Source organism: Somniosus microcephalus, chromosome 12 (genome assembly GCF_052327205.1).
Source record: "Somniosus microcephalus isolate GS21.2 chromosome 12, FLI_Smic_1.0, whole genome shotgun sequence".
Lineage (NCBI taxonomy): Eukaryota > Metazoa > Chordata > Chondrichthyes > Squaliformes > Somniosidae > Somniosus > Somniosus microcephalus.
In genome coordinates, this window is record NC_140998.1 from 220,895,687 (window position 1) to 220,964,688 (window position 69,002).

The 69,002-nt window shown below is 54.5% G+C and overlaps 2 protein-coding genes across 5 annotated transcripts in view; one reads left to right on the forward strand and one right to left on the reverse strand.

Moving 5' to 3' along the window:
- Positions 1 to 21,338, forward strand: part of LOC147110156 (rho GTPase-activating protein 33-like) — a 76,197-nt gene extending 54,859 nt beyond the window's left edge. Inside the window, exons 5-10 of one of the 2 annotated variants that reach the window (XM_086004088.1) lie at positions 9,610 to 9,769; positions 11,783 to 11,925; positions 14,576 to 14,650; positions 16,976 to 17,620; positions 19,469 to 19,827; positions 20,763 to 21,338. In XM_086004088.1, coding sequence (XP_085860214.1) covers positions 9,610 to 9,769; positions 11,783 to 11,925; positions 14,576 to 14,650; positions 16,976 to 17,620; positions 19,469 to 19,827; positions 20,763 to 21,251 — 1,871 coding nt within the window. In that variant the 3' untranslated portion in view covers positions 21,252 to 21,338. The remainder of the gene's footprint in view (positions 1 to 9,609; positions 9,770 to 11,782; positions 11,926 to 14,575; positions 14,651 to 16,975; positions 17,621 to 19,468; positions 19,828 to 20,762) is intronic. The other variant, XM_086004089.1, reaches the window with a different exon arrangement.
- Positions 21,339 to 32,440: 11,102 nt separating this feature from the next.
- LOC147110157 (uroplakin-1a-like) lies at positions 32,441 to 57,320 on the reverse strand. Of its 3 annotated transcripts, XM_086004093.1 has the most exons (8): positions 57,215 to 57,319; positions 54,001 to 54,099; positions 49,879 to 50,079; positions 49,194 to 49,268; positions 47,667 to 47,777; positions 37,915 to 38,091; positions 35,844 to 35,927; positions 32,441 to 33,780 (listed from the first exon to the last, which is right to left on the reverse strand). In XM_086004093.1, exons 2-8 carry the CDS (start codon positions 54,064 to 54,066, stop codon positions 33,736 to 33,738), a joined length of 759 nt encoding a protein of 252 aa, XP_085860219.1. In that variant the 5' UTR covers positions 54,067 to 54,099; positions 57,215 to 57,319; the 3' UTR covers positions 32,441 to 33,735. The 3 variants fall into 3 exon arrangements, with proteins under 3 accessions (XP_085860219.1, XP_085860218.1, XP_085860217.1); XM_086004092.1 differs by lacking the exons at positions 32,441 to 33,780; positions 35,844 to 35,927; positions 37,915 to 38,091; positions 57,215 to 57,319 and adding exons at positions 40,609 to 41,599; positions 41,759 to 41,921; positions 55,444 to 55,527; XM_086004091.1 differs by lacking the exons at positions 32,441 to 33,780; positions 35,844 to 35,927; positions 37,915 to 38,091 and adding exons at positions 40,612 to 41,599; positions 41,759 to 41,921 and having other exon boundaries at positions 57,215 to 57,320.
- Between the last annotated feature and the right edge of the window lie 11,682 nt (positions 57,321 to 69,002).

Here is a 69,002-nt window from a genome sequence, read left to right on the forward strand (position 1 = left end):
CTGTACCTGCCCTGGGAGTGTTTGATGGGTCAGTGTAGAGGGACCTTTACTGTATTTATCCCGTACTGTACCTGCCCTGGGAGTGTTTGATGGGTCAGTGTAGAGGGACCTTTACTGTATTTATCCCGTGCTGTACTTGCCCTGGGAGTGTTTGATGGGACAGTGTAGAGGGACCTTTACTCTGTATCTAACCCGTGCTGTACTTGCCCTGGGAGTGTCTGATGGGTCAGTGTAAAGGGAGATTTACTATATTTATCCCGTACTGTACCTGCCCCGGGAGTGTCTGATGGGAGAGTGTAGAGGGACCTTTACTCTGTATCTAACCCGTGCTGTACCTGCCCTGGGTGTGTCTGATGGGTCAGTGTAGAGGGACCTTTACTGTATTTATCCCGTACTGTACTTGCCCTGGGAGTGTTTGATGGGTCAGTGTAGAGGGACCTTTACTATATTTATCCCGTACTGTACTTGCCCTGGGAGTGTTTGATGGGTCAATGTAGAGGGACCTTTACTCTATTTATCCCGTACTGTACTTGCCCTGGGAGTGTCTGATGGGTCAGTGTAGAGGGACCTTTACTGTATTTATCCCGTACTGTACTTGCCCTGGGAGTGTTTGATGGGTCAGTGTAGAGGGACCTTTACTGTATTTATCCCGTGCTGTACTTGCCCTGGGAGTGTTTGATGGGTCAGTGTAGAGGGACCTTTACTGTATTTATCCCGTGCTGTACCTGCCTTGGGAGTGTTTGATGGGACAGTGTAGAGGGACCTTTACTGTATTTATCCCGTACTGTACTTGCCCTGGGAGTGTCTGATGGGTCAGTGTAGAGGGACCTTTACTGTATTTATCCCGTGCTGTACTTGCCCTGGGAGTGTCTGATGGGTCAGTGTAGAGGGACCTTTACTGTATTTATCCCGTACTGTACTTGCCCTGGGAGTGTCTGATGGGTCAGTGTAGAGGGACCTTTACTGTATTTATCCCGTGCTGTACTTGCCCTGGGAGTGTCTGATGGGTCAGTGTAGAGGGACCTTTACTGTATTTATCCCGTGCTGTACCTGCCCTGGGAGTGTTTGATGGGACAGTGTAGAGGGACCTTTACTGTATTTATCCCGTACTGTACTTGCCTTGGGAGTGTTTGATGGGACAGTGTAGAGGGACCTTTACTGTATTTATCCCGTACTGTACTTGCCTTGGGAGTGTTTGATGGGACAGTGTAGAGGGACCTTTACTGTATTTATCCCGTACTGTACTTGCCTTGGGAGTGTTTGATGGGACAGTGTAGAGGGACCTTTACTGTATTTATCCCGTACTGTACTTGCCCTGGGAGTGTTTGATGGGACAGTGTAGAGGGACCTTTACTGTATTTATCCCGTGCTGTACTTGCCCTGGGAGTGTCTGATGGGTCAGTGTAGAGGGAGCTTTACTGTATTTATCCCGTGCTGTACTTGCCCTGGGTGTGTTTGATGGGTCAGTGTAGAGGGACCTTTACTGTATTTATCCCGTGCTGTACTTGCCCTGGGTGTGTTTGATGGGTCAGTGTAGAGGGAGCTTTACTGTATTTATCCCGTGCTGTACTTGCCCTGGGTGTGTTTGATGGGTCAGTGTAGAGGGACCTTTACTGTATTTATCCCGTGCTGTACTTGCCCTGGGTGTGTTTGATGGGTCAATGTAGCGGGACCTTTACTCTGTATTTATCCCGTACTGTACTTGCCTTGGGAGTGTTTGATGGGACAGTGTAGAGGGACCTTTACTGTATTTATCCCGTACTGTACTTGCCCTGGGAGTGTTTGATGGGACAGTGTAGAGGGACCTTTACTGTATTTATCCCGTGCTGTACTTGCCCTGGGAGTGTCTGATGGGTCAGTGTAGAGGGAGCTTTACTGTATTTATCCCGTGCTGTACTTGCCCTGGGTGTGTTTGATGGGTCAGTGTAGAGGGACCTTTACTGTATTTATCCCGTGCTGTACTTGCCCTGGGAGTGCCTGATGGGTCAGTGTAGAGGGAGCTTTACTGTATTTATCCCGTGCTGTACTTGCCCTGGGTGTGTTTGATGGGTCAGTGTAGAGGGACCTTTACTATATTTATCCCGTACTGTACTTGCCCTGGGAGTGTCTGATGGGTCAGTGTAGAGGGACCTTTACTATATTTATCCCGTACTGTACTTGCCCTGGGTGTGTTTGATGGGTCAGTGTAGAGGGACCTTTACTATATTTATCACGTGCTGTACTTGCCCTGGGAGTGTTTGATGGGTCAGTGTAGAGGGACCTTTACTGTATTTATCCCGTGCTGTAGTTGCCCTGGGAGTCCCCATCACAAACTCCCAGGGTACTGGAAAGTGTGAGGTTATGCACTTTGGCAGGAAAAATCGTAGAGCAATTTATTATCTTAATCGCAAGAAACTGGAAAGTACTGAAGTACAAAGGGATCTGGGGGTCCTGGAGCACGAAACTCAAAAGGTTAGTATACAGGTGCAGCAAGTGATGAAGAAGGCCAATGGAATGTTGGCTTTCATTGTGTCCGGGTGGGGGGCTTCTTTAAACTGCTTTAAAATAATTTTTCCTGGTCTTGCAGCCTTTGCCTGCACTCGCACCAATTCCAATAAAACCAATTTACAAACAGCGGGGCACGAATCGCTAACCCTCCTCTAGTTCTGAGCGGAGGAACTTATAATTAATGATATTAAAACGGAACACGTGGTTTGGATGAGAGAAAAAAATCAAGTTTTATTACCTAAATAAACTACAATCAAAAGAATACCACACGAACACAGTAATTACAGTAAAACTATATAACAGGGGGTTGCAGACGGCGAAAACGAGGGATACAATGGCTACAATGTTATTTAAACAATCTTAGCAATTCCCTTAAATCACCACCCCAAACTCCTGCTCGGTTGCTTTGTTGAGGAGTCAGAGCACCCTGCTCACCTGTGGTCCAGCGAAGTAAGAGAGAGAGCTAGCTTCTCAGCCGCTATCTTTATACCTGGTGAGGCCCCTGCCGTTCTGCCTTGCAAGGGCTGTGTGCAAAATTCCCCGCCCAAAGGGTCCAATACACAAGAGAAAGCTGTGATTGGCTAACTCAGCGTGGTTAGACTGGGTTAATGTGTCTTCCGGAGCTCCCTGGGCTGAAACAAAAGAGAATGCAACAGCCCTATTGTCCAGAATGCTAGGTGATTTAGACCCATTCAATTGTTAAACGTTTCCCATTCAAGGTACAAAAGCCTCTTCTGCAGTTTAGATGTATCCACTTGATATAGAAACAAATGCTAATCGCATTCGATTGCTTTGTAAACAAAGCATTGTCCTTTGTCTTCGGCCATGTGGTGACAGCCATTTTTATCCCTGGAAATTTAAAAGCACAACGCCCAGGGATTCTTTAATCAAAAAAATTGATCTTCAGAACTGTAAATTATTGCGAATTCTTACAATTGCTTGGGGGATAGAATATAAAAATAGGGAGGTATTGCTTCAGTTGTACAAGGTATTGGTGAGACCGCACCTGGAATACTGCGTACAGTTTTGGTGTCCATACTTAAGAAAGGACATACTTGCTCTCGAGTCAGTACAAAGAAGGTTCACTCGGTTAATCCCGGGGATGAGGGGATGGACATATGAGGAGAGGTTGAGTAGATTGGGACTCTACTCATTGGAGTTCAGAAGAATGAGAAGCGATCTTATTGAAACATATAAGATTGTGAAGGGGTTGGATCGGGTGGATGCGGGGAGGATGTTCCCGATGATGGGTGAAACTAGAACTAGGGGGCATAGTCTTAGAATAAGGGGCTGCTCTTTCAAAACTGAGATGAGGAGGAACTACTTCACTCAGAGGGTGGTAGGTCCATGGAATATGCTGCCCCAAAAAGCTGTAGAAGCTACATCATTACATAAATTTAAAACAGAAATAGACAGTTTCCTAGAAGTAAAGGGAATTAAGGGTTACGGGGAGCGGGCAGGAATTTGGACATGAGTCTAGGTTCGGATCGGTCATGGCCCTGTGGGTAGCGGAGCGGGTCCAGGGGCCGTGTAGCCTGATCCTGCTCCTATTTCGTGTGTCTAATTCTGTTAGATTCAGGAGATGGTTCTGTGATAGTGGATTGGCGGTTAGGATCAGATCAGCCATGATCTTATTGAATGGCGGAGCAGGCTCGAGGGGCCGATTGGCCTACTCCTGCTCCTATTTCTTATGTTCTTACATGCTGTACCTGCCCTGGGAGTGTTTGGTGGGGACAGTGTAGAGGGAGCTTTACTCTGTATCTAACCCGTGCTGTACCTGCCCTGGGAGTGTTTGATGGGACAGTGTAGAGGGAGCTTTACTCTGTATCTAACCAGTGCTGTACCTGCCCTGGGAGCGTTTGATGGGACAGTGTAGAGGGAGCTTTACTCTGTATCTAACCCGAGGTTGTAGAGCTGATTGAAGAAGTGGCACAGGTTTGTATGTGACTCTCTGTGTTTCAGGCCTGTGATATTTGATTCTCTCCGGGATTGTTTTGTCCCTGTTTGCCCGTTCTGCTGACTATCGGTTGATTTTTTGTGTGTGCTCTTCGGATGTGGGTAAGAATATGTTCCCGACAACTGAGAATGCGGCGATGGAATGATTCGAAGGGTCCTGCACTGGAGGTAACAGATCAGGTCTTGTCCCCTGGCTGGGTGCAGACTCGCTATAGCTTCACCTGCAGATCCCCTGCTGCTGCCTGTGAATCTTCGCCAGCTCTCAGTGCAGCACTCTACGCTTAACCACGCCACTCGCTCGCAGCCTCTGTCCGCTCTGCGCTTACAGCTTCTCACCAGCGTCATGCAACGGGAATCCACAACCACCTCTTTCTCCCCTCTCCTGGAGGTGCTGACTCTCACTGGGCTACGGGTTCCACACACACTGACTCTCACTGGGGTACGGGTTCCACACACACTGACTCTCACTGGGCTACGGGTTCCACACACACTGACTCTCACTGGGGTACGGGTTCCACACACACTGACTCTCACTGGGGTACGGGTTCCACACGCACTGACTCTCACTGGGGTACGGGTTCCACACGCACTGACTCTCACTGGGGTACGGGTTCCACACACACTGACTCTCACTGGGGTACGGGTTCCACACACACTGACTCTCACTGGGGTACGGGTTCCACACACACTGACTGTCACTGGGGTACGGGTTCCACACACACTGACTCTCACTGGGCTACCGTTTCCACACACACTGACTCTCACTGGGGTATGGGTTCCACACACACTGACTCTCACTGGGGTACGGGTTCCACACACACTGACTCTCACTGGGGTACGGGTTCCACACACACTGACTCTCACTGGGGTACGGGTCCCACACACACTGACTCTCACTGGGGTACGGGTTCCACACACACTGACTCTCACTGGGGTACGGGTTCCACACACACTGACTCTCACTGGGGTACGGGTTCCACACACACTGACTCTCACTGGGGTACGGGTTCCACACACACTGACTCTCACTGGGGTACGGGTTCCACACGCACTGACTCTCACTGGGGTACGGGTTCCACACACACTGACTCTCACTGGGGTACGGGTTCCACACACACTGACTCTCACTGGGGTACGGGTTCCACACACACTGACTCTCACTGGGGTACGGGTCCCACACACACTGACTCTCACTGGGGTACGGGTTCCACACACACTGACCCTCACTGGTGTACAGGTTCCACACACACTGACTCTCACTGGGGTACGGGTTCCACACACACTGACTCTCACTGGGGTACGGGTTCCACACACACTGACTCTCACTGGGGTACGGGTTCCACACACACTGACTCTCACTGGGGTACGGGTTCCACACACACTGACTCTCACTGGGGTACGGGTTCCACACACACTGACTCTCACTCGGGTATGGGTTCCACACACACTGACTCTCACTGGGGTACGGGTTCCACACACACTGACTCTCACTGGGGTATGGGTTCCACACACACTGACTCTCACTGGGCTACGGGTTCCACACACACTGACTCTCACTGGGGTACGGATCCCACACACACTGACGGTCACTGGGGTACAGGTTCCGCAGACACTGACTCTCACTGGGGTATGGGTTCCACACACACTGACTCTCACTGGGGTACGGGTTCCACACACACTGACTCTCACTGGGGTACGGGTTCCACACACACTGACTCTCACTGGGGTAAGGGTTCCACACACACTGACTCTCACTGGGGTACGGGTTCCACACACACTGACTCTCACTGGGGTATGGGTTCCACACACACTGACTCTCACTGGGGTACGGGTTCCACACACACTGACTCTCACTGGGGTACGGGTCCCACACACACTGACTCTCACTGGGGTATGGGTTCCACACACACTAACTCTCACTGGGGTACGGGTTCCACACACACTGACTCTCACTGGGATACGGGTTCCTCACACACTGACTCTCACTGGGGTACAGGTTCCACACACACTGACTCTCACTGGGGTACGGGTTCCACACACACTGACTGTCACTGAGGTACGGGTTCCACACACACTGACTCTCACTGGGATATGGGTTCCACACACACTGACTCTCAGTGGGCCACGGGTTCCACACACACTGACTCTCACTGGGGTACGGGTCCCACACACACTGACTCTCACTGGGGTACGGGTTCCACACACACTGACTCTCACTGGGCTACGGGTTCCACACACACTGACTCTCACTGGGGTACGGGTTCCACAAACACTGACTCTCACTGGGGTACGGGTTACACACACACTGACTCTCACTGGGGTACGGGTCCCACACACACTGACTCTCACTGGGCTACGGGTTCCACACACACTGACTCTCACTGGGGTACGGGTCCCACACACACTGACTCTCACTGGGGTACGGGTTCCACACACACTGACTCTCACTGGGGTACGGGTCCCACACACACTGACTCTCACTGGGGTACGGGTTCCACACACACTGACTCTCACTGGGGTACAGGTTCCACACACACTGACTCTCACTGGGGTACGGGTCCCACAAACACTGACTCTCACTGGGATACGGGTTCCACACAAACTGACTCTCAGTGGGGTACGGGTCCCACACACACTGACTCTCACTGGGGTACGGGTTCCACACACACTGACTCTCACTGGGGTACGGGTCCCACACACACTGACTCTCACTGGGATACGGGTCCCACACACACTGACCCTCACTGGGGTACGGGTTCCACACACATTGACTCTCACTGGGGTACGGGTTCCACACACACTGACTCTCACTGGGGTACGGGTCCCACACACACTGACTCTCACTGGGGTACGGGTTCCACACACACTGACCCTCACTGTGGTACGGGTTCCACACACACTGACTCTCACTGGGGTACGGGTTCCACACACACTGACTCTCACTGGGGTACGGGTTCCACACACACTGACTCTCACTGGGGTACGGGTTCCACACACACTGACTCTCACTGGGGTACGGGTTCCACACACACTGACTCTCACTGGGGTACGGGTTCCACACACACTGACTCTCACTGGGGTATGGGTTCCACAGACACTGACTCTCACTGGGGTACGGGTTCCACACACACTGACTCTCACTGGGGTACGGGTCCCACACACACTGACTCTCACTGGGGTACGGGTTCCACACACACTGACCCTCACTGTGGTACGGGTTCCACACACACTGACTCTCACTGGGGTACGGGTTCCACACACACTGACTCTCACTGGGGTACGGGTTCCACACACACTGACTCTCACTGGGGTATGGGTTCCACACACACTGACTCTCACTGGGGTACGGGTTCCACACACACTGACTCTCACTGGGGTACGGGTTCCACACACACTGACTCTCACTGGGGTATGGGTTCCACAGACACTGACTCTCACTGGGGTACGGGTTCCACACACACTGACTCTCACTCGGTTACGGGTTCCACACACACTGACTCTCACTGGGGTACGGGTTCCACACACACTGACTCTCACTGGGGTATGGGTTCCACACACACTGACTCTCACTGGGGTACGGGTTCCACACTCACTGACTCTCACTGGGGTACGGGTTCCACACACACTGACTCTCACTGGGGTACGGGTTCCACACACACTGACTCTCACCGGGGTACGGGTTCCACACACACTGACTCTCACTGGGGTACGGGTTCCACACACACTGACTCTCACTGGGGTACGGGTTCAACACACACTGACTCTCACTGGGGTACAGGTTCCACACACACTGACTCTCACTGGGGTACGGGTTCCACACACACTGACTCTCACCGGGGTACGGGTTCCACACACACTGACTCTCACTGGGGTACGGGTCCCACACACACTGACTCTCACTGGGGTACGGGTTCCACACACACTGACTCTCACTGGGGTACGGGTTCCACACACACTGACTCTCACTGGGGTACGGGTCCCACAAACACTGACTCTCACTGGGATACGGGTTCCACACAAACTGACTCTCAGTGGGGTACGGGTCCCACACACACTGACTCTCACTGGGGTACGGGTTCCACACAAACTGACTCTCACTGGGGTACGGGTCCCACACACACTGACTCTCACTGGGGTACGGGTTCCACACACACTGACTCTCACTGTGGTATGGGTTCCACACACACTGACTCTCACTGGGGTACGGGTTCCACACACACTGACTCTCACTGGGGTACGGGTTCCACACACACTGACTCTCACCGGGGTACGGGTTCCACACACACTGACTCTCACCGGGGTACGGGTTCCACACACACTGACTCTCACTGGGGTATGGGTTCCACACACACTGACTCTCACTGGGGTATGGGTTCCACACACACTGACTCTCACTGGGGTACTGGTTCCACACACACTGACTCTCACTGGGTTACGGGTTCCACACACACTGACTCTCACTGGGGTACTGGTTCCACACACACTGTCTCTCACTGGGGTACGGGTCCCACACACACTGACTCTCACTGGGGTACGGGTTCCACACACACTGACTCTCACTGGGGTACGGGTTCCACACACACTGACTCTCACTGGGTTACGGGTTCCACACACACTGACTCTCACTGGGGTACTGGTTCCACACACACTGTCTCTCACTGGGGTACGGGTCCCACACACACTGACTCTCACTGGGGTACGGGTTCCACACACACTGACTCTCACTGGGGTACGGGTCCCACACACACTGACTCTCACTGGGGTACAGGTTCCACACACACTGACTCTCACTGGGGTACGGGTTCCACACACACTGACTCTCACTGGGGTACGGGTTCCACACACACTGACTCTCACTGGGGTACGTGTTCCACACACACTGACTCTCACTGGGGTACGGGTTCCACACACACTGACTCTCACTGGGGTACGGGTCCCACACACACTGACTCTCACTGGGGTACGGGTTCCACACACACTGACTCTCACTGGGGTACGGGTTCCACACACACTGACTCTCACTGGGGTACGGGTTCCACACACACTGACTCTCACTGGGGATAACCGAAATTTACTCCTCTAATTCAGGAGAGGAGAGTCGTTTTGTTGCTTCTCTGGCTCCGCGGATTTTATCCTGGTCTAACTCTGGTCTGTTACTGGTTGTAGGACACCACAACATCCTCAGGCCCAAGTCTGTCCTGATCCCATCGCCGTCCACCAGGCTGCTGACCCTGGAGGAGGCCCAGGCTCGCACTCTGGCCCAGGGAGGTGAAGGGACAGTTACCGTGTACGACCGTTGCCACTCCATCAACATGCCCGCAGACAGGTAAGCAACGTACATCTCATTGAAACTTATAAAATTCTAGCCGGATTAGACAGACTAGATGCAGGAAGGATGTTCCCGATGGCGGGGGAGTCCAGAACCAGGGGTCACAGTCTAAGGATAAGGGGTAAGCCATTTAGGACAGAGATGAGGAGGAATTTCTTCACCCAGAGAGTGGTGAACCTGTGGAATTCTCTACCACAGAAGGCAGTAGAGGCCAATTCATTAAATATATTCAAGAAGGAGTTGGATATATTGCTTAAGGTTAAAGGGATCAAGGCATATGGGGAGAAGGCAGGGACAGGGTACTGAGTTTGGATGATCAGCCATGATCGCATTGAATGGCGGAGCAGGCTCGAGGGGCCGAATGGCCTACTCCTGCTCCTATCTTCTATGTTTCTATGTAAGAAAACTACTGGGCACTTGGTCTAAGCGTTAAGCAAAGCTTTAATCAACTGTTTTACAACATGGAGATCTGTTTGTGTCCTTCACTGGTTCCTGTTAAGAATGTCCTGCGCAAGCTGGGCCCGTGCCCGAGTATTTATACTCTCCCTGGACACCACCACCCGTAGGCCGCTCAGTATTATTTCCTAAGTCTTTCTTTCATGAATGACTGATTCATGTCAGTACACACCTGCGGGAGTGGCGTCCGCCACCCAACTACTGGGGGCAGTGCCTGTGGCTACAAGAGCAGGTCAGAGGCTGGGTATTCTGTGGCGAGTGTCTCACCTCCTGACTCCCCAAAGCCTTTCCACCATCTACAAGGCACAAGTCAGGACTGTGATGGAATACTCTCCACTTGCCTGGATGAGTGCAGCTCCAACAACACTCAGGAAGCTCGACACCATCCAGGACAAAGCAGCCCCGCTTGATCGGCACCCCATCCACCACCTTAAACATTGACTCCCTCCACCACCGGCGCACCGTGGCTGCAGTGTGTACCATCTACAAGATGCACTGCAGCAACTCGCCAAGACTTCTTCGGCAGCACCTCCCAAACCCGCCACCTCTTCCACCTAGAAGGACAAGGGCAGCAGGCGCATGGGAACACCACCACCTCCAAGTTCCCCTCCAAGTCACACACACCATCCTGACTTAGAAATATATCGGCCGTTCCTTCATCGTCGCTGGATCAGAATCCTGGAACTCCCTCCCTAACAGCACTGTGGGAGCACCTTCACCACACGGACTGCAGCGGTTCAAGAAGGCGGCTCACCACCACCTTCTCAAGGGCAACTAGGGATGGGCAATAAATGCTGGTCTTGCCAGCGACGCCCGCATCACATAAAACGAATTAAAAAAAAAGTTGGACAGACACTGAGACGTCTGTCTGGGGCAGTGGGACAGACACTGACACGTCCGTCTGGGGCAGTGGGACAGACACTGAGACGTCCGTCTGGGGCAGTGGGACAGACACTGAGACCTGGGTCTGGGGCAGTGGGACAGACACTGAGACCTGGGTCTGGGGCAGTGGAACAGACACTGAGACGTCTCTCTGGGGCAGTGGGACAGACACTGAGACCTCGGTCTGGGGCATTGGGACAGACACTGAGACGTCCGTCTGGGGCAGTGGGACAGACACTGAGACCTGGGTCTGGGGCAGTGGGACAGACACTGAGACCTGGGTCTGGGGCAGTGGGACAGACACTGAGACCTCGGTCTGGGGCAGTGGGACAGACACTGAGACCTCGGTCTGGGGCAGTGGGACAGACACTGAGACCTCGGTCTGGGGCAGTGGGACAGACACTGAGACCTCGGTCTGGGGCAGTGGGACAGACACTGAGACCTCGGTCTGGGGCAGTGGGACAGACGCTATCTTACCACCTCTGGGAGTTACGTTGTGACTCCCAGCGAGTGTGGATGATGCTATCCTTCTCAAAAAATATCTGGACATTCCCAGAATGGCCACTCAGGGACGGCTCGCAGAGGGAGCAGGGAGTGGATGTGACTCGCGCACGCTGTGACCCGGAGCCAGCCCGTACTAACCACGTGCTGCTACACCCTTCCTCTCCGCAGGCGAAGGAACGTCATTAAGATGCGGAAGTCCGGAGGAGGAAGCTGGAAATCCTTCTTCACCCTGGGAAAGGTGTCCGGTGTGTCCCGGAGAAAATCCCAGCCGGAAGCGGCCGGTCTGTTTAACATCACGGAGACTGACGCAGGTACCAGGACTCACGCTTCGACTCATTTCCTCAGTTACCCCGATCTGCACATGGGACACGAACCCAGCACTCCCAGGGCAGGTACAGCACGGGGTTAGATACAGAGTAAAGCTCCCTCTACACTGTCCCATCAAACACTCCCAGGGCAGGTACAGCACGGGTTAGATACAGAGTAAAGCTCCCTCTACACTGTCCCATCAAACACTCCCAGGGCAGGTACAGCACGGGTTAGATACAGAGTAAAGCTGCCTCTACACTGTCCCATCAAACACTCCCAGGGCAGGTACAGCACGGGGTTAGATACAGAGTAAAGCTCCCTCTACACTGTCCCATCAAACACACCCAGGGCAGGTACAGCATGGGTTAGATACAGAGTAGGGATTGTGGATGCATTGGTAATAATTTTCCAAAACTCACTGGACTCAGCAAAGGTCCCGGCAGATTGGAAAACTGCTAATGTAACACCATTATTTAAAAAGGGTAGTAGGCAGAAGGCTGGAAACTATAGACCTGTTAGCCTAACATCTGTGGTTGGTAAAATGTTAGAGTCCATTATTAAGGAGACAGTAACGGGACATTTGGATAAACATAATTTAATAGGGCAAACTCAGCATGGTTTCATGAAGGGGAAGTCATGTTTAACAAATTTGCTTGAGTTTTTTGAGGAAGTAACATACAGGGTGGATAAAGGGGAACCAGTGGACGTAGTGTATTTAGACTTCCAAAAGGCATTTGACAAGGTGCCACACAAAAGATTATTGCTCAAGATAAAAAATCATGGGATTGGGGGTAATATTCTGGCGTGGGTGGAGGATTGGCTCTCTAACAGAAAGCAGGGAGTTGGGATAAATGGTTCGTTCTCAGATTGGCAACCAGTAACTAGTGGTGTTCCGCAGGGGTCAGTGCTGGGTCCCCAACTCTTTACAATCTACATTAACGATTTGGAGGAGGGGACCGAGTGTAACATATCAAAGTTTGCAGATGATACTAAGATGGGAGGGAAAGTAGTGAGTGAGGAGGACATAAAAAACCTGCAAAGGGACATAGACAGGCTAAGTAAGTGGGCAGAGATTTGGCAGATGGAATACAATGCTGGAAAGTGTGAGGTTATGCACTTTGGCCGGAAAAATCATAGAGCAAGTTATTATCTTAATGGCAAGAAACTGGAAAGTACTGTAGTACAAAGGGATCTGGGGGTCCTGGTGCACGAAACTCAAAAGGTTAGTATGCAGGTGCAGCAAGTGATCAAGAAGGCCAATGGAATGTTGGCTTTTATTGCTAGGGGGATAGAATATAAAAATAGGGAGGTATTGCTGCAGTTGTACAAGGTATTGGTGAGGCCGCACCTGGAATACTGCATACAGTTTTGGTGTCCATACTTAAGAAAAGACATACTTGCTCTCGAGTCAGTACAAAGAAGGTTCACTCGGTTAATCCCGGGGATGAGGGGGTGGTCATATGAGGAGAGGTTGAGTAGATTGGGACTCTACTCATTGGAGTTCAGAAGAATGAGAGGCGATCTTATTGAAACATATAAGATTGTGAAGGGGCTTGATCGGGTGGATGCGGTGAGGATGTTCCCAATGATGGGTGAAACTAGAACTAGGGGGCATAATCTTAAAATAAGGGGCTGCTCATTCAAAACTGAGATGAGGAGAAACTTCTTCACTCAGAGGGTGGTAGGTTTGTGGAATTTGCTGCCCCAGAAAGCTGTGGAAGCTACATCATTAAATAAATTTAAAACAGAAATAGATAGTTTCCTAGAAGTAAAGGGAATAAAGGGTTACGGGGAGCGGGCAGGAAATGGGACATGAGTCTAGGTTCGGAATGGTCATGGCCCTGTGGGTAGTGGAGTGGGCCCAGGGGCCGTGTAGCCTTGTTCTGCTCCTACTGTGTTCTAATTCTGTTAGATTTCAGGAGATGGTTTTATTCCTGTTCCTGGCTGGGGTGGAGATCGCCTTTACAGAAGGTAAGTACTGTAGAAAATATAGGGACAGAGTGATCTCCTGGAAGAATTTCGATCGCCTAGATGGGTCGGAGAGGAATTTCCCAGATTTTTTTCTCCCAAATTGGCCATTGGGTCTTTATCTGGTTTTTCGCCTCTCCCGGGAGATCACATGGGTTCGGGTGGATGCAGAGTGATAGAAGATTTGAGGTTAGGATCAGATCAGCCATGATCTTATTGAATGGTGGAGCAGGCTCGAGGGGCCGATTGGCCTACTCCTGCTCCTATTTCTTATGTTCTTATGTTGTTATCAAACACTCCCAGGGCAGATACAGCACGGGGTTAGATACAGAGTAAAGCTCCCTCTACATTGTCCCATCAAACACTCCCAGGGCAGGTACAGCACGGGTTAGATACAGAGTAAAGCTCCCTCTACATTGTCCCATCAAACACTCCCAGGGCAGGTACAGCACGGGTTAGATACAGAGTAAAGCTGCCTCTACACTGTCCCATCAAACACTCCCAGGGCAGGTACAGCACGGGTTAGATACAGAGTAAAGCTCCCTCTACACTGTCCCATCAAACACTCCCAGGGCAGGTACAGCACGGGTTGGATACAGAGATTTAAATTGAATGGATTAGATTCTCGGTGGACTTTGTTCGAATGGATCTGTACATTTCTCTCTGTTCTCTCTCTTCCCGCAGGCACCAGAGGGGAGACAGTAACTCTGCGATCTGCCAGGAGTGAGGAATCTCTCTCGTCCCAGCACAGTGGCACAGGTACGTGGTTTATCATTCACTTCATTGTTTCTAAGAGCTGCCCCGTGTGGGACTGAGCCCCACACACGGGGAAGGTACGTCCCATAAGAGCATAAGAGATAGGAGCAGGAGTCGGCCATTCGGCCCCTCGAGCCTACCCCGCCATTCAGTAAGATCATGGCTGATCCGATCTTGGTCTCAACTCCACTTTCCCACCGCTCCCCATAACCCCCGACTCCCCTGTAGTTCAAATATTGTCAATCTCCGCCTTAAATATATTCACTGACTCAGCCTCCACAGCTCTCTGGGGCAGAGTATCCCAAAGATTCGCGACCCTCTGAGGGAAGAAATTCCTCCTCATCTCCGTCCTCAATGGCCGACCCCTTATTCTGAAACTATGCCCCCTAGTTCTAGATTCCCCCACAAGGGGAAACATCCCCTCAGCATCTACCCTGTCAATCCCCCTCAGAATCTTATATGTTTCAATAAGATCCCCTCTCATTCTTCTAAACTCCAATGTGTGTAGGCCCAACCTGCTCAATCATTCCTCGTAAGACAAGCCCCTTCACCTCAGGAATTAACCTCGTGAACCTTCTCTGAACTGTCTCCAATGCAAGTGCATCCTTCCTTAAAACCCGTGTTACAACCCTGGGTTGTGCTGAGGTCTCTCGCCTCACTGCCCCGGGTTATGGGGAGAAACATGAGTCAGGATTGTGTGGATATGGAGTGAAGACAGTGTAGGGATAGACCATGATTTGCCCGAATAGCTCGCCCTCCCTCGGCTCCCAATGCAAAAATGACCCATGGATCAAGTGCTGTCTCTCTGTCTCTGTCAAATAATTGAGCCCATAATCCAGGCCCACACACCCAGTGCCGGTACTGAGGGAGCGCCGCACTGTCGGAGGGGCAGTACTAAGGGAGCACCGCACTGTCGGAGGGGCAGTACTGAGGGAGCGCCGCACTGTCGGAGGGGCAGTACTGAGGGAGCACCGCGCTGTCGGAGGGGCAGTACTGAGGGAGCGCCGCACTGTCGGAGGGGCAGTACTGAGGGAGCGCCGCACTGTCAGAGGGGCAGTACTGAGGGAGCGCCGCACTGTCGGAGGGGCAGTACTAAGGGAGCACCGCACTGTCGGAGGGGCAGTACTGAGGGAGCGCCGCACTGTCGGAGGGGCAGTACTGAGGGAGCGCCGCACTGTTGGAGGGGCAGTACTGAGGGAGCGCCGCACTGTCGAAGGGGCAGTACTGAGGGAGCGCCGCACTGTTGGAGGGGCAGTACTGAGGGAGCGCCACACTGTCGGAGGGGCAGTACTGAGGGAGCGCTGCACTGTCGGAGGGGCAGTACTGAGGGAGCGCCGCACTGTCGGAGGGGCAGTACTGAGGGAGCGCTGCACTGTCGGAGGGGCAGTACTGAGGGAGTGCCGCACTGTCGGAGGGGCAGTACTGAGGTAGCGCCGCACTGTCGGAGGGGCAGTACTGAGGGAGAGCTGCACTGTCGGAGGGGCAGTACTGAGGGAGCGCCGCACTGTTGGAGGGGCAGTACTGAGGGAGCGCCGCACTGTCGGAGGGGCAGTACTGAGGGAGCGCGGCACTGTCGGAGGGGCAGTACTGAGGGAGTGCCGCACTGTTGGAGGGGCAGTACTGAGGGAGCGCCGCACTGTTGGAGGGGCAGTACTGAGGGAGCACGGCACTGTCGGAGGGGCAGTACTGAGGGAGTGCCGCACTGTAGGAGGGGCAGTACTGAGGGAGCACCGCACTGTCGGAGGGGCAGTACTGAGGGAGAGCTGCACTGTCGGAGGGGCAGTACTGAGGGAGCACCGCACTGTCGGAGGGGCAGTACTGAGGGAGCGCCGCACTGTCGGAGGGGCAGTACTGAGGGAGCGCCGCACTGGCGGAGGGGCAGTACTGAGGGAGCGCCGCACTGTCGGAGGGGCAGTACTGAGGGAGAGCCGCACTGTCAGAGCGGCAGTACTGAGAGAGCGCCGCACTGTCGGAGGGGCAGTACTGAGGGAGTGCCGCACTGTCGGAGGGGCAGTACTGAGGGAGCGCCGCACTGTCGGAGGGGCAGTACTGAGGGAGCGCCGCACTGTCGGAGGGGCAGTACTGAGGGAGTGCCGCACTGTCGGAGGGGCAGTACTGAGGGAGCGCCGCACTGTCGGAGGGGCAGTACTGAGGGAGCGCCGCACTTATCTCATTGCTGTTTGTGGGAGCTTGCTGCCACGTTTCCTACATTACAACAGTGACCATACTTCAAAAACAGTCCTTCATTGGCTGTGAAGCGCGTTGGGATGTCCTGAGGTTGGGAAAGGTGCTGTCGAGACGTGAGTTGTTCTTTTCTCTCTTTCTCAGGTGCCTCGAGGCTCCGCAGTCTTCGCCGCCGGCGATCCAGCAGCGATGCCGTGTCCGTCTCAGGCGAGACCCGCGCCCTCGCCGAGTTCCAGCCGCGCTCTCCCCCCGGGAGCACAGCGGGCAGCGACGACCCAGAGGAGATCTACGTGGTTCCCGACTTCCACCCACGGCCAGAGGGCGAGAAGCCGGGGCTGGACGTGGGCCGGAGCTGCCCCGACTGCCAGCTGACCCGCCGCCGGACGGCGCCCGAGCCGGCACCGAGCCCCTCCCAGGCCCCCGGCCTCACCAGCCTGGCCCCCGACCGGGCTTGCCAACCCGTCTCCTTCACCCGCCAGGCGGCCCAGCCCACCTCCTCCCCCAAAGGCGCCCGTCCCTCCTCGCTGGACATCTCCCACCCCGTGGCCATCACCGTGCCCGCCAAGGTCCTGGAGATGATGGGGAGCCGAGCGGGCGTGGCCCATGCTTCGGCCCTCTCCCCGGGGCAGCCTCCGGCCCAGATGATCTCCATGCTCCTCAACTCCTGCGATTTCCAGCCAGCGGGCAGCCGTCAAGCGGAGGGGCCGAGCAAGATGGCGGCCAGTGGCCTGGAGGTCAAAGGGCAGGTGGAGAGCCCCAGCCCGGAGGATTCGCTGAGGATGCAGAACGGTGAGTTTCCGTCTCCGGGATCGTTCGCGCCGCAAGACTGTCGCAACTGGGAGTCCCGCGATGTTGTGTCTGTTCTTGATCAGCGACAGAGTGTGAGATCTTCACCGGGGCGTTATCAGGCATGAGGTATTCGGACAGGTGACCAAAAGCTGGATCAAAGAGGTCGGTTTTAAGGAGTGTCGTAAAGGAGGAGAGAGAGAGGCGGAGAGGTTTAGGGAGGGAATTCCAGAGCTCGGGGCCCAGGCGGCTGAAGGCACAGCCGCCAATGGTGGAGCGATGAAATCGGGGGATGCACAAGAGGCCAGAATTGGAGGAGCGCAGAGATCTGGGAGGGTTGTAGGGGCTGGAGGAGGTTACAGAGATAGGGAGGGTTGTAGGGGGCTGGAGGGGGTTACAGAGATAGGGAGGGGTGTAGGGGCTGGAGGAGGTTACAGAGATAGGGAGGGTTGTAGGGGGCTGGAGGAGGTTACAGAGATAGGGAGGGTTGTAGGGGCTGGAGGAGGTTACAGAGATAGGGAGGGTTGTAGGGGGCTGGAGGGGGTTACAGAGATAGGGAGGGTTGTAGGGGCTGGAGGAGGTTACAGAGATAGGGAGGGGTGTAGGGGCTGGAGGAGGTTACAGAGATAGGGAGGGTTGTAGGGGCTGGAGGGGGTTACAGAGATAGGGAGGGTTGTAGGGGCTGGAGGAGGTTACAGAGATAGGGAGGGTTGTAGGGGGCTGGAGGAGGTTGCTGAGATATGGAGGGTTGTAGGGGCTGGAGGAGGTTAGAGATAGGGAGGGTTGTAGGGACTGGAGGAGGTTACAGAGATAGGGAGGGGTGTAGGGGCTGGAGGAGGTTACAGAGATAGGGAGGGTTGTAGGGGCTGGAGGAGGTTACAGAGATGGGGAGGGTTGTAGGGACTGGAGGAGGTTACAGAGATAGGGAGGGTTGTAGGGGCTGGAGGAGGTTACAGAGATAGGGAGGGTTGTAGGGGCTGGAGGAGGTTACAGAGATAGGGAGGGTTGTAGGGGCTGGAGGAGGTTACAGAGATAGGGAGGGTTGTAGGGGCTGGAGGAGGTTACAGAGATAGGGAGGGTTGTCGGGGCTGGAGGAGGTTACAGAGATAGGGAGGGTTGTAGGGGGCTGGAGGAGGTTACAGAGATAGGGAGGGTTGTAGGGGCTGGAGGAGGTTACAGAGATAGGGAGGGTTGTAGGGGCTGGAGGAGGTTACAGAGATAGGGAGGGTTGTAGGGGCTGGAGGAGGTTACAGAGATAGGGAGGGTTGTAGGGGCTGGAGGAGGTTACAGAGATAGGGAGGGTTGTAGGGGCTGGAGGAGGTTACAGAGATGGGGGGCGGGCAGTGAGGAGGCCATGGAGTGGAATTGAAGACGAGGATGAGAATTTTAAAATGGTGGCGTTACTGGACCGAGAGCCAGTGTAGGTCAGCGAGCAACAAGGGGTGATGGGTGAACGGGACTCGGTGAGAGATAGGTAGAGTCAGCATCCTCAGGAAGGGAGGAGGGGAGCGGAGGGCAGGAGGAGGGGAAGGGAGGGCTGGATGAGGGCGGGGACGAGGGGAGGATTGGAGGGGAGGGCGGGAGGAGGGGATTGGAGGGCAGGAGGAGGGAGGGAGGAGGGAAGGGGGGGCGGGAGGAGGGAGGGGGAAGGAGGGTGGGAAGAGGGTGGGGAGGAGGGAGGGAAGGGCAGGAGGAAGGGAGGGCAGGACGAGGGAGGGGGAGGATGGAAGGGGAGGGCGGGAGGAGGGGAGGGGAGGAGGAGGGGCGGGGAGGGGAGGACAGGAGGCGGGGAGGGGACGGGCGGGTGTGGATTTGGGTGAATGAGTTGAACCGTTTTGTGATTTGTTCCAGCTCTCTGTCCAGTCTTCTATCAGACAATGGCCTCTCTTTCTATCTCAGCGTCTCGCAACATCCCTCCTCCGCCGCCTCCCAAAAATCCCGCCAGGTTGATGGCTCTGGCGTTGACGGAACGAGCTCACCGGGTGTCGCGAAAGTCGACCCAGCACTGGCAGGAGCGTCGCCAGCCAGAGGACCCTGTGGGAGCGCCCTACGCGGAACCTCTGCTGATGGACCCAGAGCAGGGAGCCCCCCACCTCACCAGCCCACTCTACTCCACCGTGGATCCCCTGAAGAAAGCGTCTCCCCGGGATCTCTCACCATCGGACAGCGAGATCGGCCTTGGGTATCGGAGCGACAAACTGGCGGCTCAGGTAACGCACCCCTCCCCCCAACCCCCCCACCCTCCGGCTTACATGTGTGCTGCCTGCACTGAAGGAATGCATGGGTACTGGATGTGAATACACTGACACACGCAGTGCCACTCTACCTTAGCGGGCAGACAATGCCTTGGTTTACCGGCTCATCTGAAAGACGGCACCTTCGACAGTGCGGCCTCCCTCAGTACTGCCCCTCCGACAGTGCGGCCTCCCTCAGTACTGCCCCTCCGACAGTGCGGCACTCCCTCAGTACCGCCCCTCCGACAGTGCGGCGCTCCCTCAGTACTGCCCCTCCGACAGTTTGGCGCTCTCTCAGTACTGCCCCTCCGACAGTGCGGCGGTCGCTCAGTACTGCCCCTCCGACAGTGCGGCGCTCTCTCAGTACTGCCCCTCCGACAGTTTGGCGCTCTCTCAGTACTGCCCCTCCGACAGTGCGGCGGTCGCTCAGTACTGCCCCTCCGACAGTGCGGCGCTCTCTCAGTACTGCCCCTCTGACAGTGCGGCGCTCCCTCAGTACTGCCCTCTGACAGTGCGGCGCTCTCTCAGCACTGCCCCTCCGACAGTGCGGCGCTCCCTCAGTACTGCCCCTCCGACAGTGCGGCGCTCCCTCAGTACTGCCCCTCCGACAGTGCGGCGCTCTCTCAGTACCGCCCCTCCGACAGTGCGGCGCTCCCTCAGTACTGCCCCTCCGACAGTGCGGCGCTCTCTCAGCACTGCCCCTCTGACAGTGCGGCGCTCTCTCAGTACCGCCCCTCCGACAGTGCAGCGCTCTCTCAGTACCGCCCCTCCGACAGTGCAGCGCTCCCTCAGTACTGCCCCTCCGACAGTGCGACGCTCCCTCAGTGTGATTGTGTTGTGCTTCAGGCGGACCGGGATAGTTTTTTTACTGATCCGATTTCCACAAATCCTCTTCTCCTGTTTCCCTTTAGGGTTCTGCTCTCCCGACGTCTCCAGAGCCTGCTCCTGACGCCCATCCCAAAGCCGGTGTCAAACTCACCCAGTCGCTCCGCCGGCCAATAGCGCATTGCCAGGTCCAGCGCCCCGCCCTCCCATCGCCCGCTCCGGCCCCTGTCTCCCACCCTCAGCAGCACCGGTCAGCCCCCTGGCCCAGCCCCCAGTCCGCTCCCGATGGCCCACCCTCCTCTACCGAGACCCCCAGCCCTGTGCGGAGAGCGGCCGCACGTCCGTTGGCGCGGTGCTTGTCGGTGTCGGCCGTGCTGACTTTGCCCCCTCCGCCGCCGCCGCCGCCCCCTCCCCCTCCGCCCAAGCCCCCCCAACTGCTCCAGCGCCCTCCATGCAAGTGCGGCACCCTCCCTGAAGCCCAGCCCAGCGCCGGCCAGCTCAAGCCCACCCTCCCGGTCAGGCCGCCTGCCCCCCAGTGCCGCCCAGGCAGTCATCCCTTCGCCAGGGCCCCCTGACGGCGGGCAGGTGCAGCTCTGCCCCCGGCGCGGGGGGCGGCGGCCAGGAGTGGGCCAGGCCCGACAACGAGCTGTACGCGGAGATACTGCCGGAGGAGGGGCCCTGCCGGTACGGCCCCCCTCGCCCTGCCCACGCCCCCCTGCCCGAGGAGGATTACGCCCCCTCCCCGCTGCTCCTCTACCGTCCCGCCCCCGAGACCCAGGTCAGTGCCGCCTACCAGCTGCTGACCACCCTGCCTGCTGACCCGCTGCTGCCCGGGGGTGGTGCGCTGGGCGTTCCCTCCGCAGCCTTCTGCCGCCAGGCCCCGGTGCCCGAGCCTCGCCCGCGGACCCACTTTGCGAGCGGCCGGGCCCGCTACCGATGCCCCGAGGCCGACCGGCTGTTGGCCTGCGCCGGCCGGGGATTTTGCCCCGCGCTCCTCGGCCCCTCCGCCGCCAGGAGCGTCTCCCTCCGCACGCCAACCCGCCGCACGCTGCCGGAGGCCACTTACGTCAACGTGCCGGTCTACCCCGGCGAGGTCAAGCCGACCGCCGGCCAGCGCCCGGGCCCGCGACCCTTCCAAGGCAAGAGTCCGAAACCGCGGAGCGCAGGCCCGGCCGAGGATCCGCCACCGACCCGAGCTCCGCCATCGTGGCATGACTCCCCCGTCAGGCCTCCGCCCTGCCGATACCAGAACGTGCCAGTGCGGCCGCGATCAGAGGAGCAGGAGGAGGAGGAGAAGGAAGCCAGGGCCTTGGAGATGGCTCACCTGAGGAGCCAATCGGACCCCGCCAATCCCGGGCGGGTCAGCGCCGCCAAAGATGCCCGGCCCGACCTCCGGGGCCAAGCTGGAAGGAGATCCCAATCCAAGGGGGGCCTGATACCCTCCGACAGACAGTGGAAGCCTCTCAACCTGCCGCAGGAGCGGGACGGACGCTGGTGCCCAGCGGAAGGCGACTCGCAGAAGATCCTCCCGCCCTTCCTTCAGCCCCACAGCAGCGCTCAGTGCTACGGACAATCCTACAGTATCTGTGCTGCGGGGGAGGTGATCTTGAACCCGTACTGGCCCGGCCCTGACTGCAGGGGAGCGGGACCCTGCCCCTCGGGCCCGACCTACGCCTCTTTTTCGCCTGAGCCCGAATATCAGGAGGTGATGGTGACTTTTGACACCGGGCAGGAGATCCGGACGCCGGTTTTCCATGGACTCACCCTCGCGCGCGGGCGGCACGGCTCGGGGAAACAGACCCGCGCCGAGGTGGAGCGCGGCCGCGACCCGCGCCCCTATGGCCCCCCGCCCGGACCCGGCGCCGCTTACTACGGCCGCCCCGGCACCGCCGCGGTGGCCGGCGGCTACGGCAACCCGCTGGCCCGCGCCCGCGCCCTCCCCAGCCCCCCGGACCCGCTCCGCCAGCTCCGCCGCGCCAGCGCGCACCGCCACCAAGCCGCTGTGTCCGCTCACTGGGCCGGCCGGCTGGAGGGGACGGAGAGGAGCTTCTGCTGAGCGGTCCGACCGAGGAAGGGATTCCCACTCGGACCTCACCGTCCTTGGCCTCTTGTATTGTTCCACGGAAGCTCAACGTAAACTCGAGGAACAGCAACTCATCTTCCGATTAGGCACTCTGCAGCCTTCCGGACTCAATATCGAGTTCAGCAATTTCAGATCATAACCTCGGCCCCTATTACTTTTTTACTTGTAATTTTTCCACTCCTTTCCCCCCACCACCACCCTTTCCTTTTGGTTTTTCTCTCCCACCTGCCTCTCCCACCTGCCCTGCCAGTGCACTTCACATCTAATCTCAGCCTATTACCATCTCGTCTGGCTTCGAATACCTTTTATTGTCTCTGTTACTGCTTTTGTCTCTTTCACTTCTTTTGTCCGATCGCAGCCCTGCCTTCGATCTATTTTAATTTCTTTCCAGTTTTGAAGAAGGGTTCGACCCGAAAAGTCAACTCAAATTTCTCTCCACGGGTGTTGCCTGACCTGCTGAGTTTTTCCAGCATTTTCTGTTGTTACTCGGGAGAGTTACCTCAAGGTGTGCCCCCGGCAAAACAAAAGCCTAGTTCCGCGTTGCATTGCAGTGGCCGGGGGGAGATGTCTCCACGCTCGCGATGGATTTGGTCTCGGCACTCACTCCCCTCCCTCCCAGCCCCCTGCCGGCCTGCCCGAAATATTAAACATTGTCTCTACTGGCGGAGGGCTTCCTGCTTCGGCCAAAGACGCAGCCAGCCCCCCCCTGCCCCCGCCCCGCCTCACCCTGGCGAATATCAAGTGACGTCGCCATCGTGAGTTGAAGGAGCCTGCAATCTGGCCAAGAACAATGGACGCCTGGACAAGCATTGACCGCAGGAGCCGGGTGGGGAGGGGTTGGGAGCTGGGGCTGGTGGAGATTGGCTCATCTGCCGGCCTTTGAACCCTTGCTGGACACCCCACGATCTGGCCCTCTGGTCCCACGGCGGGGAAATCGCGCAGAAACAATCATGGGAAACTGTCCCTTCTAAGAGAAAGATTTTTATCCGGGATTTTGGGTAGTGGGGGGGTGGGGGGTGCAGAAGAGACAGAAGCTGCCTCTGACCCCACCGGGGTTGAATCCCACCGCCCCCCCTGGGCTGGCTGCCAGTGTTGTGCACGGATTGGGTTGGGTCGGTCCCGAGTGGGTCCTCGGTCCGACGGAGGGAGGTCCCAGGACGGCCGGTGTGGAAAAAGGTCGGCCCGACCTTCAGTTACAGTGGAGGCCTGAACTGATGCTAGTTGGCAGGGAAATTGCTGAACTCAGCCAGCGAGTGATGGCAGCACAGTTAGATCCAGTCACCTTTGAGATGGTAAAACCTGGCAGGAGTGGGCTGTGCTCGCACCAACCCAGACCTGGGAGTGTTTGATGGAACAGTGTAGAGGAAGCTTTACTCTGTATCTAACCCGTACTGCACCTGCCCTGGGAGTGTTTGATGGGACAGTGTAGAGGGAGCTTTACTCTGTATCTAACCCCGTGCTGTACCTGCCCTGGGAGTGTTTGATGGGACAGTGTAGAGGGAGCTTTACTCTGTATCTAACCCGTGCTGTACCTGCCCTGGGAGTGTTTGATGGGACAGTGTAGAGGGAGCTTCACTCTGTATCTAACCCATGCTGTACCTGCCCTGGGAGTGTTTGATGGGACAGTGTAGAGGGAGCTTTACTCTGTATCTAACCCCGTGCTGTACCTGCCCTGGGAGTGTTTGATGGGACAGTGTAGAGGGAGCTTTACTCTGTATCTAACCCGTGCTGTAGCTGCCCTGGGAGTGTTTGATGGGACAGTATAGAGGGACGTTTACTCTGTATCTAACCCGTGCTGTACCTGCCCTGGGAGTGTTTGATGGGACAGTGTAGAGGGAGCTTTACTCTGTATCTAACCCGTGCTGTACCTGCCCTGGGAGTGTTTGATGGGACAGTGTAGAGGGAGCTTTACTCTGTATCTAACCCGTGCTGTACCTGCCCTGGGAGTGTTTGATGGACAGTGTAGAGGGAGCTTTACTCTGTATCTAACCCGTGCTGTACCTGCCCTGGGAGTGTTTGATGGGACAGTGTAGAGGGAGCTTTACTCTGTATCTAACCCGTGCCGTACCTGCCCTGGGAGTGTTTGATGGGACAGTGTAGAGGGAGCTTTACTCTGTATCTAGCCCCGTGCTGTACCTGCCCTGGGAGTGTTTGATGGACAGTGTAGAGGCAGCTTTACTCTGTATCTAACCCGTGCTGGACCTGCCCTGGGAGTGTTTGATGGGACAGTGTAGAGGGAGCTTTACTCTGTATCTAACCCGTGCTGTACCTGCCCTGGAGTGTTTGATGGGACAGTGCAGAGGGTGGATTGTCGGGGAGTGTGTGTGTGATTTCTGTTCCGCCCTGATCTCCGAAGATGCCGTTTAATATTTAAACCATGAGTAAAGCTGATTTTGGTGCTGTGCGTTTGGAATGGTTCAGTCTTGCGTTCGTCCTTTCCCACACTGCTGACGGTTGGTTACTGAAGGTTACAAGCAGACGGAACCAGTTCCTGTCGGTAAGCCACGGCGGAGACTCGCGGGACGGGGAGAGCGAGCGCGGGTGGATGTCAGGAATGTAATGAAGCATGTCGCTAACGCTGAGCGGGTCAGTACCTCCTCTCACACCCCCCCCCCCGCCGAGTCAGTCCGGGACTGAGGCACACTGCCAGGCAAGCCCAGGTTCCATCGCCCGCTGTGAGCTGAGTGCGGTGTGAGGGGGCCAGAATCCGCCTCAGCGCCCCAGGCTAGGCCACGAGGTGGGAGGAAACAATAAACATCCTGCCCCTGATCACCGCCCATTAGCTGCCACTGGATAGCGTGTAAGGCGAGGCTGGAGAAGCTGGGGTTCTTCTCCTTAGAGCAGAGAAGGTTAAGAGGAGATTTAATCGAGGCGTTCAAAATCATGAAGGGTTTTGATGGAGTAAATAAGGAGAAACTGTATCCAATGGCAGGAGGGGAAAACGTGCAGGGCTGTGGGGAAAGAGCAGGGGGGGAGTGGGGCTAATTGGAGAGCTCGTTCAAAGATCCGGCACAGGCACGATGGGCCGAATGGCCTCCTCCTGAGCTGTAAGATTACAAGGTAAGGGTTCCACACACACTGACTCTCACTGGGGTACGGGTTCCACACACACTGACTCTCACTGGGGTACGGGTTCCACACACACTGACTCTCACTGGGGTACGGGTTCCACACACACTGACTCTCACTGGGGTACGGGTTCCACACACACTGACTCTCACTGGGGTACGGGTTCCACACACACTGACTCACTGGGGTACGGGTTCCACACACACTGACTCTCGCTGGGGTACGGGTTCCACACACACTGACTCTCACTGGGGTACGGGTCCCACACACACTGACTCTCACTGGGGTGCGGGTTCCACACACACTGACTCTCACTGGGGTACGGGTTCCACACACACTGACTCTCACTGGGGTACGGGTTCCACACACACTGACTCTCACTGGGGTACGGGTTCCACACACACTGACTCACTGGGGTACGGGTTCCACACACACTGACTCTCGCTGGGGTACGGGTTCCACACACACTGACTCTCACTGGGGTACGGGTCCCACACACACTGACTCACTGGGGTATGGGTTCCATACACACTGACTCTCACTGGGGTACGGGTTCCACACACACTGACTCTCATTGGGGTACGGGTTCCACACACACTGACTCTCACTGGGGTACGGGTTCCACACACACTGACTCTCACTGGGGTACGGGTTCCACACACACTGACTCTCGCTGGGGTACGGGTTCCACACACACTGACTCTCACTGGGGTACGGGTTCCACACACACTGACTCTCACTGGGGTACGGGTTCCACACACACTGACTCACTGGGGTACGGGTTCCACACACACTGACTCTCGCTAGGGTACGGGTTCCACACACACTGACTCTCACTGGGGTACGGGTTCCACACACACTGACTCTCACTGGGGTACGGGTCCCACACACACTGACTCTCACTGGGGTACGGGTTCCACACACACTGACTCTCACTGGGGTACGGGTTCCACACACACTGACTCTCACTGGGGTACGGGTTCCACACACACTGACGCTCACTGGGGTACGGGTTCTACACACACTGACTCTCACTGGGGTACGGGTTCCACACACACTGACTCTCACTGGGGTACGGGTTCCATACACACTGACTCTCACTGGGGTACGGGTTCCACACACACTGACTCTCACTGGGGTACGGGTTCCACACACACTGACTCTCACTGGGGTACGGGTTCCATGCACACTGACTCTCACTGGGGTACGGGTTCCACACACACTGACTCTCACTGGGGTACGGGTTCCACGCACACTGACTCTGACTCGGGTACGGGTTCCACGCACGCTGACTCTCACTGGGGTACGGGTTCCACACACACTGACTCTCACTGGGGTACGGGTTCCATGCACACTGACTCTCACTGGGGTACGGGTTCCACACACACTGACTCTCACTGGGGTACGGGTTCCACGCACACTGACTCTGACTCGGGTACGGGTTCCACGCACGCTGACTCTCACTGGGGTACGGGTTCCACGCACACTGACTCTCGCTGGGGTAAGGGTTCCACACACACTGACTCTCACTGGGGTACGGGTCCCACACACACTGACTCTCACTGAGGTACGGGTTCCACACACACTGACTCTCACTGAGGTACGGGTTCCACACACACTGACTCTCACTGTGGTACGGGTTCCACACACACTGACTCTCACTGGGGTACGGGTTCCACGCACGCTGACTCTCACTGGGGTACGGGTTCCACACACACGGACTCTCACTGGGGTACGGGTTCCACACACACTGACTCTCACTGAGGTACGGGTTCCACACACACTGACTCTGACTGGGGTATGGGTTCCCCACACACTGACTCTCACTGGGGTACGGGTCCCACACACACTGACTCTGACTGGGGTATGGGTTCCACACACACTGACTCTCACTGGGGTACGGGTTCCACACACACTGATTCTCACTGGGGTACGGGTTCCACACACACTGACTCTCACTGGGGTACGGGTTCCACACACACTGACTCTCACTGGGGTACGGGTTCCACACACACTGTTTCTCACTGGGGTACGGGTTCCACACACACTGACTCTCACTGGGGTACGGCTTCCACACACACTGACTCTCACTGGGGTACGGGTTCCACACACACTGACTCTCACTGGGGTACGGGTTCCACACACACTGACTCTCACTGGGGTACGGCTTCCACACACACTGACTCTCACTGGGGTACGGGTTCCACACACACTGACTCTCACTGAGGTACGGGTTCCACACACACTGACTCTCACTGGGGTACGGGTTCCACACACACTGACTCTCACTGGGGTACGGGTCCCACGCACACTGACTCTCACTGGGGTACGGGTTCCACACACACTGACTCTCACTGGGGTACAGGTTCCACACACACGGACTCTCAGTGGGGTACTCTGCGCTCCCTCAGTACTGGCTCTGGCGAATTTTGGACTGTATTCGAGTCTCGTCTCTTAAGTGGGGACTCGAACCCATGACCTTCTGACTCAGGTGAGAGAGTGTTTTAAACCCACGGAGCCTCGGACATGCTGACTCACCTCAGTCAACAGGGCTGGGGACCATGGAACCTGTCTAACTGGCTCCACCCTGCTCCCCGCAGAGGAATCTGAAACACGTGTGATGTTTGTGAGCGGGTTTCAGGCTAACAGAGAGAGCTGATTGTCACAGTCTCACAGCCGCAGGCCAAAGCACGGTACAGGGAGGTGTCAGGAACCCTGGCATGCAGCATAAATCAACAATACTGACTCCCAAGATAATCCAGTGCTGGGACTGGGCTAGGCGGGGGGGGTGGGTGGTCAGGGGAGAGGGAGGGGGAGCAGAGAGGGAAGGAGAGGGGGAAAGAAGAAAGAGAGGGAGAGGAGAAGAGAGAGAGGGAGTGAAGGAGGGTAGCGAGGAAGAGGGGAGAAAGGGGAGGGGAAGAGGAGAGAGAGAAGTGGAAGGAAGAAGAGTGTGAAAGGGAAAGGGAGAAGGAGGTGGGGAGGTGAGGTTCACTCTGTTAATCCGGGGATGAGGGGATGGACATATGAGGACAGGTTGAGTAGATTGGGACTCTACTCATTGGAGTTCAGAAGAATGAGAGGCGATCTTATTGAAACATATAAGATTGTGAAGGGGTTGGATCGGGTGGATGCGGGGAGGATGTTCCTGATGATGGGTGAAGACTAGAACTAGGGGGCATAGTCTTTAGATAAGGGGGCTGCTCTTTCAAAACTGAGATGAGGAGGAACTACTTCACTCAGAGGTGGTAGGTCCATGGCATATGCTGCCCCAAAAAGCTGTAGAAGCTACATCATTACATAAATTTAAAACAGAAATAGACAGTTTCCTAGCAGTAAAGGGAATTAAGGGTTACGGGGAGCGGGCAGGAATTTGGACACGAGTCTAGGTTCGGGATCGGTCATGGCCCTGTGGGTAGCGGAGCAGGCCCAGGGGCCGTGTAGCCTGATCCTGCTCCTATTTCGTGTGTCTAATTCTGTTAGATTCGGGAGATGGTTCTTGTGATAGTGGATTGGCGGTTAGGATCAGATCAGCCATGATCTTATTGAATGGCGGAGCAGGCTCGAGGGGGCCGATTGGCCTGCTCCTGCTCCTATTTCTTATGTTCTTATGAGAGGGAAGTGTAGGAGGGGAGGAGAAGGTGATGGGAAGAGGAGGGGAGGAGAAGGAAATGGGGAAGAGGAGAAGGGGAAGAAAATGGGAGAAGGAGATGGAGATGGGGAAAGGAGGGAAGGAGATAGAGATGGGCAGAGAGGTAGAGAAGGAGGGGAGGATTGAGGGAGGGAGGGGAAGAGAACCAGTTGGGGTACTAGCTCTGGGGTTCAGTGTGCGCTGCTCCCTCGTGGGCACGGGGTCCACTGGTGCTCGGTGTTGGAGTTGCCAACACGCTTGGATTGTCCTGGACTTGCCGTGAAGATCAATCTCCTGCTGTGAGCAGAATGACCAGGCGTTTAAAAAAAGTGATACAATAGCAAAATACTGCGGATGCTGGCAATCCGCAATAACAGAAAACGCTGGAAAAACTCAGCCGGTCAGGCAACATCCGCGGAGCGAGAAAGAGAGAGTCAACGTTTCAGGTCGATGACCTTTCGTTTCACAACAACTCACATTTATACACGGCCTTTAATGTAGTAAAACGTCCCAAGGTGCTTCACAGGAGCGATTATCAAACATAATTTGACACCGAGCCACATGAGATATTAGGGCAGGTGACCAAAAGCTTGGTCAAAGAGGTCGGTTTTAAGGAGCGTCTTAAAAGGAGAGGCAGAGAGGTTTAGGGAGGGAATTCCAGAGCTCGGGGCCCAGGCAGCTGAAGGCACGGCCGCCAATGGTGGAGCGATGGAAATCGGGGGATGTGCAAGAGGCCGGAATTGGAGGAGCGCAGAGATCTGGGAGGGTTGTAGGGGCTGGAGGAGGTTACAGAGATAGGGAGGGTTGTAGGAGGTTACAGAGATAGGGAGTGTTGTAGGGGCTGGAGGAGGTTACAGAGATAGGGAGGGTTGTAGGGGCTGGAGGAGGTTACAGAGATAGGGAGGGTTGTCGGGGCTGGAGGAGGTTACAGAGATAGGGAGGGTTGTCGGGGGCTGGAGGAGATTACAGAGATAGGAAGGGTTGTAGGGGCTGGAGGAGGTTACAGAGATAGGGAGGGTTGTAGGAGGTTACAGAGATAGGGAGTGTTGTAGGGGCTGGAGGAGGTTACAGAGATAGGGAGGGTTGTAGGGGGCTGGAGGAGGTTACAGGGATAGGGAGGGTTGTAGGGGATGGAGGAGGTTAGAGAGATAGGGAGGGTTGTAGGGGCTGGAGGAGGTTACGGAGATAGGGAGGGTTGTAGGGGGCTGGAGGAGGTTACAGAGATAGGGAGGGGTGTAGAGGCTGGAGGAGGTTACAGAGATAGGGAGGTTTGTAGGGGCTGGAGGAGGTTACAGAGATAGGGAGGGTTGTAGGGGCTGGAGGAGGTTACAGAGATAGGGAGGGTTGTAGGGGGCTGGAGGAGGTTACAGAGATAGGGAGGGTTGTAGGGGCTGGAGAGGTTACAGAGATAGGGAGGGTTGTAGGGGCTGGAGGAGGTTACAGAGATAGGGAGGGTTGTAGGAGGTTAGAGAGATAGGGAGAGTTGTAGGGACTGGAGAAAGTTACAGAAATAGGGAGAGGACGAGGAGGGATTTGAACACAAGGATGAGAATTTTAAAATCGAGGCGTTACCGGATCAGGAGCCAGTGTAGGTCAGCGAGCACAGGGGGTGATGGGTGAACGGGACTCGGTGAGAGTTCGGTCACAGGGTGGCAGGGGTCTGGATGAGCTGAAGGTGGCAGGCTGCCCAGGAAAGTGGTGGAAGTCGAGTCCGGAGGTGACGACGTTCACAGATGAGGGTTTCAGCGGCAGACAGGCCGAGGCGGGGTTTGCATTTTAAAAATCCCCAAGAGATTTACTGACTCCTTGTTTACGGGAGGGGTTTGGGTTCAGTGACCGTCAACCATTGGAATTTGATGTCACAGGCAGCTATTGCCCCAGGACAGGGAGGGGATTGGCACCGTGTCCTCCACCTCTCCCCCAGGCACCGAATCTGCTGAGACCATCGGCTAGCACTCCCAGCGCTCAAACAGACGATCTGGTCATTTATCACATTGTTGTCTGTGGGAGCTTGCTGTGCGCAAATTGCCTGCCGCTTTATGTTTCCCAGATTACGACAGTGACCACACTTGAACAAAAAGTGCTTCATTGGGTCTGAAGGCACTTTGGGATGTCCTGAGGTGGGGAAAGGCGCTGGAGAAATGAGTCTTTCCAACTGAACACATGGAACGCCAGTTCAATCTGCTCAGTGCGAGGTCATCTCAACCAGCCAATCAAGTCACTTCCTGCAAGAAGCGGGTTAGGACTGAAGCACTTGATCTGGACCAGGCATTGCACCGCGCAGAAAGATAGACTGGGATGTTGGTTGAGGGACAAATACCAGCCCCAGGACACCGGGGAGAACCGCCCATTCCTTCTCCAATAGTGGCCGGGGATCTTTTACGTCCACTTGAGGGCAGACGGAGCCTCGGTTTAACGTCTCATCCGAAAGATGGCACCTGAGAGTGCGGCGTTCCCTCAGTACTGCCCCTCCGACAGTGCAGCGCGCTCTCTCAGTACCGCCCCTCCGACAGTGCGGCGCTCCCTCAGTGCCGCCCCTCCGACAGTGCAGCGCGCTCTCTCAGTACCGCCCCTCCGACAGTGCGGCGCTCCCTCAGTGCCGCCCCTCCGACAGTGCGGCGCTCCCTCAGTGCCGCCCCTCCGACAGTGCGGCGCTCCCTCAGTGCCGCCCCTCCGACAGTGCGGCGCCCCCTCAGTGCCGCCCCTCCGACAGTGCGGCACCCCCTCAGTGCCGCCCCTCCGACAGTGCGGCACCCCCTCAGTGCCGCCCCTCCGACAGTGCGGCGCCCCCTCTCTGCCGCCCCTCCGACAATGCGGTGCTCCTTCAGTACTGCCCCTCCGACAGTGCGGCGCTCTCTCAGTACTGCACTGGAGTGTCAGCCTGGATTCTCTGACTCGAACCCACGACCTTGTGACTCACTAAGGCCAGAGATCCAGCTCAGAGTGACTCCTGCTTAACCCAATCAGACACTTGAAACAATCAATCATTGTGGAAACGTTTAATAGTGTATATAAAATATGCACAAGTGTTTAACTGCGATACATGAGCTGAACAAGCAAACAGTTTCAAAAATCATTGATACACAAAGTGGGGGTATTCGTCGAGTCAAAACTAGAAGCCGACACTCTTCACCCTGTTCCCAAAGACCCTTCATACCCCGCAGTCACTGTACAATTATTCACCATTTAAAACCGCTCCAAAATAGCCAAGTTTACATTTTTTTAAAAATCCAACTTCACAGCTCAGTGTTGCTATCCAACCACATCGGTCCCAGTGGCCCAAGGTCTGGAGCTAACTCAGCTCCGTTCAGGAGTCGCGGATCTGGAAGTCAGTGCAGAGTGCCGGGATCCAATCGCTCGGAGGCTGCAAAATCCGCTCACGTCTAACCAACGAGATTACTCAAATCGCCAAGCGTGTGGAGGCAAGTTCCACATCGTCTTGCAGACCCAACACTTGGCGAGGGATAGGGAGGTCAGAGCAACAGAAACAGGTTCATTGAAAGTTCAGGAGTAGTCGGAGGAGTGGTGGTGGGAAGGAGAAAAATCTGGCTTTTCCAGTCCCCCATGCATTGGGAAGGCCATCCCAATGAAAGTCCAGAAAGGAGGGATATCCCCCAACTTCCTGTAGCTGCCAGCGGACCAGAGACGCTCGCCCGCTCCCATCTACTGCGAGACAACTTGGCAGATGGTCGTCTTCAAGCCTATGAAGGTGGTTATCCACATGCTGCGAGATCGCGTCAGCAACACACAAGTCAGCCAGGAGATTCTTCAGGAACGAGGCCAGGGACTGGAGTCCGAGCGATTCCAGAATCCAGTTTCACCGGGCTCGCCGTGGACTTGGGAGTGGGGGAGAAACCCAGCCAACATTCAGCGGTTGGAGGTTGGTTATCCGCCGAGCTCTCAGTCGGAGGGTCTGACACAAACAGGAGGACTGAGGGGGAAGATGAGTTCTTTAGATATAAACTCGGTTTTGTAGCTCAGACCCTTGCAGGTGGACAGAATGGCGCGCCAGGTCGATTAGTTTATCGTATAACTAAGGATAGCGCTCCGGGTGGGGTGGTTTCACCTGGAGTGGTGGGGGGGGGGGGGGGGGGGGGGGGGAGGAGAAGGGTCAGGGAGGGATGGAAAAAGGGGCGATGGAGATCGTTGCTGGATTAAGAGTGTGTCAGAGTTGCACATAAACAAACATTTCATTAACGTGGAGTAGGTAGAGTGGAGACATCACCGTCCTTGTATGTACACACCTCACATGGTCAGTACTCCTCCCATGCACGATTCTTTAGAGGATAGTGAGATAATACATGGTCAGAATCAGAAGCACGAACTAGACGGGGAAGAGAAATAGCAAAGAGTTACTCCAGTGTCACCTCACCAAATCCACATTAGTCCGTAGACAAAGTCTCACTTCACCTGATGTGTGGTGCGAATGTTACCTGCCACTTAAGTGTCAGGCTAGCTCCAACAAGCGAGTCCATAACATAAGAACTAGGAGCAGGAGTAGGCCAATCGGCCCCTCGAGCCTGCTCCGCCATTCAATAAGATCATGGCTGATCTGATCCTAACCGCCAATCTACTATCACAGAACCATCTCCTGAATCTAACATAATTAGACACACGAAATAGGAGCAGGATCAGGCTACACGGCCCCTGGGCCCGCTCCGCTACCTACAGGGCCATGACCGATCCGAACCTAGACTCATGTCCAAATTCCTGCCTGTTCCCCATAACCCTTTACTTCTAGGAAACTGTCTATTTCTGTTTTAAATTTATGTAATGATGTAGCTTCTACAGCTTTTTGGGGCAGCATATTCCATGGACCTACCACCCTCTGAGTGAAGTAGTTCCTCCTCATCTCAGTTTTGAAAGAGCAGCCCCTTATTCTAAGACTATGCCCCCTAGTTCTAGTTTCACCCATCGGGAACATCCTCCCCGCATCCACCCAATCCAACCACCGCCCCTTGACATTCAAATCGCCAAATCCCCCACCATCAACATCCTGGGGATCACCATTGACCAGAAACTTAACTGGACCAGCCACATAAATACTGTGACAACAAGAGCAGGTCAGAGGCTGGGTATTCTGCGGTGAGTGTCTCACCTCCTGACTCCCCAAAGCCTTTCCACCATCTACAAGGCACAAGTCAGGAGTGTGATGGAATACTCTCCACTTGCCTGGATGAGTGCAGCTCCAACAACACTCAGGAAGCTCGACACCATCCAGGATAAAGCAGCCCGCTTGATCGACACCCCATCCACCACCTTAAACATTCACTCCCTCCACCACCGGCGCACCGTGGCTGCAGTGTGCACCATCTACAAGATGCACTGCAGCAACTCACTAAGGCTTCTTCGGCAGTAACTCCCAAACCCGCGACCTCTTCCACCTAGAAGGACAAGGGCAGCAGGCGCATGGGAACACCACCACCTCCAAGTCACACACCATCCTGACTTGGAAATATATCGGCCGTTCCTTCATCGTCGCTGGGTCAAAATCCTGGAACTCCCTCCCTAACAGCACTGTGGGAGCACCTTCACCACACGGACTGCAGCGGTTCAAGAAGGCGGCTCACCACCACCTTCTCAAGGGGCAACTAGGGATGGGCAATAAATGCTGGGCCTTGTCAGTGATGCCCACATTCCATAAACGAATATTAAAAAAAAACTGCCCTAGTCGCCTCCTTTCAACCCATTGGCGGAAGAGATCAGGTCAAGTGTGAAGTGACATCTTCTACATCATTCCAAGCTTAAAATTGGGGTGCAAGTGACCTGCAGACAGGCTGGGAGTGCCGCCAGGCTCGAGTGGGAGAAGGTCAGGGTTTCGCGCTCCCCATGACGCACCAGTGACCCCTCTTCTGGAAAGGGTGGGTGGGTGGATCCTGGGCAAAAGCCTCATCAATCAATCAGTTTCAGCTTTGCGGCCAGGTCACTGGGCTAAGAGGGATCGAGGGGCAAATGCATCCAATGGAGCCTTGAAGAGGCAACGCCTCAGGGAGAAGGGTTATAAAAACGCCAAGTTGGAGAGAGGACACCTCGAAGACTGTTCCTCACCCATCTCCCACCACAAGAGCAGAGGTACATGGGTGAATCTATCCCCATATTGGGGGAAACAGTCAAAGATTTGGGCTTGAAACCCCCCAGCTAAGGGATATCAAACCAGGGGGATGTCCTCTGGGTAAGGGGGAGGGAATCCCGTCCCTCGCAAAGGTTTTCTAGGGGCGACGACACCAAGTGCTGTCTAGCAATGCCACACAGGAGAAAAAAGGGTGGTCTTTCTAGTCTGGGTTAGCCCTCTACACCCAGGCATCAGATGTGTCTCCTGAACACTGCCAAAAAAAACCAGAACACCAAGAGGAGGAACTCATATCACTAACAAGTCCAGGTACGTACCGTCCACATGAGAATGGCAAAACCAAACCAAGCAACACCCCAAGCGTAACTGTTGATGGCCGTGCTGAAATAGTCAAAGCAACCCTGGATGGAGACAACAAGAACTTGTATTTACACAGTGCCTTTAACATCTTAAAACACCCCAGGGCGCTTCACAGGAGTGACCATCACAAAAGTTGACACCGAGCCACATAAGGAGATATTAGGGCAGGTGACCAAAAGCTTGGTCAAAGAGGTCGGTTTTAAGGAGGGTCTTAAAAAGGAGTTGGAGGGGTTTAGGGAAGGAATTCCAGAGCTCGGGGCCCAGGCGCCTAAAGGCATGGCTGCCAATGGTGGAGCGATAGAAATCTGGGTGGGGGGGGGGGGAAATGCGCAAGAGGTCAGAATTGGAGGAGCGCAGAGATCTGGGAGGGTTGTAGATGGGCTGGAGGAGGTTACAGAGATAGGGAGGGTTGCAGGGGCTGGAGGAGGTTACAGAGATAGGGAGGGTTGCAGGGGCTGGAGGAGGTTACAGAGATAGGGAGGGTTGCAGGGGCTGGAGGAGGTTACAGAGATAGGGAGGGTTGCAGGGGCTGGAGGAGGTTACAGAGATAGGGAGTGTTGCAGGGGCTGGAGGAGGTTACAGAGATAGGGAGTGTTGCAGGGGCTGGAGGAGGTTACAGAGATAGGGAGTGTTGCAGGGGCTGGAGGAGGTTACAGAGATAGGGAGTGTTGCAGGGGCTGGAGGAGGTTACAGATATAGGGAGTGTTGCAGGGGCTGGAGGAGGTTACAGAGATAGGGAGTGGAGAGGAGGCCATGGGCAGGTTTGAAAATGAGAATCTTAAATCGAGGCATTGCTGGACCGGGAGCCAATGTGGGTCAGCGAGCGACAGGGAGGGGGGGGGGGGGGGGGTGATGGGTGAACCGGACTCGGAGAGATTAGCAGCAGAGTTTTAGATGAGCTGATGTTTAGAGGGCAGAAGGAGGGAGGCTGGTCAGGAGAGAGTGTTGGAATAGTCAGAGTCTGGCGGTAACAGAAAAAGCACGTGGAGATCTAACTACGCTGGATGAGAAAGGAGCACGAACGTAGTAGATACAGTTTATGACCACCGGCAACACGAGACGATGGATTCTCTCCCATGGAGAGGCTCCGGGTTTGGCACAAGGATGGGTTACTGAACCCAATCAATCCGCAGAATCCCGGCTGAGGAAACCAAACATCTTGGGGCAACTGATGGAATGGGGGGGGGGGGGGGGGGAAGAAAGGAGAGTGGGAGAGGAGGTGGATCGCAAGACCCAAGATCAGCAGGTGAAGAACTGAGGTAAACATAGAAGATAGGAGCAGGAGTCGGCCATTTGGCCCCTCGAGCCTGCTCCGCCATTCAATGAGATCATGGCTGATCATCCAAATTAGGTACCCTGTCCCTGCCTTCTCCCCATATCCCTTGATCCCTTTAGGCGAAATATATCCAACTCCTTCTTGAATATATTTAATGAATTGGCCTCCACCGCCCTCTGTGGTAGAGAATTCCACAGGTTCACCACTCTCTGGGTGAAGAAATTCCTTCTCATCTGTCCTAAATGGCTTACCCCTTATCCTTAGACTGTGACCCCTGGTTCTGGACTCCCCCACCGTCGGGAACATCCTTCCTGCATCTAGTCTGTCTAGTCCTGTTAGAATTTTATAAGTTTCAATGAGATCCCCTCTTATTCTTCTAAACTCCAGCGAGTATAAGCCCAATCGACCCAATCTCTCCTCATACGTCATTCCTGGTAGAGGGAAAAGGTGTGACTTGTTCAAAAGGATTGGACTTTGTCCTCCAGTGAAGGGTGTGGGACGGTCTGGAGGGTGTGAGATCAGAGGGACAGGAACAGAATGTCGAATGGAATTGTGAAGAGCGAAGGGTCATTGATGTGGAGAAGCAGCAAGATGGTGAGGGAGCTCCAATGTCAAGAGGGGCAAAGAGTTTGCAGCGACAGAGCGGGGTGGGTAGACCCCCCCCCCCAGACAATGGGGGTGGGGGGGGGGGAAAGAGGGGGGGGGGCACGAGATTCACGTCCCTGAAGGACCACGTCCTGACACAGACTCACCTTTTGATATAGGAAGTCTTTGTGTCCAACAGCACAGGCCACCTGGTTGATCTGAGAGTTGGCATCCCTCTTGCAGCACTGAAATGGCCAAGGGGCATAGGTCTCGTTGTACATGGTCCTGAAGAAAGAGGTATACTGGACCCAGTCAGCGGGCCCCGTCGATCCACAGCATTGTTCCTGGGGAGGTTTGGGGGGGGGGGGGGGAAAAAAAAAAGAAAACCCGAACATTAGGACACAACACAAGGGGCTTCATAAATAGAGGTACAAAAGTAGAGAAGTTATGCGGAACCTTTATAAAAGCGCTGGTTGGGCCACAACTGGAGTATTGTGTCCAGTGCTGCTCACCACACTTTAGGAAGGATGTGAAGGCCCTTGAGAGGGTGCAGAGGAGATTTACCAGAATGGTTCTGGGGATGGGGGATCTTAGCTACAAGGACAGGTTGGAGAAGCTGGATTTGTTTTCATTGGAGCAAAGGAGGTTGCGGGGTGATTTGATCGAGGTGTACAAGATTATGACGGGTTTGGATAGGCTAGACGGGGAAAGGCTGTTCCCACTAGTTGATGGTACAAGGACTAGGGGGGACACAGATTTAAGGTTTTGGGCAAGAGATACGAGGGAGGGGGGGGGGGGGGGGGAAAAGCGAGGAAAACTTTTTTTTAATTTTTTAATTTTTTTTTTTAATTTAAATAAACGTAGCGAGTGGCGAGGACCCAGAACTCGCTGCCGACGGAAGTGGTGGAAGCGGAGACACTCGGGCCTAGAAATTCAGTTGGTTGCGCCAGCCGGTAATGCCATGAGGGGTATATTTCCAGCGCTAGGCACTTAGCGCCCGGGCGCAGACCGATCTGTGCCAACACCCAAATTCAGTTGACATTTAGCGCCGGCGCAAAGTGTTTGCGCCCGCTCAGCTGCGCGCGCAGCTTATGACGTCATCTCGTCGTGCAACGCTGTTTGTGCGCCCCAAACCGGAAATTCAGTGGCGCCCGCCCAATGTGGGCATGGCGCTGCTAAGAACTGTGAAGTGGAACGCAACAGAGGCCCTGTGGGCCTCGGGGAGCGCTAATTAAAGGGCACTTACACTGACCTATAAAGCCCAGCCATTTTGCTGCAATGACTTTACTGCTTTGGATTTCTGGACAGAGACCAAGGAACAGAGCTTACTGATTTGGGACAACATAGAGGTATTTTTGGCTTCTGGCCAGTGCTTTGACATTTGATTTCACGGTTTTCAACTTTATTATGGGGGCTGTACGGGGGTCCAACCCTCAGTTGCAGCATTATGTGCGAAGGGCTCGCAGACGCTGTGTGAGAGGGCCAGCCATGCCTAGACGCAGAGGGGCCATCAGGCGTCGGCAACGTAGGCCTTACCCACTCAGGCAATACCGGCAGCAGGTGTCCTATCTCACCATGACTGCGGCACATTGTGTTAAAGAGGCTGCGCTTCAGAAGGGAGGTGGTTGCAGAGATCTGCCAGCTGCTTCACAGAGATCTGCGTCCACAGCTGATGTGCAGGACGTCTCTCTCGGTGGAAGTGAAGGTCACGGTGGCTCTGAACTTTTATGCAAGTGGCTCCTTCCAAGCCGCTGCTGGGGACATAGCGAACATCTCCCAGTTCGCCGCGCATCGCTGCATCCGGCAGGTCACCGATGCACTTTTCGCGAGGAGACACCAATTCATCTCCTTCCCCATGACCCGACAGAGGCAGGAGCAGCGTGCAGTCGGATTTGCCAGGATCGCGCGCTTCCCCATGGTGCAGGGTGCCATTGACTGCACGCATGTGGCTATGCGGGCACCTATCCACAATGCCGAGGATTACCGCAACCGGAAGGGCTACCATTCCCTAAATGTACAGCTGGTGTGTGACCACAGGCAGCGCATCCTAGCTGTCAATGCCCGCTTCCCAGGAAGCAGCCACGATGCATTTATCCTGCGCCAGACTACTGTGGCTGACATGTTCGAGGCACAGCCTCCACCAAGGGGATGGCTTATCGGGGACAAGGGCTACCCTTTGTGTACATGGCTCATGACCCCGCTCCGCGCGCCCAGGACCCCAGCGGAGGAGGCATACAACAAAAGCCATCAAGCCACAAGGAACATCATAGAGCAAACGATAGGCGTCCTCAAGCAATGGTTCCGCTGCCTGGATCATTCCGGCGGATCTCTACAGTATTCGCCGGATAGAGTCTCCCAGTTCGTCGTCGTGTGCTGCATGCTGCACAACCTGGCTATCCGCAGGACTCAGGCACCACCACCTCAGGAGGACGAGCAGGAGGACCATGAGGAGGAGGAGGAGTACCAGCCCAGGAGGGAGCCACAAGGTCCAAGGGCCGTCCGCCGGGGGCTTATTGATCGACACTTCTAGGCCCCCCTGTCAGGGAATGGGCTGTGGCAATGAACGCACCTGAAGGCAGCTGCACCGCAAGCCCTCAGCCGGTTAACGCAACAACCACTTGAAACCTGAGACGTGGACATGCTGAATAAATAAAAAGCTTTATTTCACAAACTCAGGGCCCTTCCCACATGAAACAGAAAAACAGACAAGACCCCCAAAAAACAGTCAAAAACATCTGTCACTCCCAAAACCTGGGGAGGACTAACAAAACTTGCCCATCCAAATGGCCTTCATCATCGGCCTTACAAAAATAAGCCCCCCCCTCCACAACACAAACACCCCCATAAAAACAAAAAATGCCTTGATCCTCGGCCTTACCAAAATAATCCCCCCCCAGAACACAAGCCCCCAATATAAAAAAAACCGCTATCACCACACTCTAATGGGTGTGCCGAGAGGGCGAGTCCTTAGACAGGCTTCTCCGGCCCCTGCCCGACCTGCTGCTCCGCCTCAACCTGGGCCCTGCGGGTGTGGCAAGGCTGGGGGGGGGGGGGGGGGGAAAGGCTCACGAGGGCCACAATGTGTGTCGGCAGATGCCCTTGGGGGTCGGCCAGCATCAGTCTCAGCAGCAGCTCGTCGCACCTTGGCTGGGGGAGTGGCAGTGTCGGCTGCACCAATGGGGGCGAGCTGGCTGATGGCAGGCGCGCGCTGCTTGCCAGAGACACTGGCACTCGGCCAGGCTGGCAGTGCAGCAACCTGGTGGAGGCCAGACCGCTGCGCTGCAGCAGGGCGGTGGGTGCCCTGGCGATGCTTCCGCGCCACAGCAAGTGTGGCAGAAGTGAGTGCCCGAACTGCCCTGGTATGTGCCCGCATCAGCTCTGCCAGTGTCTGGACGGCACCACTCATCTCGCCCTGGGCTGCCGCGAGTTGTTCGACCCCCCTGGCCAGTGATTCCCCGAAAGCGACCACACTATGAGCCAGGGACTCAATGGCCTGAGGCATCTGTTGCACAACCCCCATGAACTCCTGGTGGCGCCGCTCAGACGCCGCCGACATCTCATCGAGGAGGCGCACCTCCTGGGCGAGGACCGTCTCCGGACTGGAGGGCGGACTCTCCTTCTGGGGAGAAGGCCGCCGAGCTGGCCGACCCTTCCCGTGTGCCTCGAGCCCAGGATCTGCCCTCCCCTGCAACACCTCCCCCTGGCTCTCCTGCAGGCCAGACGTCTCCCCTCCATTGCCATCCCCTGGCGCGGATGAGGGTTCCCCCGATGTGCCGCCTTCCTCCTGGTCCTCGTCGTCCTCCTCCAAGGGCCTGGCACTCTGAGCTTCAGGGACCACCTCCTCCTCACCAGCTGAAAGCAGGAAGGCACAAGAGTAGCTTTAGAGTGAGGACAGGGCGTCAGCGAGGGAGGCCCGAGTGGTGACATTATGCGCATTTGTCGGTCAGTGCGAAAGGATGTAGATCTGAAGTGCAAGGGCAACGACAGAGGTCCAACCGGTCATGTCCTTACCAGTGGGTCCCAGTACAGGGTCCACATCTCCGATCGCAACAGGGCCAGTCACCTGGGCACGCATGAGTCGAGCCACGCTCTCCTCCAGCTCACTGAGCGCCTGGTACTCGGGACGGCCTCCACCAGTGTCAGACTGGCTCCTCAAATTCCACGCCAGCTTGGCCTGCAAGAGAAAGGACGGCCTCTAAGTACAGTGTGGTGCCCTGTTGCTGTGCGCACTGCCTCCCATGGTCGAATAGCTTGGCCAGTGTGGTGCCCTGTTGCTGTGTGCACTGCCTCCCATGGTCGAATAGCTTGGCCAGTGTGTTAAGTGCAGAAAGTGCTATTGATGATCATGCCAGTGCCATAGCTGCGGGAGGAGGGCTGCCCATTAGTCCTTTGAGGTCCCTTTGCCCATAATGTGAGGTTCACATGCAAGGATGAGGAGGACACTGGAAAGGGTACTCACCTTCACCATCCGAGTGAGGTCGTTGTACTTCTTGCGGCATTGGTCCGCACTCCTGGGGACATCGCTGGTGGATGACACCCTGCGGGCGATTTTCCTCCAGGTTTTCCTGTACTGGCTCCTGGGAGCCTTCTTGCCACTGTCCGGGCACAAGATCTCTCTTGTTTTCGACACCATTAATCAGCACCCTCAGAGCATGCTCTGAGAAGCGCTGCGCTCGTTCACGGGCCTTCTCCATGGCTCCAGGCGCTATTTTGGCCCACCAGCACTGTTGAGGCCTAGCTGCAGGGCTCCACTATGCAGGGCGTGGCAGCAGTCAAAGTCGACTCTTCCCCCTTTAAGAGCTGGCCGGCGTCAGGGTGTCTGCTGTCAATCAAAACATGACCGCACCTGCGCTGCGCCCGGCGTTATCAGGCCGCATCGCCGGCTTAGCGCCTGAAGATAGCAGTGCAACGCCAGTTTCAGCGCTCGGCCAAACTCTTGGCCAACTCTACTGAATTTCGGCGATGTGGCCTACACTTTCCGGCGGGTGCTAACTTTAGCGAACGCCCGACTTTAGCGCCCTGACTGAATTTCTAGGCCTCGATGTTTGAGTGAAATAAACTTGCAGGGCTACGGGGATAGAGCGGGGGAATGAGGCTGACTGATTGCTCTGCAGAGGGCTGGCACGGACTTGATGGGCCGAATGGCCTCCTTCTATGCCCTCATGACCAACAATTAGCTCTCCATCCCCTTCCTCACCTCTGTGTCCACTGGAGAGACACAGGAAGCAATTGCAGTTTGTTTGGAGGGGGGGGAAAGAGAGAGAGAGAGAGAGAGAGAGAGACACAGAGACTGTCGTAATTTCCAGGTGTTGGATATCATCGAATCACACCGCACAGGAGGCCGCCATTCGGCCCATCGTGCCTGTGCCGGCTCTTTGAACGAGCTCTCCAATTAGTCCCACTCCCCCCTGCTCTTTCCCCACAGCCCTGTGAATTTTTCCCCTTCAAGTATTTCTCCAATTCCCCTTTTGAAAGTTACTATTGAATCTGCTTCCACCGCCCTTTCAGGCAGCGCGTTCCAGATCACCACAACTCGCTGCGGGAAAAACAATTCTCCTCATCTCCCCCTCTGGTTCTTTTACCGATTATCTTCACTCTGTGTCCTCTGGTTACCGACCCTCCTGCCACTGGAAACAGTTTCTTCTTATTTACTCCATCAAAACCACTCATGATTTTGAACACCTCTATTAAATCTCCTCTCAACCTTCTCTGCTCTAAGGAGAACAACCCCAGCTTCTCCAGTCTCTCCACATCACTGAAGTCCCTCATCCCTGGGACCATTCTGGTCAATCTCCCCTTAACCTTCTCTGCTCTAAGATCTCCTTACCTGAGGAAGGATATACTTGTCTTAGAGGCGGTGCAACAAAGGTTCACTAGATTGATTCCTGGGATGAGAGGGTTGTTCTATGAGGAGAGATTGTGTAGATTGGGCCGATACTCTCTGGAGTTTAGAAGAATGAGAGGTGATCTCATTGAAACATACAAGATTCTGAGGGGGATTGACGGGGTAGATGCTGAGAGGCTGTTTCCCCCTGGCTGGAGTCTAGAACCAGGGGTCACAGTCTCAGGATAAGGGGTCGGCCATTTAGAACAGAGATGGGAGGAATTTCTTCACTGAGGGCGGTGAATCTCTGAACCTTGTGCGCTCTCAATCTCAAGGTTCAGATAGACCAACACGTTCCTCTTTGCCAATTGGGATTTGACGGAACATCTCGTCTTAACCATCCAACCCAAAACTAGGGCTAGTCAAGTAGCACAGGTATAACTCCCATCCTCCCCAAAACACTGGAGAAATAGGGAGATTCCTGACCCCAGCACTGGTCAGACCCAAACATCAGTTGAGGTTTGCTATTTGGAGTGAACCCATTTACTGCTCCGGGAATAGCGCCAGAGTTTTCCATTGAAATAATAATGTGGAATGACAGGTCGCACAGACTGGGCTTGTATTCCCTGGAGTTTAGAAGATTAAGGGGTGATCTAATCGAGGTGTTTGAGCTGATTAGAGGATTCAATAAGGTAGAGAGAGAGAAACTATTTCCTCTGGTGGGGGGGGGGGGGGGGGAAGCCCAGAACAAGGGGGCAGAACCTTAAAATTAGAGCCAGGCCGTTCAGGGGTGATGTCAGGAAGCACTTCTTCACACAAAGGGGGGTGGGAATCTGGAACATTCTCCCCCAAAAAGCTGTTGAGGCCGCGGGTCAATTGGAAATTTCAATACAGCGACTGATTTGTTAGACAAGTGTATTAACGGAGAAGATTAAGATCAGCCATGATCTAATTGGATGGCAGAACAGGCTGGAGGGGCTGAATGGGCCTCCTCCTGTTCCTGTGTAACAGGCTCGAGGGGCTGAATGGGCCTCAGAAACATAGAAGATAGGAGGAGTAGGCCATTCGGCCCTTCGAGCCTGCTCCGCCATTCAATGATCATCCAAATTCAGTACCCTGTCCCGGCTTTCTCCCCATATCCCTTTAGCCTTAAGAAATATATCCAACTCTTTCTTGAATATATTTAATGAACTGGCCTCCACCGCCCTCTGTGGTAGAGAATTCCACAGGTTCACTACTCTCTGGGTGAAGAAATTCCTCCTCATTTCAGTCCTAAATGGCTTACCCCTTATCCTTAGACTGTGACCCCTGGTTCTGGACTCCCCGACCATCGGGAACATCCTTCCTGCATCTAGTCTGTCCAGGCCTGACAGAATTTTATAGGTTTCGATGAGATCCCCTCTCAATCTTCTAAACTCCAGTGAGTATAAGCCCAATTGACACAATCTCTCCTCATGCATCATTCCTGCCATCCTAGGTATCAGTCTGGTGAATCTTCGCTGCACTCCTTCCATGGCAGTCCTTCCTCAGGTAAGGCGACCAAAACTGCACACAATACCCAAGGTGTGGTCTCACCAAGGCCCTGTACAACTGCAGCAAGACATCCTTGTTCTTGTACTCGAACCCTCTCGCTATGAAGGCCAACATACCATTTGCCTTCTTAACCGCCTGCTGCACCTGCATGCTTACCTTCAGCGACTGGTGCACAAGAACACCCAGGTCTCTTTGCACTTCCCCTTCTCCCAATCTATTGCCATTCAAATAATAATCTGCCTTCCTGTTTTTGCCACCAAAGTGGATAACCTCACATTTATCCACATTATAGTGCATTTGCCATGTTCCTGCCCAATCACCCAACCTGTCCAAATCGTACTGGAGTTTCACGACATCCTCCTCACAGCTTACCCTCCCACCCAGCTTTGTGTCGTCTGCAAATGTGGAGATATTACATCCAATTCCCTCGTCCAGATCATTAATATATATTGTGAACAGCTGGGGTCCTAGGACCGATCCTTGCGGTACCCCACCAGTCACTGCCTGCCACTCGGAAAACGACCCGTTTATTCCAACTCTTTGCTTTCTGTCCGCCAACTAGTTCTCTATCCAAGTCAATACCTTGCCCCCAATCCCATGTGCCTTAATTTTGCACGCTAATCTCTTATGTGGGACCTTATCGAAAGCCTTCTGAAAGTCCAAATACACCACATCTACTGGTTCTCCCTTATCTATTTTACCAGTTACATCCTCAAAAAATTCCAGTAGATTAGTCAAGCACGATTTACCTTTTGCAAATCCATGTTGACTTTGTCCGATCCAGTCACTGCTTTCCTCCTGTTCCTGTGCAACAGGCTCGAGGGGCTGAATGGGCCTCCTCCTGTTCCTGTGTAACAGGCTCGAGGGGCTGAATGGGCCTCCTCCTGTTCCTGTGTAACAGGCTCGAGGGGCTGAATGGGCCTCCTCCTGTTTCTGTGTAACAGGCTCGAGGGGCTGAATGGGCCTCCTCCTGTTCCTGTGTAACAGGCTCGAGGGGCTGAATGGGCCTCCTCCTGTTCCTGTGTAACAGGCTCGAGGGGCTGAATGGGCCTCCTCCTGTTCCTGTGTAACAGGCTCGAGAGGGCTGAATGGGCCTCCTCCTGTTTCTGTGTAACAGGCTCGAGGGGCTGAATGGGCCTCCTCCTGTTCCTGTGTAACAGGCTCGAGGGGCTGAATGGGCCTCCTCCTGTTCCTGTGTAACAGGCTCGAGGGGCTGAATGGGCTCCTCCTGTTCCTGTGTAAAAGACTCGAGGGTTATTATGGGATTGATTTGATGGTTTGGTTTGTTTCAGAGCACGTACATCCTTCCGAATTTGATGGGGAGGGTTTAGAATAGAAGGCTGCAGTCCCAAACCATGACTTCGATCATCTACATAATCCTCAAGCTGGTCAAATTAACACAAGAAATAGGAGGAGTCGGCCATTCGGCCCCTCGAGCCTGCTCCGCCATTCAATAAGATCATGGCTGATCTTGGACCTCAACTCCACTTTCCCGCCCGATCCCCATATCCCCTAAAGTCCAAAAATCTCTCGGTCTCAGCCTTGAATATACTCAACGACTCAGCATCCACAGCCCTCTGGGGCAGAGAATCCCAAAGATTCACCGCCCTCCGAGTGAAGAAATTCCTCCTCATCAGTCCTCAATGGCCGACCCCTTATCCGGAGACTGTGACCCCTGGTTCTAGACTCCCCAGCCAGGGGGAAACAGCCTCTCAGCATCTACCCTGTCAAGCCCTGTAAGATTTTTGTATGTTTCAATGAGATCACCTCTGATTCTTCTAATCTCTCTAACCTAGGGAATACAAACCCAGTCTCCTCAAAACAACCTACGTATCCCAGGAACCAGTCCCGGTGAACCTTTGTTGCACCGCCTCCAAGGCGAGCATATTCTTCCTTAGATAAGGAGACCAAAACTGTGCGCAGTACTCCAGGTGTGGTCTCACCAAGGCCCTGTACAATTGTAGCAAGGCTTCCTTACTCTTGCACAGGAAAGTCTCTTAACCGGCACCTAAATATCCAAAAATCTCACAACCGGCAAAATTCAGGAGTAGATTCAGGTAAGTTTTACTATATATTATTGTCCGTTCCTGGATCTGTGGCCGTGTAACCGGGGCTCCTGCACTTGTGGCCGTGTACGGGGCTCTCATACCTCGGCAAGTATACCTCTAATCCGGACTTTTTGATCAACCGGCACCACGCCGGTCCCGGATAAAAAAAAGTTTCCTGTACTCCAATCCCTTTGCAATAAAGGCCAACATGCTATTTGCCTTCCTAATTGCTCGATATACCGGCATGTTAACTGTGATTTGGACCATTTGTGATCGCCAGCTCGTCACTCATGTCCTCATTGTAGGTCACCTGTTATCCTAGTTTACTCCACCAGCCTCTTGACCTCAAAAACGTTCCTAGTGGTCAATGCATTAAAACAGACGTCACAGAAGGAGGCCGTTCAGCCCATCGCGTCAGGAACCGAAGGGGCTTTAAATGAGGAACACTGTCAATTGTCAAACCGCGGCACGCTGAACATGGAGTACGGGCCCGCAGCGTCAGTCAATCCCTTACCTTTGGCATGACGTGGTTCCACATCATGGTGAGATCGCGACCTTGATTGGAAGAGGTGTCCCCGTAGAACTGGAGCATTTGCTTCTTCACGAATTTGGGATTGGAGGTGAGCTGAAAGACGGAAGGATTTAGAGAGATGGAAGTCCCACATGAACCCAACTGGGCTTCCTACCACGTCAGGAGTCAGGACCCCAACCCTCCCCACATCTGCACCCATCCCAAACTCTTAGATACAACGGTGACCACACTTCAAAGAGTACGTCATTGGGCGTGACGAGCTTTAACACAGAACTTGTTGCATGAGACTCTCTCCTATCCTTGCCCCCCCCCCCGGCGAGCTGAGGGAGGACATTCAACCATGGATGGTGCCTCGAGGGTCCACCCGCACATACTTTGCAGCAGGGATCAGGAGCACAGGCTGATTTCCCCCACCCCCAGCCAGGGCCACTAGAAACATAGAAGATAGGAGCAGGAGTCGGCCATTCGGCCCCTCGAGCCTGTTCCGCCATTTAATGAGATCATGGCTGATCATCCAAATTCAGTACCCTGTCCCTGCCTTCTCCCCATACACCTTGATCCCTTTAGCCTTAAGAAATATATCCAACTCCTGCTTGAATATATTTAATGAATTGGCCTCAACTGCCTTCTGTGGTAGAGAATTCCACAGGTTCACCACTCTCTGGGTGAAGAAATTCCTCCTCATCTGTCCTAAATGTCTTACCCCTTATCCTTAGACTGTGACCCCTGGTTCTGGACTCCCCCGCCATCGGGAACATTCTTCCTGCATCTAGTCTGTCCAGTCCTGTCAGAATTTTATAAGTTTCAATGAGATCCCCTCTCATTCTTCTAAACTCCAGCGAGTACAAGCCCAATCGACCCAATCTCTCCTCATACATCATTCCTGCCATCCCAGGTATCAGCCTGGTGAATCTTCACTGAACTCCTTCCATGGCAAGAACATCCTTCCTCAGATAAGGCGACCAAAACTGCACACAATACTCCAGGTGTGGTCGCACCAAGGCCCTGTACAACTGCAGCAAGACATCCTTGTTCCTGTACTCAAACCCTCTTGCTACGAAGGCCAACATACCTTTTGCCTTCTTAACCGCCTGCTGCACTTGCATGCTTACCTTCAGCGACTGGTGCACAAGGACACCGAGGTCTCATTGCACTTCCCCTTCTCCCAATCTATTGCTGTTCAGATAATAAACTAAAGGTTCCTAGTCGCCCATCTTCCCACCCCACTCTGGTAGCTCAATACAGGCTGGGGACGGAGTCTGGGATCTTGCTGCTCTGTGTGTGGGGCTCAGTACCACACCGGGTGAGGCAGTGACTCGGGAAAGGGAGTAACTGTGCCTTCAGCGCAGGTTGATCGCGGACAAGCCCCGAGGACTCAAGTGAATTGGCTCCACAATCCTTAGACAACCTCTCACTGCTTTCCTACACCCCCCCAAAGCTGGAACCCGCAGTCCCATTCACCCCCCCCACCCCCCTGCCCAGAGGGCTGTGGGATCGCCCTGTACTTACATAGTCTCGGTGCGTGATGGATGTGATACAGGAGGCACATTCGAAGATGTAGACAACTAGCATCAGCACCAGGTACTGCCCGGGAAGGAAGGAAGGAGACACAATGAGACAGTCCGCAGTACTCACTGCCCACCCGTACCTCACCCACGCACCTCTCTGTCCAGCGCCACTCAGACGGATATTGAACCGGAGGGCATCAGACCCAAGGCCCACCCCTTTCCTCTCTGGAACTGGAGCATGGCCCTTGACCCAGGGGCACGGAGGGCAACTGAGGGCCCCCCCCAACCTCAGATTAGTCTCCGCTCCATGCAGGCCAGGAATGGGGCCTGGGACTTTCCCCCCACCCCACTGGCTCAGTCAGAGCTGGTTTCAACCACGGTCCAGTTCTTCAGCAAACCTTGGGACCCTCTCTCCCACCCCTCCCTGTGGCCCTGCCCCATCCTCATGGCCCCCCGCCCATCCCCCTTACTCACCCTGCTCTGTAGCACCCACTCAAGTACACCCCCTCCACCCCGTGCCCGTCCCTGCTCCCCCTATCGCCCCGTGTCCCTCCCACCCCCCCCTTCTCGCCTCACCGGGTATTCACGGTGATGACCACAATCAGACTCTCGTTCAGCACGTGCCCCACTCCCCGTGCCCCTCCCCCCATGCCCCTCCCTGTGCCCCATCCCTCCCCGGTACTCACGGTGATGACCACAGTCCTGGTCTCGCTCAGCACGGCGATAATGCCGAAGACGGAGAGGCAGAAGAAGGCGAAGCCGACAAAGACTGCGATCCAAGCCCCGGCAAACACGTCGTCCTTCCCCGAAGCCCCCAAAACCGGGTACACCTGGAATTGATCAGTCACCACCCAGATAGTCTCCGCGAACAGCGCGATGCCAGCGAGCTGGGGGTGGAGGGAGGGAGACAGACCGTTACACCACACACTGGACCGTCAGCACGGGAACATAGAAGATAGGAGCAGGAGTAGGCTATTTGGCCGCTTGAGCCTGCTCCGCCATTCAATGAGATCATGGCTGATCATCCAAATTCAGTAACAGAAAATGCTGGAAATACTCAGGCCAGGCAGCATCCGTGGAGAGATAAACAGAGTTAACGTTTCAGGTCTGGGACCCTTCATCAGAACCAGTTCTGATGAAGGGTCCCAGACCTGAAACGTTAACTGTTTCTCTCTCCACAGATGCTGCCTGGCCTGAGTATTTCCAGCATTTTCTGTTGTTATTTCAGATTTCCAGCATCCGCAGTATTTTGCTATTATATCCAAATTCAGTACCCTGTCCCTGCTTTCTCCCCATATCCCTTGATCCCTTTAGCCTTAAGAAATATATCTAACTTCTTGAATATATTTAATGAATTGGCCTCTACTGCCTTCTGTGGTAGAGAATTCCAGAGGTTCACCACTCTCTGGGTGAAGAAATTCCTCCTCATCTCTGTCCTAAATGGCTTACCTCTTATCTTTAGACTGTGACCCCTGGTTCTGGACTCCCCTGCCATCGGGAACATCCTTCCTGCATCTAGTCTGTCTAGTCCTGTTAGAATTTTATAAGTTTCAATGAGATCCCCTCTCATTCTTCTAAACTCCAGCGAATATAAGCCCAATCGACCCAATCTCTCCTCATACGTCATTCCTGCCATCCCAGGTATCAGTGGTGAATCTTCGCTGCACTCCCTCCATGGCAAGAACATCCTTCCTCAGATAAGGTGACCAAAACTGCACACAATACTCAAGGTGTGGCCTCACCAAGGCCCTGTACAACTTCAGCAAGACATCCTTGTTCCTGTACTCGAATCCTCTCGCTACGAAGGCCAACATACCATTTGCCTTCTTAACCGCCTGCTGCACCTGCATGCTTACAAGAAACACCGAGACCAGCACTGGACTGGCCCAGACTCTCAATTGCCCCACACAAAGCCTCGGCAAAGGGAAAGACCGCAAGTCCCATCAGTTTCCCCACACCAACGCTCCCTTCCGACATCTGGGATTGCTCTCCTAGGAGCAGAGCCTATCAAGGGGAGATGTACGGGAATGGTGCCAGGGCTGAGGGACTTCAGTTATGTGGAGAAGCAGGGGTTGTTCTTCTCAAAAACATAAGAATCAGGAGCAGGAGTCGGCCATTCGGCCCCTCGAGCCTGCTCCGCCATTCAATCAGATCATGGCTGATCTTCGACCTCAACTCCACTTTCCCGCCCGATCCCCATATCCCTCGACTCCCCCAGAGTCCAAAAATCTCTCGATCTCAGCCTTGAATATACTCAACGACTGAGCCTCCACAGCCCTCTGGGGGAGAGAATTCCACAGGTTCACCGCCCTCCGAGTGAAGAAATTCCTCCTCATCTCAGTCCTCAATGGCCGAGCCCTTATCCTGAGACTGTGACCCCCGGTTCTAGACTCCCCAGCCAGGGGGAAACAGCCTCTCAGCATCTACCCTGTCAATCCCCCTCAGAATCTTGTATGTTTCAATGAGATCACCTCTCATTCTTCTAAACTCCAGAGTGTATCGGCCCATTCTACACAATCTCTCCTCATAGGACAGCCCTCTCATCCCAGGAATCAATCTAGTGAACCTTCATTGCACCGCCTCCAAGGCAAGTATATCCTTCCTTAGGTAAGGAGATCTTAGAGCAGAGAAGGTTAAGGGGAGATTGACCAGAATGGTCCCAGGAATGAGGGACTTCAGTGATGTGGAGAGACTGGAGTTGTTCTCCTTAGAGCAGAGAAGGTTGAGAGGAGATTTAATAGAGGCGTTCAGAATCACGAGGGGTTTTGATGGAGTAAATAAGAAACTGTTTCCAGTGGCAGGAGGGTCGGTAACCAGAGGACACAGATTGAAGATAATCGGTAAAAGAACCAGAGGGGAGATGAGGAGAATGTTTTTTCGCAGCGAGTTGTGGTGATCTGGAATGTGCTGCCTGAAAGGGCGGTGGAAGCAGATTCAATAGTAACTTTCAAAAGTTTTCCTGACTGACCTGTTTGGACACCATTCACACCTTTGATTGCTGTGATTATCTCTCTGCCGAAGTGTGATAAAGGGCAGTTAGAAAGATTACCTGTAATCATCTGGCAGTGTTCTCTGACTATATAAGCGGTGTCTTTATGCATCTCTCCACTTCACCTGACGAAGGAGCAGCGCTCCGAAAGCTTGTGATTTCAAATAAAGCTGTTGGACTATAACCCGGTGTTGTGTAACTTCTTACATTTGTCCACCCCAGTCCAACACCGGCATCTCCACATCATAACTTTCAAAAGGGAATTGAATAAATACTTTGAAACGGCCCCTCAAGCCTGTTCCACCAATCCATCAGATCACAGCCGATCTGTATCCTAACCCCATCTACCCGCCTTGGTTCCATAACCCTTAAGCAATAAAAAAAAAATTGAAATTGTCATTTGACCCCCTCCCCCCACCCTAGCTTTTTTGGGGGGTAGGGAGTTCCAGATTTCCACTACCTTTGGCGTGTTTGCGATGTTATCACTCACCCCTCCCAACCCGAAGAGGGCCGATCCCAACCAGAGACATTAAGACAACAATTCAGCACCGAGCATTCGCAGGACAGAGTCGGAGCAGCTCAGAGAACCGGTTAGGGGAGATTCCTCACAGTTCAACCACATTCCTGTTCCAGCTCGGAGGCAGATGGAGCAACCTGTTTGCTCGCTCGCCCCCCCCCCCACTCCACTGAGGCTCGCAGCCATCTCCCGTCTGTCGACTAGGTCAGTGACTGTGTGGGGGGGGGGGGGGGGGTTGGTGAGAAGGTTGTTTATTTCCTTCAGGTCTGTACACAATGTACTTGGGGAAACAGCCCTTGACCGTCCCTTGCACTAGAGGGGGTGCAGAGGAGGTTTACCAGAACGTTGCCTGGGCCGGGTATTTCAGCGATGAGGAAAGATTGGAGAGGCTGGGGTTGTTTTCTTTGGAACGAAGGAGGCGGAGGGGAGATTTATTGGAGGTATATAAAATGATGAGCGTCCCAGATAGAGTGGATAGGAAGGACCGATTTCCCTTAGCAGAGAGGTCAATAACCAGGGGGCAGAGATTTAAAGTAATTGGTCGGAGGATTAGAGGGGAGTGGAGGAGAACCTTTTTCACCCAGAGGGTGGTGGGGGTCTGGAACTCACTGCCTGAAAGGGTGGTCGAGGCAGAAACCCTCATCACATTTAAAAAGTACTTGGATATGCCCTTGAAGTGCCGTAACCTACAGGGCTACGGACCAAGAGCTGGAAAGTGGGATTAGGCTGGATCGTTCTTTGTCGGCCGGCAGGGGCACGATGGGCCAAATGGCCTCCTTCTGTGACGTAACTTTCTATGATTTTTTATGATCTCCTCGCCTAACACTCGCTGGGGTACAGGTTCCACACACACTGACTCTCACTGGGGTACGGGTTCCACACACACTGACTCTCACTGGGGTACGGGTTCCACACACACTGACTCTCACTGGGGTACGGGTCCCACACACACTGACTCTCACTGGGGTACGGGTTCCACACACACTGACTCTCACTGGGGTACGGGTTCCACACACACTGACTCTCACTGGGGTACGGGTTCCACACACACTGACTCTCACTGGGGTACGGGTCCCACACACACTGACTCTCACTGGGGTACGGGTTCCACACACACTGACTCTCACTGGGGTACGGGTTCCACACACACACTGACTCTCACTGGGGTACGGGTCCCACACACACTGACTCTCACTGGGGTGCGGGTTCCACACACACTGACTCTCACTGGGGTACGGGTTCCACACACACTGACTCTCACTGGGGTACGAGTGTCCCCTTTGCCTTGGCGATGCTACTTACCATGAGGACTACTTTTCCGAAGATCAGTATGGCCTTGAGCGCTGGCGAGGCATTCAGTTCTCCCATGTTTCCACTTCAATCTTCCAGGCGAGTGTTGCACTACAAGGAGATCAGACAAGGAGATAGAGTAACAGTCCACGACCAAACTTGGGCCACCAACCCTGTGGTGCTGCCCTGGAGTCACCAGGAATTGAAGATTAATCTCCTGATTAAATCGATGCTGCCAACAACACCCAGGGGGCGATGAACAAAACATCTTCTTCCCCTTTGAACAGTTTCATTAATGAGTTTTTAAATTATTGGAATCTCAGAGTACAAAAGCAAGGAAGTTATGATGAGCCTGTATAAAACACTGGTTCAGCCTCAATTGTCTCCAATTCATTGAAACTTATAAAATTCTAACAGGACTAGACAGACTAGATGCAGGAAGGATGTTCCCGATGGCGGGGGAGTCCAGAACCAGGGGTCACAGTCTAAGGATAAGGGGTAGGCCATTTAGGACAGAGATGAGGAGGAATTTCTTCACCCAGAGAGTGGTGAACCTGTGGAATTCTCTACCACAGAAGGCAGTAGAGGCCAATTCATTAAATATATTCAAGAACCAGTTGGATATATTTCTTAAGACTAAAGGGATCAAGAGATATGGAGAGAAGGCAGGGACAGGGTACTGAATTTGGATGATCAGCCATGATTGCATTGAATGGCGGAGCAGGCTCGAGGGGCCGAATGGCCTGCTCCTATCTTCTATGTTTCTGGGCCCCACGCACTTTAGGAAGGATGTGAAGGTCTTAGAGAGGCTGCAGAAAAGATTTACTAGAATGGTCCCAGGGATGAGGGACTTCAGTCACGTGGAGAGACTGGAGAAGCTGGGGTTGTTCTCCTTAGAGCAGAGAAGGTTAAGGGGAGATTGACCAGAATGGTCCCAGGGGATGAGGGACTTCAGTGATGAGGAGAGACTGGAGAAGCTGGGGTTGTTCTCCTTAGAGCAGAGAAGGTTAAGGGGAGATTGACCAGAATGGTCCCAGGGGATGAGGGACTTCAGTGATGAGGAGAGACTGGAGAAGCTGGGGTTGTTCTCCTTAGAGCAGAGAAGGTTAAGGGGAGATTGACCAGAATGGTCCCAGGGGATGAGGGACTTCAGTGATGTGGAGAGACTGGAGAAGCTGGGGTTGTTCTCCTTAGAGCAGAGAAGGTCGGGGGGAGATTTGATCCAGGTGTCCAAAATCACGAGGGGTCTGGACAGAGTAGAGAGAAACTGTTCCCATTGGCAGAGGGGTCGAGAACCAGAGGACACAGATTTAAGGTGATTGGCAAAAGAACCAGAGGCGACATGAGGAAAAACTTTTTTTTTTTTTTTTAAAAACGCAGCGAGTGGTTAAGATCTGAAATGCGCTGCCTGAAAGGGGGAGGAGGCAGATTCAACTTTATCCTTCAAATAAGTACCTGAAGTAAAAAAGTTTGCAGGGCTACGCGGGGGAGTGGGACTAGCTGAGAGCTGGCACTGGCTCGACGGGCCGAATGGCCTCCTTCTGTGCTGTAACCACTCTCTGATTCTCTCTGTGCGGGTGGGGTCTGCTCACACACCCAGGTGAATTCAGTGAACCACACCCCGACAATACACCAAACCACATTCCTCCACAACCAGATTCCAAAGAAGAGACACAAACCATCAGGCCTCCAGGAGATCAGAGGGGGGAACGGTTAGGGACACAGAAACCTCCCCACCCCAATATTTGGATTATTTTCCAGCTCGGTCACTCACTCATTACAAAGATTCCACTTTGAGATTCAGCATTAAAACAAAAAAAGGTTTTACAACTTTTCACTCGAACTGCATTGAAGGACAAAGAAATTAAATACGTTTTCACACGAATTAAAAATCTCAAATGTTTCAGATCCCAGCGCAATGTCTCGCCTCAGAAAGCAGCAGGCAGAATGGGCTAGGAACGTCAGCAGCAGAATTAATCAACAGAGAGGGAGACACACACACAGACAGAGAGAGACAGAGAGAAAGGAGACAGAGAAAGAGACACAGGCAGACAGAGAGAGACACAGACAGACAGAGAGACACACACACACACACACACACACACACACACAGGAGAGAGACAGAGAAAGAGAGACACAGGCAGACAGAGAGAGACACAGACAGACAGAGAGAGACACACACACACACACAGGAGAGAGACAGAGAAAGAGAGACACAGGCAGACACACAGAAAAGGAGACAGAGAAAGAGAGACACAGACACAGACAGACACACGAGAGACAGAGAGAAATGAGCTCAGGACAGTCTGACCATATTAAAATGCAGACAGCATCAGCAGGTTACAGTGCGAGCTCTGCCCGCGGATAACACCGTCTCTCGGTGGAGAGAACACCCAACTTCACGGAAACCAGAGTTAAACTCGCAGAAACACCACAGTTCAACTTCCAGCCCAGACCTTTCACATTTAGATATAAAAATCATGGCGAGACGGAGCTGTCGGATTAACTCTCACCCCCGGCACTGAGCTCACCCCCAGACAGGTTAATTAAAGAGAGACTCTGCTAGACCCGGCCAGTGTCCCGAGATACTCAGACCCCAGGACCCTGCCCTAGACTCCAGGACCCAGACCCAAGACCCCCACAATCTCCCCAGACCCAGGACACTGCTCCAGACCCCAAGACCCTACCCTAGACTCCAGGACCCAGACCCAAGACCCCCACAATCTCCCCAGACCCAGGACACTGCTCCAGACCCCAAGACCCTACCCTAAACCCCAGGACCCAGAACCCAGACCCCAAAGCCCCCACAATCTCCCCAGACCCAGGACCCTACCCTAAACCCCAGGACCCAGAACCCAGACCCCAAAGCCCCCACAATCTCCCCAGACCCAGGACCCTACCCTAGACCCCAGGACCCAGAACCCAGGACCCCCACAATCTCCCCAGACCCAGGACCCTACCCCAGACCCCCACAATCTCCCCAGACCCAGGACCCTGCCCCAGACCCCCACAATCTCCCCAGACCCAGGACCCTAGGACCCAGACCCCCAAAATCTCTCCAGACCCAGGACCCTGCCCTAGACCCTAGACCCAAGACCCCCACAATCTCTCCAGACCCAGGACCCAAGACCCCCACAATCTTCCAGGACCCTGCCCTAGACTCCAGGACCCAGACCCCCCACAATCTCCCCAGGAACCCGAACCCAATGACCCAGCCCGCTCTCACCTCTGCACCGGCTTGTCCACACCTGATACTGCTTCAAGGAACAGAGGAACTCCCCTAAATACCGACACAGACTCACCGGGATCACAGACCTGTTTAACCTGTTTCCCCCTCTGATGTCACAGGGCCGGTGGGAATCAAGAGCTGGAGCCCGGACTTCCTCAGGGAGCCCGGACTGCAACCTGCTACACCAACAGGTGAGGAGGCACCGAGCAATATCGCTGGCAGAGACACAGACTGATCCAGCCAGTCTGTCCAGGTTGTCTCTCAGCCCCAGTATCACTCTCACTCACTCCCCTCCCCTCCCTGCACTTGCCTCTCCCTCTCATTTCATTCTAGTTACACAATCGAGGGAGGTTGGAGTCCCTCTTTCACTATTTGAAGGGGCCGCTCCTTGATTTTTGGCTGCACTTCAGTCCCACGTTCTTGATCTTCGGTCACCCGGTGTGGAGGGGAGGGGGCGGGTCGGGGGACCTCCTCGTAGGACTGCTCCTGGGCCTGGCCAAAAAAGCCACCAGTTGATCCAGGCAGCGGGCGGTCGAGGGGGTCGTTCGGCCAGATTGCATGCCTCTCTTCCGCGGCCATGTTCGCGCCCGGGTACCCTGGAGATGGAGCACGCGGTGTCCGCCAGCACGCTGGAGGCCTTCCGCGACCGATGAGCGCCGCGGGGACCGGAGTGCATCATCACCCCGGCCAATCAAATTTTAATTTAATTAGTTAAGGTTTATTAAGTTACAGTCTATTTCTTTAACCACCCAATTAAAAAGAGTGCACAATTGAGGGAAATTGTCCAACTGCCCCCACTACAAAATCTCAAATCAGGGCCGAAAAGCCCCGGTCCAGTGTCTGTGGGAACCCCTACCCCAGTGAGAGTCAGTGTGTGTGGGACCCGTGCCCCAGTGAGAGTCAGTGTGTGTGGGACCCGTACCCCAGTGAGAGTCAGTGTGTGTGGAACCCGTACCCCAGTGAGAGTCAGTGTGTGTGGAACCCGTACCCCAGTGAGAGTCAGTGACTGTGGAACCTGTACCCCAGTGAGAGTCAGTGTGTGTGGAACCCGTACCCCAGTGGGAGTCAGTGTCTGTGGGAACCCCTACCCCAGTGAGAGTCAGTGTGTGTGGGACCCGTGCCCCAGTGAGAGTCAGTGTGTGTGGAACCCGTACCCCAGTGAGAGTCAGTGTGTGTGGAACCCATACCCCAGTGAGTTCCAGCAAAGATCCAAACAACATGGACCCACAATAAATTTCACAGTAGGAACAACCAAAATTGAACAAACCACTCACTACACATACTTGGGCTTAAAAATCAGTTCTACGGGAAACTTCAAACTGGCTGTGAATGAACTGAAAGAGAAAGCAAGAAGGGCTTTCTATGCCATCAAAAAATCAATCCAAATAGAAATCCCAATTAGCATTTGGCTCAAAATTTTCAAATCAGTAATTGAACCAATTGCACTCTATGGCAGTGAGGTCTGGGGACCACTAACACAACAAGATTTTGCAAAATGGGACAAACACCCAATTGAGATCCTACATGCGGAATTCTGTAAAAGTATCCTCCGGACTCAAAGGAAAACAGTAAACAACGCATGCAGGGCGGAACTAGGCCAATACCCATTAATAATCACTATCCAAAAAAGAGCCACCAAATTTTGGAATCACCTACAAATGAGCAACCCCCAATGCTATCACTACGACGCCCTGAAATGCCAAGAGCTGACCATAAAGAAGAATACCCTCAGTCAACTAGTCCTGGGACTCAATAAAGTAACTAATAACAATGCTAACAATAACCAGTCCCAGGACAGTGACAGGGTAACACAAAGAATTCGACCCAACACAATCGTCGCTAAGCAAAAGAACCTTGACAAGGTACAGACTTAGCGAACATAGCCTAGCGATCGAAAAAGGCAGACACAGGCAGACCAGGCTGCCAAGAGAAGACAGGATATGCTCTCACTGCAGTCAGGGAGTAGTTGAGACAGAGATGCACTTCCTCACAGCCTGTGGAAAATATCAGGGCATCAGAGAGAATTTCTACCAAAAATTCTCACAAATATACCCTGAATTCAGAAATCTGACTGACAACCAAAAACTCCCATTCCTACTGGGGGAGGAGAGAAGCTGTGTAACACTGGCGGCACACTATGTTACAGCTTGCCATGAACAGAGGGACAACCAGTAAACTAAGACAAGAGTATATATAAACAAGGCGAATGTATATTTATAAACTCAGGGATATACCTGTTTATACACTGTATGAATGGAACCGCGTTTATGTGTTCAACCATAAATGTATTTTGATGCTTTGGCAACATAAGATGTACCTTATCATGCCAATAAAGCGATTTGTATTGTATTGTATTGTATTGTGTGTGGAATCCGTACCCCAGTGAGAATCAGTGTGTGTGGAACTCATACCCCAGTGAGAGTCAGTGTGTGTGGAACCCGTACCCAAGTGAGAGTCAGTGACTGTGGAATCCGTACCCCAGTGAGAATCAGTGTGTGTGGAACCCGTACCCCAGTGAGAGTCAGTGTGTGTGGAACCCGTACCCCAGTGAGAGTCAGTGTGTGTGGAACCCGTACCCCAGAGAGAGTCAGTGTGTGTGGAACCCGTACCCCAGTGAGAGTCAGTGTCAGTGGGACCTGTACCCCAGTGAGAGTCAGTGTGTGTGGAACCCGTACCCCAGAGAGAGTCAGTGTGTGTGGAACCCATACCCCAGTGAGAGTCAGTGTGTGTGGAACCCGTACCCCAGTGAGAGTCAGTGTGTGTGGAACCCGTACCCCAGAGAGAGACAGTGTGTGTGGAACCCATACCCCAGTGAGAGTCAGTGTCTGTGGAACCCGTACCCCAGTGAGAGTCAGTGTCTGTAGAACCCGTACCCCTGTGAGAGTCAGTGTGTGTGGAACCCGTACCCCAGTGAGAGTCAGTGTGTGTGGAACCCGTACCCCAGTGAGAGTCAGTGTCAGTGGGACCTGTACCCCAGTGAGAGTCAGTGTGTGTGGAACCCGTACCCCAGAGAGAGTCAGTGTGTGTGGAACCCATACCCCAGTGAGAGTCAGTGTGTGTGGAACCCGTACCCCAGTGAGAGTCAGTGTGTGTGGAACCCGTACCCCAGAGAGAGTCAGTGTGTGTGGAACCCATACCCCAGTGAGAGTCAGTGTCTGTGGAACCCGTACCCCAGTGAGAGTCAGTGTCTGTAGAACCCGTACCCCTGTGAGAGTCAGTGTGTGTGGAACCCGTACCCCAGTGAGAGTCAGTGTGTGTGGAACGTGTACCCCAGTGAGAGTCAGTGTGTGTGGAACCCGTAACCCAGTGAGAGTCAGCGTGTGTGGAACCCATACCCCAGTGAGAGTCAGTGTGTGTGGAATCCGTACCCCAGTGAGAGTCAGTGTGTGTGGAACCCGTACCCCAGTGAGAGTCAGTGACTGTGGAACCCGTACCCCAGTGAGAGTCAGTGACTGTGGAACCCGTACCCCAGTGAGAGTCAGTGTGTGTGGAACCCGTACCCCAGTGAGAGTCAGTGACTGTGGAACCCGTACCCCAGTGAGAGTCAGTGTGTGTGGAACCCGTACCCCAGTGAGAGTCAGTGTGTGTGGAACCCGTACCCCAGTGAGAGTCAGTGACTGTGGAACCCGTACCCCAGTGAGAGTCTGTGCGTATAGAACTCGTATGAGAGAGGGAGAGAAGGAGGGATCGAGGGCGGTTGATAGATAGGGAGGGACTGTCGTGAGAGACTGCAGCTCCCGATAAAAGGGAGAAACTGGAATCCAGTGGTTCCAGGATGTGGAATGTGCGCCGGAATGTTGGAAATGTACAGACCTCACCCCCTCCCTTCCCCCTTGCCCCTAGTGCGGCGCTCCCTCAGCACTGCCCCTCCGACAGTGCGGCGCTCCTCAGTACTGCCCCTCCGACAGTGCGGCACTCCCTCAGTACTGCCCCTCCGACAGTGCGGCGCTCCCTCAGTACTGCCCCACCGACAGTGTGGCGCTCCCTCAGTACTGCCCCTCCAACAGTGCGGCGCTCCCTCAGTACTGCCCTTTCCGACAGTGCGGCGCTCCCTCAGTACTGCCCCTCCGACAGTGCGGCGCTCCCTCAGTACTGCCCCACCGACAGTGTGGCGCTCCCTCAGTACTGCCCCTCTGACAGTGCAGCGCTCCCTCAGTACTGCCCCTCCGACAGTGCGGCACTCCCTCAGTACTGCCCCTCCGACAGTGTGGCGTTCCCTCAGTACTGCCCCTCCGACAGTGCAGCGCTCCCTCAGTACTGCCCCTCCGACAGTGCGACGCTCCCTCAGTACTGCCCCTCCGACAGTGCGGCGCTCCCTCAGTACTGCCCCTCCGACAGTGCGACGCTCCCTCAATACTGCCCCTCCGACAGTGCGACGCTCCCTCAATACTGCCCCTCCGACAGTGCAGCGCTCCCTCAATACTGCCCCTCCGACAGTGCGGCACTCACTCAGTACTGCCCCTCCAACCGTGTGGCGCTCCCTCAGCACTGCCCCTCCGACAGTGTGGTGCTCCGTCAGTACTGGACTGTGAATGTCGGCCTGGATTTTGTGCTTGGAGTTGAGAGAGAGTCTGTGCTACCCACTGAACCATGACTGACACACAAAGTTGAGGGTGTAAGAGGTGAGCTTCCACCCTAACCACGTTAAAGAAGCCATCCCCTATGGACAAGCCCTGCGAATACACAGGATCTGCTCAAACAAGGAGGAACGCGATGGACACCTACAGACACTGAAAGACGCCCCTGTAAGAACGGGATATGACGCTCGACTCGTCGATCGACAGTTCCGACGGGCCACAGCGAAAAATCGCATCGACCTCCTCAGAAGACCAACAGAGTACACATCGTCGTCCAGTACTTCCCCAGAGCGGAGAAACTACACCATGTTCTTCGCAGCCTTCAACATGTCATCGATGACGATGAACACCTCGCTAAGGCCATCCCCACGCCTCCACTACTCACTTTCAAACAGCCGCCTAGCCTTAAACAGACCATCGTTCGCAGCAAATTACCCAGCTTTCAGGAGAACAGTGACCACGACACCACACAACCCTGCCACAGCAACCTCTGCAAGACATGCCAGATCATGAACACAGATACCATCATCACACATGAGGACACCACCCACCAGGTACATGGTACATACTCATGTGACTCGGCCAACGTTGTCTACCTCATACGTTGCAGGAAAGGATGCCCCGGAGCATGGTACATCGGCGAGACCATGCAGACACTGCGACAACGGATGAACGGACACTGCGCAACAATCACCAGGCAGGAGTGTTCCCTCCCAGTCGGGGAACACTTCAGCAGTCAAGGACATTCAGCCTCCGATCTTCAGGTAAGCATTCTCCAAGGCGGCCTTCGAGACACACGACAACGCAAAATCGTCGAGCAGAAACTGATAGCCAAGTTCCGCACCCATGAGGACGGCCTCAACCGAGATCTTGGGTTCATGTCACGTTACATGTAACCCCGCCTGATGCAGGGTCATCCAGACTCGAGTCGACATTGGCTTGTTCTCTCTACACAGATGCGGCCGGACCTGCTGTGATTTCCAGCAAAACAAATGTTTTTTGTCTGTTTTTGTGTTTCTCATACAGACCCCAGCGTCTGCAATATTTGACCCCTTGTGACCCCACCTCATTGTTCTTTGATGTAATGTTTTCCTGACTGACCTGTTTGGACACCATTTACACCTTTGATTGCTGTGATTATCTCTCTGCCGAGGTGTGATAAATGGCAGTTAGAAAGATTACCTGTAAACATCTGACATTATTCTCTGACTATATAAGCTGTGTCTTTATGCATCTCTCCACTTCACCTGAAGAAGGAGCAGCGCTCCGAAAGCTTGTGATTTCAAATAAAGCTGTTGGACTATAACCTGGTGTTGTGTGACTTCTTACATTTGTCCACCCCAGTCTAACTCCGGCATCTCCACACCAGGTGAGAACTAGTTCAGCCAGGCAGAGGAGGGACGTGGATGTGTCTGTATTATAGGGGCGGGCTGGAGACTATCCTGGTCAGTGACGGAGGGACGGAGGTGGGTCGTGGACGGAGGTGGGTCACAGACAGAGGTGGGTCACAGGCAGAGGTGGGTCACAGACGGAGGTGGGTCGTGGACGGAGGTGGGTCACGGACGGTGGTGGGTCACGGACGGAGGTGGGTCGTGGACGGAGGTGGGTCACAGACGGGGGTGGGTCACGGATGGAGGTGGGTCGTGGACGGAGGTGGGTCGTGGACGGAGGTGGGTCACGGACGGTGGTGGGTCACGGACGGAGGTGGGTCACGGACGGTGGTGGGTCACGGACGGAGGTGGGTCGTGGACGGAGGTGGGTCACGGACGGAGGTGGGTCGTGGACGGAGGTGGGTCGTGGACGGAGGTGGGTCACGGACGGAGGTGGGTCGCGGACGGAGGTGGGTCGCGGACGGAGGTGGGTCACGGACGGAGGTGGGTCACGGACGGAGGTGGGTCACGGGCGGAGGTGGGTCATGGACGGAGGTGGGTCGTGGAGGGAGGTGGGTCACAGATGGAGGTGGGTCACGGACGGAGGTGGGTCACGGACGGAGGTGGGTCACGGACGGAGGTGGGTCGTGGAGGGAGGTGGGTCACAGACGGAGGTGGGTCGTGGACGGAGGTGGGTCGTGGAGGGAGGTGGGTCACAGATGGTGGTGGGTCACGGACGGAGGTAGGTCACGGAGGGAGGTGGGACACGGACGCAGGTGGGTCACGGAGGGAGGTGGGTCACGGACGGAGGTGGGTCACGGACGGAGGTGGGTCACGGATGGAGGTGGGTCGTGGACGGAGGTGGGTCACGGACGGAGGTGGGTCACGGACGGAGGTGGGTCATGGACGGAGGTGGGTCGTGGAGGGAGGTGGGTCGTGGAGGGAGGTGGGTCACAGACGGAGGTGGGTCACGGACGGAGGTGGGTCACGGACGGAGGTGGGTCATGGACGGAGGTGGGTCGTGGAGGGAGGTGGGTCGTGGAGGGAGGTGGGTCACAGATGGAGGTGGGTCACGGACGGAGGTGGGTCGTGGAGGGAGGTGGGTCACAGACGGAGGTGGGTCGTGGACGGAGGTGGGTCACGGACGGAGGTGTGGAGGGGACGGAGGTGGGTCACGGACGGAGGTGGGTCGTGGAGGGAGGTGGGTCACAGACGGAGGTGGGTCACGGACGGAGGTGTGGAGGGGACGGAGGTGGGTCACGGACGGAGGTGGGTCACGGATGGAGGTGGGTCACGGACGGAGGTGGATCGTGGATGGAGGTGGGTCATGGATGGAGGTGGATCGTGGATGGAGGTGGGTCACGGACGGAGGTGGATCGTGGATGGAGGTGGGTCACGGACGGAGGTGTGGAGGGGACGGAGGTGGGTCACGGACGGAAGTGGGTCACGGACGGAGGTGGGTCGTGGATGGAGGTGGGTCACGGATGGAGGTGGGTCACGGATGGAGGTGGGTCACGGATGGAGGTGGGTCACGGATGGAGGTGGGTCGTGGATGGAGGTGGGTCACGGACGGAGGTGGGTCGTGGATGGAGGTGGGTCACGGACGGAGGTGTGGAGGGGACGGAGGTGGGTCACGGACGGAGGTGGGTCACGGACGGAGGTGGGTCACGGATGGAGGTGGGTCACGGACGGAGGTGTGGAGGGGACGGAGGTGGGTCACGGACGGAGGTGGGTCACGGATGGAGGTGGGTCACGGATGGAGGTGCGTCACGGACGGTGGTGTTGAGGGTGTAGTGTATGTACCCGTCTACCTTTAAGAGAACTACTTTAGGTGTTGCACTACTTTGTTGGCTTCTGTATACTGTAATACCGATGGTGACCACACCGGTATATAAGTGCTGTGTCAGGATTTATTGGGCAGATTCGCCCTGACCTTCGAATAGTAAAGTCCTGTTTTAAGTTACTCTGGTAGTCTGTGTATTAATTAACTGAACAACCCACAGACTTTACAGTGGCGACGAGTCCGATCGTACCCTGCGGCAACAATACTTCCGAAGCAGTTAACGAGCGTCGAGAAGAGGCAACCGCCCTCGTCATTCTGCTGGGAGAAAACTCGAGTCTGCAGAGCTGGAAAGGAGGAAGAATTCAGAGACAAAGACTTCCATCAGCAACAGGCACTGACTGTCCCTTCTGCCACGGTGAGGAGTGAGCCGATCAGCACGAGAAGCAAGCCGGCCACGGTGACTGTGAGTAAGGGAAAAGTAAAAAGAATAACCGGAGGATAAGGGTGGTGCACTCGACCACGGTCGAGGGGGAAAGGAGCCGGACAGAAGTCGGGCCCAGAGGCGCTGAGACTGGGGCAGCATGGAGCAAGGAAGCCGCGGTACAGACAGGCTGGGGACGCAACGGCGTCGTGAGACAGCTAGACCGTGGCCGGCGAAAAAGGCCGGGCAGCGACCGAAGCCATGAAGCGCTGCGACCGGGAGCGTAGGCGCGGGAAGATATAAAAACTCAGCCGCAGCCGGGGAGGGAAGCACCGGACTGCGAGAGGGCTGGGAGGCGCGATTGGGAGCCGAGCGAGCGGGAGAGGCAGAGCCGACCAAGGGAACTGAGCGAGAGCCAGTCCAGCGGCTGAAACTGTTCGCCGTCAACGGGGTGTACCCAGCGCCGGTAGAGCCGAGCGAGCGGGAGAGAGACAGAGCCCGAGCAAGGGGAACTGAGCGAGAGCCAGCCCAGCGGCTGAAACTGTTCGCCGTCAACGGGGTACCCAGCGCCGGTTGCCCTGCCGAGAAAAGGGAAAGCACTGAAGCCGACGCGCAGGCTGTGAACCTGAAAGCCAGCGGCCGTCGCCCGTGGGGAAAGTGTACCCCTCCCGCCAGGGGAAGAAACGCGGGAAGCCGCCATTAGGCGGAGAAGAAGACAGAAGCGGGGAACCGCCATTGAAGTGGGCGGGGAGAGAAGATAAGCGCGGGAAACCACCATTTTCGCGGGAACCGCCATCTTGAAAAAAAAAGAAAATTTAAAGAAATAATCCATGGTGTTATCAGGAAGAGAGGAAGATGCCTAAGCGTGGTAACATCAACGATTTTAATTCTGAGGTAGAAGACTGGGCCACGTATGTGGAACGCATTGAGATCTATGGTGAGGCCAATAAAATAGAAGAAGATGACAAAGCTATAACCTTGCTAAACTCGATGGGCGCGAAGACATACGGGCTCTTGAAGCATCTACTAGCACCAGCTAAACCGGCGGATCAGACTTTCGATGATATTGTTGCTGTCCTGAAGGATCATTTTAACCCTGCACCACTGATGTTAGTGGAACGATCCAAATTTTACGCGAGAACGCAACGGAAAGAGGAAAGCAATGCGGAGTACCTGATTGAACTGCGTAGGCTAGCGAAACACTGTCAGTTTAGGGAAAATCTGGCAGAGGCACTCAGAGACAAATTCGTGTGCGGAATGTCGAAGGAAGAAACACAAAAACGACTGCTCGAAGAGAACGATCTTACACTTGATAAGGCTGTCCTTATTGCTGCATCGAACGAAGCCACAGCGAAAGGAACGGCGGAAATGCAGCTAAAGGCAGCGGCACTCAGTGTGCAGCAAATTACTTCGGGTACAACGAAATGCTATCGTTGTGGGAAGACAACACACGACCAGAACCAATGCTGGTTTAAAAACCAGGAATGTAGGAAATGTGGCAAGCTCGGTCACATAGCTAAGGTATGCCGGTCAGGAAAGAAGACCAACAATAATGAGTCACCACAAAAGAGGTACAGGAAGGTACATGAGGTGACTAGGAAGAGTCCGGAAGAACAGAATTCGGACTCACACTCCAACTGCAAGGAACTGGATAGTCTGAGAATTCACAATGTGAGTAATGAAGCTGACCGACAAGCTATCTGGATCACACTACAGATTGCAAAAGTCCAAGTGAAAATGGAAGTGGACACCAGATCGGCGTTGACGGTCATGAATAAGCATGATTATAAAAAGTTATTCAAGCATATTCCCCTACGGGATACGGAACTAGTATTGCAGACATACACGGGGCACAAAGTATTCCCCATCGGAAAGATAGAAGTCAAGGTGAGATACAAGGACAAAGATCACCAAAGGATGGACCTGTATGTGTTGCCTGAGGGAGGTCCACCACTTCTGGGACGGGAGTGGATCAGGAAAATAAAGATAGACTGGCATTCACTAAACACCATGATGGTAGATTCCGGAAAGGAAGATGTCAAACCTGAACGGTTGTCCAGAATATTGGACGAAGCTAAAGAGGTATTCCAGCAAGGACTGGGAACACTGCGAGGAATTAAAGCAAAGGTTAAGATTGCAGAACATGCAAGCCCAAAATTTTTCAAAGCCAGATCGGTACATTACGCAATACGACCTGCTGTGGAGGCAGAACTGGAAGAACTTGAACGATCAGGGGTTCTGTCAAAAGTGGACTGGAGTGAGTGGGCCACGCCCATTGTTCCTGTCATGAAGTCTTCACCAAGTAACAAGCCAGGGGGACCGGGGAAGGTCCGCATCTGCGGAGACTTCAAGATCACAGTGAATCCGGTGCTTCACACGGTACAATACCCGCTTCCGCGGATTGAAGACATCTTTGCTTCGTTGGCTGGAGGGAAACACTTCACCAAGATAGACCTGGCACAGGCATACTTACAAATGGAAGTCGAGGAAGAGTCGCGTCAGTACCTCACCATCAACACACACAGAGGCTTGTATCGTTATAATAGACTGGTTTTTGGGGTAGCTTCAGCTCCAGCAATTTGGCAGAGGGCCATGGAGCAGGTATTACAAGGAATTCCAAGCACGCAGTGTTACTTAGACGATATCCTGATTACGGGAGAAGACGAGGAAGAACACCTCACAAATTTGAAACTGGTGCTCACTAGGTTGAAGGAATATGGCCTTCGAGTTAATCGCAAGAAATGTGAGTTCTTCCAAAAACGGATCTCGTACTGCGGTCATGTCATTGACCGAGAGGGGCTGCACAAGTCACCTGACAAGATAGAAGCTGTCGTGAAGGCCCCCGCTCCGGAAAACGTATCACAGTTAAGATCATTCTTGGGGTTGATTAATTATTATCACAAGTTTCTGCCGAATCTATCCACGATGCTGCATCCGCTGAATGCTCTGTTGCGGAAAGAAGTACCATGGAAGTGGAGTGAGGAATGTAAAAAGGCCTTTCGCAGAAGCAAGGCGTTGATTACCTCTGAAGAAGTGTTGGCTCATTTCAACCCAACGTTACCTCTTCGTCTAGCTTGTGATGCTTCCCCCTATGGAATTGGAGCAGTACTTTCACACAAGTTACCAAATGGCTCAGAAAGGCCAGTGGCATTCGCGTCCCGATCATTGACCTCCGCGGAGCGAAATTATGCTCAAATAGATAGGGAGGCCCTCAGCCTTGTGTGGGGCGTAAAGAAATTCAATCATTACCTGCAGGGCAAGAAGTTCACATTACTGACAGACCACCAGCCGTTGGTGTCCATATTCAACCCTAACAAGGCCGTTTCCACCATGACAGCGCAAAGGTTACAGAGGTGGTCCGTGTTACTTGGGGCACACCAATATGACATCGAATACAAAAGGTCCAAACAGCATGGAAATGCTGATGGGTTATCGCGCTTGCCATTGCCGATAGTAGAAGAAGCGACTACAGTGGACCCGGTAGAGATGTTCCACTCATCCATAGTGGAATGTCTACCAGTAACAAATTCGATGATCGAAAACGAAACAAGAAATGACCCGACTCTCTCACGAGTCTATGATTTAACGGTGGAGGGATGGCCAGCACAGGGCGAACCAACGCTGCCAGCATTTT

Excerpts from the sequence above, each read along its gene's own strand:
- LOC147110157 (XM_086004092.1), bottom strand. The coding sequence starts at position 54,066 with ATGGGAGAACTGAATGCCTCGCCAGCGCTCAAGGCCATACTGATCTTC. Across the intron at positions 50,080-54,000 it reads TCGGAAAAGTAGTCCTCATG|CTCGCTGGCATCGCGCTGTT; the intron begins GTAAGTAGCATC and ends CTCCACCCCCAG. Across the intron at positions 41,600-41,758 it reads CCCTGTACTGGGACCCACTG|CTGGTGAGGAGGAGGTGGTC; the intron begins GTAAGGACATGA and ends TCCTGCTTTCAG.